The sequence below is a fragment of the Equus przewalskii genome, chromosome X (assembly GCF_037783145.1).
Source record: "Equus przewalskii isolate Varuska chromosome X, EquPr2, whole genome shotgun sequence".
In the NCBI taxonomy this organism is placed as follows: Eukaryota; Metazoa; Chordata; class Mammalia; order Perissodactyla; family Equidae; genus Equus; species Equus przewalskii.
The window spans coordinates 81,872,746-81,944,624 of record NC_091863.1 but is presented as its reverse complement, the minus strand read 5'-3'; the positions used below and the strand labels follow the sequence as shown (position 1 = coordinate 81,944,624).

The 71,879-nt window shown below is 41.4% G+C and overlaps 3 protein-coding genes across 20 annotated transcripts; 2 read left to right on the top strand and 1 right to left on the bottom strand.

Annotated features, from left to right (window-relative positions):
* Positions 1–24,221: 24,221 nt before the first annotated feature.
* Positions 24,222–28,746, top strand: ARMCX2 (armadillo repeat containing X-linked 2). Of its 8 annotated transcripts, none has more exons than XM_070605022.1 (6): positions 24,258–24,363; positions 24,617–24,688; positions 24,961–25,032; positions 25,538–25,645; positions 25,969–26,041; positions 26,407–28,746. In XM_070605022.1, exon 6 carries the CDS (start codon positions 26,536–26,538, stop codon positions 28,330–28,332), a length of 1,797 nt encoding a protein of 598 aa, XP_070461123.1. In that variant the 5' UTR covers positions 24,258–24,363; positions 24,617–24,688; positions 24,961–25,032; positions 25,538–25,645; positions 25,969–26,041; positions 26,407–26,535; the 3' UTR covers positions 28,333–28,746. The 8 variants fall into 8 exon arrangements, with proteins under 8 accessions (XP_070461119.1, XP_070461121.1, XP_070461123.1 ...); XM_070605019.1 differs by having other exon boundaries at positions 25,969–26,045; XM_070605018.1 differs by lacking the exon at positions 24,961–25,032 and having other exon boundaries at positions 24,222–24,363; positions 25,969–26,045.
* Positions 28,747–49,739: 20,993 nt separating this feature from the next.
* Positions 49,740–55,155, bottom strand: ARMCX3 (armadillo repeat containing X-linked 3). Of its 6 annotated transcripts, none has more exons than XM_008508896.2 (5): positions 54,368–55,155; positions 53,761–53,840; positions 53,413–53,473; positions 53,082–53,152; positions 49,740–52,804 (listed from the first exon to the last, which is right to left on the bottom strand). In XM_008508896.2, exon 5 carries the CDS (start codon positions 52,656–52,658, stop codon positions 51,519–51,521), a length of 1,140 nt encoding a protein of 379 aa, XP_008507118.2. In that variant the 5' UTR covers positions 52,659–52,804; positions 53,082–53,152; positions 53,413–53,473; positions 53,761–53,840; positions 54,368–55,155; the 3' UTR covers positions 49,740–51,518. The 6 variants fall into 6 exon arrangements, with proteins under 6 accessions (XP_008507118.2, XP_070461127.1, XP_070461128.1 ...); XM_070605026.1 differs by having other exon boundaries at positions 53,761–53,868; positions 54,368–54,526; XM_070605027.1 differs by having other exon boundaries at positions 53,761–53,868; positions 54,216–54,483.
* A 4,378-nt stretch (positions 55,156–59,533) lies between these two features.
* On the top strand, positions 59,534–62,551 carry LOC103541994 (armadillo repeat containing X-linked 6). 6 transcript variants are annotated; one of them, XM_070606691.1, is made up of 4 exons: positions 59,603–59,743; positions 60,046–60,135; positions 60,433–60,584; positions 60,890–62,551. In XM_070606691.1, exon 4 carries the CDS (start codon positions 61,035–61,037, stop codon positions 61,935–61,937), a length of 903 nt encoding a protein of 300 aa, XP_070462792.1. In that variant the 5' UTR covers positions 59,603–59,743; positions 60,046–60,135; positions 60,433–60,584; positions 60,890–61,034; the 3' UTR covers positions 61,938–62,551. The 6 variants fall into 6 exon arrangements, with proteins under 6 accessions (XP_070462791.1, XP_070462793.1, XP_070462792.1 ...); XM_070606689.1 differs by having other exon boundaries at positions 59,604–59,743; positions 60,459–60,584; XM_070606693.1 differs by having other exon boundaries at positions 59,628–59,743; positions 60,027–60,135; positions 60,459–60,584.
* The last annotated feature ends 9,328 nt before the right edge of the window (positions 62,552–71,879 follow it).

The window sequence follows — 71,879 nt, the reverse complement described above, 5'->3', positions numbered from 1 at the left end:
CCTGAGCCCTTATCCCATCCCAGAGAGACCTCCAGCTCTGTCTGTCCCTGTGGGTCCTCGCATAGGGTATGGGATTGTGGACATAGCTCCCCAACAGTTTTGAAGAGGAAGGTACCAGATTGACAGTCCCATCAAGTGAAACACTTTAAGTTTTGGAGTGGATGTAAAATTACAATGACACACCCATTTTAAGAATGAAAAAAATGGAAAAAGGCACTTCAGTGGCAGAGACTTAAACAAAAATCATTAAAAACATAACTGAGCTGAGTCATACCAATTTGCCCAGACGACTTCATAAGAGAATTCTGCCAAACCTCTAAAGAAGAATTAATATCAATTCCAAAAAAATAGAAGAGGAGGGAACGCTTTTCATTTTATAAAGCTAGTATCACCCTAATACCACCTATCTACCTAATAGAACAAGCACAAAGACAGTACCAAAAAAAAAAAAAAAAAGAAAGGAAAAGAAAGTACAGACCATAATCTTCCATGAATATAAGGACAAGAACCTTTAACAAAATATTAGCAAACAGAATTCAGCAATATATAAAAAGAATTATACACCGTGATCAAGTGTGGTTTATTCCAGGGATGCAAGGCTGGTTCAACATTCAAAAACCAACCAACATAATCCACTACATGAAGAATCTAAAGGAGAAAAATAATATTATGATATGAATTGACAGAGATAAAGAATTTGACAAAATCCAACACTCATTCATGACAAAAATTCTGAACAAGTTAGGAATAGAGAGGGAAGTTCCTCAGCTTGATACAGAGCATCTGCAAAAGATTGCAGCTAACATCCTCTTCAATGGTGAAAAACTGAGTGCTTTTTACCCTGAGACCAAGAGCAAGGCAAGGATTTCTGCTCTTGTCACTCTTATTTAACAGAGTTGTAGAAGTTCAAACCATTGTGACAAGACTAGAAAAAGAAATAAAAGGCATGAAGATCAGAAAGAAAGAAAACTATCACTATCTGCAGATGACATGATTGCCTACCTAGAAAATTCCAAGGAAATTAGATTTTGTTATCTTTCACCCTCACATGAATTTGCTAAGAAGTGTATTTCAAAGAAGAATATGTAAAAAAATAAATAAATAAAACAAGAACACTATTTGCTGATGTGTAAAGAATTCCTCTACTCTAGGCAAGTGTGTCATCAGGCTACTTAGAAATGTTAAGAGGTCTGGCTGTCTTGCCTCTGCACCGGGCCACAGCCTCAAAGGAGTTCGTGTTAAGCTAAGAAAAAATTGAGGTGACCATCATTATAGCTGTACCTCCAGGACTACAGAGAACTGTCACACTCCCTGCCCACCAGGGAACATCCTAGGAGTTGAGAGTGTGTGTCTGGGGGTCATTTGGTCTGGGTTTGAGTCCCAGTCTTGCCACTTATAATTAGCTGGTGCTGCAGACAAGCCCCTTCAGCCTCCATTTCCTCTTTGGTAAAACAGGCATAGGAGTGGTGCCTACCTCATAGGCTTGTGCTGAGGATTAGATGATGCAAGGAGAGCTCTTAACACAATCCCTGTCACATAGTAAAGGATATTTACAGTAAAGGTTACTTGCAACACCTGTACAAAATGAGAAACTTTTAGGAACATTGTGACAAAAATATGCAGAGGCAGAGACAAGGAAATTCGCTGTATCTTTGTATTTTCTGCTCGCATGCCAGATGGTGTGGAGATCCACGGTTCTGTGAGCAAAGCCGGAGGCAGCTATTCAATACCGAAAGGCAATGGCAATGGACTACACGATCTTCCCTCTTTCAGTTTGTTCTTTGTTCTTTTCTTCTGAGAGTTGATTGCAGACGTCAACTGAGTTTGAGAATCTTTCATCTTAGAGAGGCTGCATCTCCTGGAGTGAAGTTGTCCGAAGCTGTTTCCACGTTTGAAAGGCCAAGCGTGATGCTAATGTGATGAGGAGCAGAAGAGAAAGGATTAGCTGCAACCTGAAACAGTGATAGGGAATCATGTCTGACCAACCACTCATTATGCCGGACAGATTTCTCACTCAGAGAAGGCCCTCTCTTCACTCTTCAACAGCAGGGAATTCATCATCTTGAAGCATTGAAAGAGGAGACTTCCCACAGCCACAAACCCTCCAGGTTGTCTTCTCCTGTTTCACTCAAAATGCACAGTGATGGGCAGTTTGAGCCAAAGGTTGAAAGGAGTCTGACCAAAAGAGGTCAATGTCTGTTGACCTGGCAATGGAGTGGCCTCATTACTACCTGTCCATGGTGTTCCCTCTGGAACCTTGATTAAGAAGCTAGCATTCAGAGCTGCTCCTCAGACACCTGGCTTCCAGTTCAGCCTTGGGTGGAGGAGCTACTGCTAGTTTTCCTAGGAACTTTATTCACTGGCTGATTTATTTGGCGCTCCTCATTTTGTACTAAAAAATGACTTGTGATTCTTTTCTGCCAGCACATCAGGAGGGAAGAGAAACGCCACAGCTTTCATTAAAAGCGTCCAGCCACTGCTTTACCGCATGCAGTTATCTCCTTCTGGGCTGCACCATAAATCCTTACTCTTGCTTTGAGTGGATTCTGCTGGACATGGGGTTCCTCTTCCCCCAGGAACTTCGAGGAGAGGACTCATCCAAGGCCCCTCTTTCCATCCTCCTTCCCAATTGCTCCCGGGGAGCCAGGAGGATTTTTCAGAAGCCCTTTACCTGGCTTCCAACAGAGGCAGCTCCCTCACTTTGCCAGGAGGCCTAGATTAATTCTTTTAAAACAATCTACCCCATGAACTGCCTTACTCTCTGAGTAACTCTCTCCATGTCTAAAACTGCTGGACCAAACAGAACCCATGAGTTCCAACTCTTGCCCAGAAGCAGCTCTCTCCCAGAAGAGGACCCTGCTACCTCCCTGCTCTCCTGGACTGATCCACCGGGCTCACAAAGATGCTCATCAGCAGGCATCCACGGCCTGGGAATGCAGGAACTGCACAGCACTGTCTGACAGGGGGCCACGGCCCTTTTCCTTCCAGCCTCAGTGGGCCCTTGAAGACAGAGGCTGAGCAGTACATTTGAAGGGAAAAGGAAGAGGGACTCCCACTTTCTGAGGATGGACTTGCCAGAGTCAGGACTCCAGCAGAGCCTTGCCCCACTAGTAGTGGAGGGGGCTGGAGTGAACTACAGATGTGAATACATTTGAAGGGCAGCATGATCTGGAGAGTATGTGGAGAGAAAAAGGAAAATACACACACGTTTGTATTTTGACTGTGAGTCAATGTCATTTCTCTGTGGTGGAATGAGTGCCCTGATGGGGCTGGGGGAAGGGGAGAAGGCGATTACACCATTTCCATTCAGTGGAGTCACGTATCCCATGAGTGGAGTTTGGGATAAGAGAATGAAGTCACCCCCCCACCCCATTCCCCATGCTGTCCTGACTCCTTATCCTACCCCCTTGTTATACATGAGAGAAGAGTGTTTCCTTTGAGCTCCTGAAGGATGATATCAAAGCCCACATCACAAAACAGCCACTGCAGAGAAGGCAATGGATTTCAAACTTAGAAATGTAAGACTGAGTAGAGGAGGTGGTGCATGGAACCAAATGCAGGAATATAATATTGGCATAAGGACAGTTTCCTCCTACACTTACCAAGCTGTCCAGCATCTCCCAAATAGGACAGGCGGGCAGCCGTGCACTTCTTGTGCCACCTGCTTTCAAGGAAAATGCTCACTACCTTCACCCTGTCACATTTTGAGTCTGAATGTGTGTAATGTGGTCCAATTAAAAAATTCAAAGAATAAAATCCATGCATAGGAAATAGTATGAAGGATAAACAGCATCGTGTGAACTCAGGAGGATAAGATCAGAGAGTTCAGGGAGAGATTTGATTTTCATTATAAAAGTGCTCCAAAATATTTGTTATAACAGCAGAGAATTTGGTAAACTTCTTTTATGCCATTTCTGCATTGTATGACATTTTATAATCTGTGTGATGAAAAGGTATTTCTTCCAGAAAGGGGGGAAAAAAGACCTAGAATTACAAAATTAAAGAAACATCTTATCAGTTAAACATATGAAAAATTTTAAACTTTATCCTTTTATTTTGTATAATGTATTCAATTTTAACCAGATTTCATTAGCAACTACTTGAAACAGTTTCCTTTTACACGTTTTGTTTAATTGAAAGAACACTGATTTTTGATGGCATACATTTTAAAATAAATCCATATGTTATTTTGAATATTTTTTAAAAGGCATTACACTAAACATGTCAATAAAAATATGCTCAAATTCACCAGTAATCAGAAATATAAATTAAAACAATGTGATACTGGTTTTCTATCTGAAAGGCAATGTAAAAGGCAAAAATCACAGGGAAAATATTTGCAACAAATGCATCAGAGTTAATACCTTTAGTATAAAAAAAACTTACAAAAGGAAAAAAAAAATAACACCCCAGGGGCAATTCACAAAAGTGGAAATACAAATAGCCAATAAACATAGGAAAAGATGTTCAACTTCACTGATAGTCAAGAAGTAAAATAATCTTTTTTTTGCCTATAGATTAGCTAAGATGAAAAAGACTGATAATGCTCCATGTTGATAAGCATGTGTTCTCTCATTTTCTGTTGATTTGAGCATCAATGCATACAGCGTTTCTGGAGATAATTTGATATTATCTATCAAAATTATAAATGTACTTACCCTTTGATCCAGCAATTCTATTGCTAGGAAACAATCAAGTGTTTACCCCAATGAATGTACAGGATGTTCACTGAAGAGTTTCTTGTAGTAGGGAAAAATGAGAAACTCCAAATTACTGTAGGTAGTGGTTAGAAATATTACAGGATATTCTCACAATGGAATACTATGAAGCCATGTAAAAGAATGGTTTAAACCTATACTTATAGATATGAAAGGTGTCTCGAATATTACATTGCATGAGCAAAAGATTATAAAACCATGAACAATATGCAGTAATTTTCTTTCAATTAAAAATTTAAGTATTATAAGTATTGCTAAATATGCACAGAAAAAATTGAAAATTATAGACCAAACTGTTTATCTCTGGCTGTAGGGATTATGAGAATCTCTTATTTTGTACTTCTGTATTAAAAATATTTACAGTAGTTTAAACAATTTCTAAGCAAAAATAGTGAAGCTATTGCCAATGTGAAAAAAATAGATTATTTAAGTGTGAAAGGATATACTTCTGTATTAAAAATATTTACAGTAGTTTAAACAATTTCTAAGCAAAAATAGTGAAGCTATTGCCAATGTGAAAAAAATAGATTATTTAAGTGTGAAAGGATATAGTTAAAAGGTTCTTTACTGAAGCAGAATTTATAATGACAAAAATAATGAACACAACCTAAAAGACCAACAAGTATACACTGGGTTATTCCAAACAATGAGATATTGTTGACAATAGTATTTTTCAAAACTATTGTCAACATGGTATATTGTTTTTAGAAATCAAGCAAAAATACTGTATTTTCAATATGATCTCAGTTTGGTGAAAAACATGTGTGGCAGGAGAATGTATTGAGATATCAATTCATTATTTTGTGTTTGGTTCATTATACTTTTTCTCTTTCAACCCTCATCTCCAATTCCAAAAAGAAAATCGGGCCCGTTGTACTCCTTTACCCCTGGGGAAGTCGGTGCTATAGGACTGAAAGCAGATGCTGTCTGCCAACAACCTCCCTTCCTGGCTTGTGTTTTCTGAAAGCCTGAGTTCCTAGGGAGGATTGTTCTGGGGGTCGGGTTGGGGGGTGGGATGGAAAGAGATTTAGGGGAGAGGTAATTGAGAGAGAGAAGGAAAGCAACCAGACAGAGTTTTGCAAGACTGGGAAGAATGCTAGAAGTCTACAGATCCTTTGTTAGGTGGAAACTCCACTCCCAAATAGGGCCCAAAGGAGCAGATGACGGGAACTCAGAAGAGAACATCTCCGTGATACAATTAAGAGGGTTGGACTTCAAACATTAAAACTTCTGACCTCGGCAAAGAGCCCTGGGACCAATCTTGGCACAGAAACACCACAGCTCCCTGCTCTCTAGAACAATCCAGGCTTGGACAATGAACATAGCAGCAGCAACCATAGGATCCCCTTTTCTGGGCACTCTTGGAGTTTGGTCTGATCTTGGGGAGGGAGAACTCATTCCCAACAACAACAAAAAACAATCAACTGCGACTGCATTTTCCATCAGTAAAGTGGGATAGAAGCCTGAAGTCAGATTTGTTTTCACATTTTAAAAATAACGATGTGGCATTTCTTACACAAGTCTGTAAAGTAAGATTCATGCCAGCTACACATGTATATATAAAAGAAACAATTCTGAAAGGTTAAACACCAAAATGATAAGAATGGCTATCTCTGGGTAATGAGATTATGGATGTTAGTATGTTTTCCATTTTGTTTACCTTTATTTTCTAGTTTTTCTGTAACTGATAGATATGAAACTTTAAATGTGTTATATTCAAAATACAGTATACAGAAAATCATGTTTAGCAAAATCATGCTTATACCTTTCTTTACATTTTAAATTTATATTTATTCTCTACATGTATATTTATATTAGTCCTGTTTTCCATATGCTTTAGAGCGACTAAATAAGCAAATTAGCCAAGATCATGGACCTAAGAGTGACACGGCCCTGAGTTTCACACACAACTTCACAACTTACTACCTATTTCAGCTCGTGTTTCTCAGAAGCAGACCTGAGATAAGGATTCATGTGCAAGTGATTTATTAGGGAAAAGTTCCCAGGGGAAACCAGAAAGAGAGTGGGTGAGGCAGGAAAGAGAAGGGAAAGAAGCCAAGCAAGGGTAAGATTTCAGACAAAGTAGAAGGAAGTCTCAGCCTGATCGTGAAGGGAGCTCTAAAGTGTAAAATTGTGCCTCAGTTTGTCCCGCATGGAGGCAAGAGAGCTGGGCTTTGCTATCTCCAAACCAGTCAGTCATTGCCTATGTGGCCACCTTGAGGAACATAACCTCCCAGGATTTCCAGCTTTCTGCGCAGTCAAATCAAGCAACTCCAACAGCCCAAGGGCAGAAGAATCACAGGTGTCAGCCATTAGAAGCAAAGCGCACAGAAGTTGGGGGACGGATGCACAGAAGCAAAAGGGATACAAAGAGATCTGGGTGCAGCAACGGCAATTTCCCCCACACTACTTCAAGGTTTTTGCCCTGTCTGTCGCTTTCACCTGAAATCTTTCCTCACCCGGATATCTGCACGGCTCAATCCTTTTCCTCCAAATCTTTGCCTAAATGTCACCTTCTCAATGAAGTCCACCTGCTTCTTTCTTTTAAATTTGTAATCCCTCCCCTGACCTGCCGATCCCTTTTAACATGTTCCATTTTTATTCCACAATTCTTAGCACCTTCTAACATATTCTATCATATAATTGTTATTTTACTCTTTAATGTCTGCCTTTCCCCACTACAACGTAAGCTCCATGAGCACACAGATTTTTGTCTGTTTTGTTTCCCATGCATCCTCAGTACCTGCAACAGTGCCTGAAACATAGTATGCACTCAATAATGTTGTTGAATGAATTGATCAATGAATCTAGGAATTTATCCTAAAGATATAATTAACAATTTGGAAAAAGCAAAGTACTCAATAAATACCCACAAGTTTGTCACTGGATGAATGTAGTTTTGTTGACATCTATCAATATATGTCAACATACCTATTATTAACTTCCTATTCTCAATCTCAGAATAATTATTTCATGCAGAACAGTAATGAGTTAAAAAAAAAATAAGCCCATAAAGTAAAGTGATGTTCGATTCCTCTATATCCTTACTGATTTCTGCTTTGGTCTCCTTGCACTATCAATTACTAAGAGGTATATTAAAATCCCTCACTATTTTGTATATCTGTCTATTTTTCATTATACTTCTGTCTAGTTCTGCTTATACTTTTTGAGGCTATGTTATTAGGTGCAAACGAATTTAAAATTGTTTCATCATGGTGAATTGAACTATTACCCTTATGAATGTCCCCCTCTTTATCCCCAGTAATTTTTTTTGCCTTGAAGTCTACCTTGCTGATAGTAATATGAAGGTTTTTGACTACCAGGTGTTAGAAATTTAGGTTGCAAATTATATGAGAGCACCACTAGAGTCTGCAATATCCTAAGACCCTCCCATTTGTTCAGCGTCAAAGGAACTTTCCCTGAAGTGGGGAAGATCGCCCTTATACTTTTAGCATCCACACTTTTATTAGGGGACATCTCCTTTTAGATTAGTAGGCTGTTCACCATAAGCAGATTCTAGGCTTTGTCTTCTGTCCCTCAAATCTCAGTAGCCCATGAAACTTTTAGCTCAAGTTCACTAGCTTGGTAAATGCCCTCAGGGTAAAAATAGTTTCGGTGCTTTGCTTACCAATTAGGTCTTTGCTTTCACTTAGATTTTGGCCTGGTAATTTCTTAAAATCTTGTCAACTGACACGTTTAAGAAGAGTTTTAAAATACTTTATCCAGCATTTTTCAATGTTTCGGTGAGATGTGGTGGTCTGAATAATTGGGAACGGAACTCCATGATTTATCTTCCTTTGACATGAACTTGAATTTGTAGAATAGCAGAGAAACTACAAGAGAAGTGCAGCAATGAAATTGCAGAAAGAAACAGCAGGAACCTGTCTGAGTGGTAAATTTTTCTCTTGTAAGAACGATAATAAAGTCTGATGTGGAAATATGTACAAATTTATGTTAAAGGCTTTGTATTTGGTGTTGGAGGCTTTGAAGAATAAGAGATGCTATATAGTGTTTTGTGGACTAGGAAAATAAATTTCTTATGGAAATATAGTAGGATTGCTAGGCGATGTTCAGCACCCGCTTGTCAAAATTTAAAGGGGGAACAGTTATCAGAGTTGAGTGATTTTTAGCTGATCAGGAGCAGAAGAAGTGTAAGAGGAGAGTTGGATTTAACTGGAGTTCAGGTTTTCCCAGATATGTAAGATTGAGGCAAAGAGGGGCAAGGGAATTAAGGATGTATGTAAATGAGTGATCACGGAATTGAACCATAGATATAAGCTGGGATGGAGAGAAGTGAAAACAGGAGGAGGGTATACATAGTGAACAGTGAAACATGGTATAGCCAATGGATTGGAGATCCCAGCGGAATTGAAGAATCTAGGGGATAGGGATACTGGAGCAAGTGACCTGGAAAGATAGAAGTGACGGTTGGAGAGTGGAATTCTTGAAATCAGTATTTTAGAGATGGTATCATTATTAGTGATAATAAGGTCTAGAGTATGACAAATGGGTGTATTTAGCTGATGTAGGGTGGAGAATAAGACCCAGAGAAACGAAACATGTTTGATGGATTGTTTATGTGAAGTCACCAAGAATGACAAAATTAGTAGGGAAGAGGAAAGAAGACAGTGAACTAGATGCTAAAGTCTTCAGTGAATGAGAGGTAACAACCAAGTGGATTGTAGATAATCGCAACAAAGAGGGATAATGGGTGGTTTGGTCTAATAGCTTAGGCTTCAAAGGAAATGGAATGTGTAAAAGGTGAAAGGAGATATGGTCTGGAAATTGCAAGGAAGAGGAAAGAAAGAAAAATACCTCACCTACAGGCCCAGTGGTACTACGGGAATAGGAGGGAAAAACAGTGGGAGAGAAAAATTGCTGTAATTCGTGTATTATTTTATTTATTTATTTATTTAATAATGTACTGAGCAGCTACAGTGTGCTAAGCAGTTTGCCAGACCATAGGGCTAATGAGACGCAGGCACAGTAATAAATTGTTAGTGACTTTGTCTAATAGAAGCTAGAATGGATTCTCTGTTCAGGGAAAAATAATTTGGTCTAGTTCCACATACTATCATGTCTGGTTGAATTGTTCCTAGACCTAAAATAATGCTGCCTAAGAATAAAAATAATGGATTAGGCATCTGTTCAGTTCTAAAGGAAATAAAGTTATCTTCTCTAAGTACAGCTGAATTTGATTTTAAAATTTAACTATATACTACAGTAATCAAAATAATGTGATATTGGTGTAAGTATGTACATATACATCAATGGAACAGAACAGAGAATCCATAAATAGACATACATTTACATGGTCAATTGAATTGACTTTCCACAAAAATTTTAAAGTAATCTCATGGGGGAAATATAGTCTTTTCAACAAGTGTTGCTAGAAAAATCGAATAGCCATATGCAAAAAACAAAAACAGAAAAACTTTGACCTTCACTTCTCACCATATAAAAAAATCAACTCAAATGGATCATAGACCTAAATGTAAAATATAAACTCTAAAATTCTTGGAAGAAAACGTAGAAAAAAATTTTTGTGACTTTAGTTTAGACAAAACGTTCTTAGACATTACACCAAAAGCACAATCCATTAAAAATTGGTAAATTTTATCTTATCAAAGTTAAAAACTGTTGCTCTGTAGGACACACTGTCATATGACGAAAAGATGAGACACAGGCTGGGAGAAAATATTGAAAATCATATATCTAATAAAGGACTTGTATCCAGAATGTATAAAGAATTCTCAAAACTCTATAGCAAGAAAACAAATAGCCTGATGTTAAAATGGGCAAAATATTTGAACCAGACACTTCACCAAATAAGATATACAAAAGGCAAATAAACAAATGAAAAGATGCTTGACATCATTAGTCATTAGGAAAATGCAAAGTAAAATCACAATGAAATTACAGTTAATACCCACTAAGCTGACTGTACTTAAAGGGTTGCCAATACAAAATGTTGCAGAAGATGTGTAGCAACTTGAACCCTTGTACGTTCCCAGTGGGAAAGTAAATGGTACAGCCACTGTGGAAAACTATTTGGCAGTTCCTCAAAATGTTAAACATAAAGTTACCATATGACCTAGCAATTCCACTCCTAGGTATATACCCAAGAGAAATGAAAGCATACATCTATAAGAAAACCTGTATGTAAATGTTCATAGCAGCATTATTCACAATAGCCTAAAAATTAGAAACAACCCAAATTTTCATCAACTGATGAATAGATAAATAAAGGTGGTACATACATACAATGGAATATTATTTGACGATAAAAAGAAATGAAATACTGATACATACTAAACGTGAATGAATTTTGAAAACATTAGGATAAGTGAAAGAAGTCAGACACAAAAGGCTACATATGGTATGATTCATTTATATGTAATATACACAATAAGCCAATTCATAGAGACAGAAAGCAGATTGGTATTTGCCTAGGGCTGGTGGGTGGGAGTGTGAAGAAATGGGGAGTAACTGCTAATGGGTTCCTTTGGGGGTTATGGAATTTTTTTTTTTTTTGAGGAAGATTAGCCCTGAGCTAACATCTGCTGCCAATCCTCCTCTTTTTGCTGAGGAAGACTGGCCCTGAGCTAACATCTGTGCCCATCTTCCTCTACTTTATATGCAGGACGCTAGCCACAGCGTGGCTTGCCAAGTGGTGCCATGTCCGCACCCAGGATTCGAACCGGTGAACCCTGGGCCGCCAAAGCAGAATGGGCGCACTTAACTGCTACGCCACCCAGCTGGCCCCTATGGAAATATTTTATATCTTACTTGTGGTGGTTTTTACATGACTGACTATATTTGTCAAAGTTTGTCAAATTATACATTTAAAGATAGTCAATTTCATTGTACATAAATTATGCTTCAATAAAGCTTACTATTTTTTTAAAAGATCCAAAATTAACCCACATTGATTAATAGACAAGGATCCATACTTTTGCATGACAGCTCTTGACGACATACATCACAAACCACCTTTGGAGGATAAACCGAATAGGGCTATGAAGTTTTTTCACATTCGCTATCCCCACTGGAACTTTTTCCAAAGGATCATTACCCTCTTCATCATTTGGCACTCTTTCTAAGAAACAAAACATTTCTCATTCAAGAAATAGTAATTGGAAGATTTGAACTACTTATGCTCTCCCAATAGGAAAAACTATGAATGTTATTGATGCATATTTTGATTGAATCAAATTTATTTTTTCAAAAATATGGTGCTAGCATTTCAACCTATATAAATGGTGGCTCAATCTAATAGTTTTGAAATGTTGATGTAATTGGAAATATACCATGTGAATTAGAAATTAGAGAAATTAGAACTCAAATTTAGATAAATACAATCTTATTTAATATAACTTAAGTTAAATAACTAACAGTGGTACTAGTAGTGGCTAGATTTGTTTGGAGGGTGAATAAATAAAAGCTCATTCACCTGAGAACAAATCTCTTATTACAGCTGGAGGCCAAAAGGATAAGGCCTACCATTTGAGTATGTCTGATAATCATTAGCTTGAGTACACCTAGCCTCTGCTAGTTTGATTTTCAAAATAAACTCATTATTAAGAACTTTTTAACATGCTTAGGGTCTTATTATCCTGTAAATTAGAATAATTGTTTGTTACAGGCAACGAAATTTTTTAATTGCAAGTTTTAATATTAGGCCTGTAGAGTTAATGAAACAGTTTTATTATGAATTTAATTAATAATGTAGGGTTGTGATACTAATCATGCACTGCTGAATTAATTATGTATGCTGTTCATCATGCAAGATTTGATATGGGTTGCTTTGGGCTATGAAACTCTAGAATTTACAAAAGCAACATTTGGTGAATGCATTGTACATTTTACTCAGAAAAACTTCAATGTCTTCTAGACCTTAGTATCTGAGAACACTGCAAATTGCTGTATCTTAGAATATGCACGTCTGCTGGTTAATACTCTAAGTCAGTGGTTTCCAAAAGTTTTTTAGTATGGGCTTCTATTGGCAAAATAATTAGCATGCACATCAATGAATGTATATTTATCTATTCATAAATAGTAAACATATAATATTGTACTAATACATTATGTAAATTATAAAACAGAAAACCTTATCATTTGAAAGGGCAAGATAAAAAAACAAAAAACGTCTTATACACCTATTAGGGCCTATGCACCCCTCTTGAAGACCAGTGGTTCTAAATAAGGGAAGTACATACATATATCCTTGCTTGGGAGCAAGAGACAGGCATTAGTTCATGTGGAAAGGGCAACACAGAAATTAATGTCAAATCTAGAAAACAGGGAAAATAAAAATTAAAAATTTGAAGTGAGCAATTACTAAAGAAATAATATGCTTTAATCAGAAATGGGACAGTTCTTTTACTAATGAGAACATTGTATTACTAGCTTGTGAAACCAAAATATTCCATTTAGCACCATCTAATAAAGATGAGGATATAATCTCAGAAAAAGAATGAATTAACCAGGACTTGACGGGAAAAGAATTTATAAGAAGAATAATTTAACTGGTAGCTAGGGTAAGATAGTGTCAAACTTGCTTTACGGATGTTAAAAACTAAGAGTAAAAAATAAAATACAAAGGTTAATTTGTGCCTAATGTCATTCCTGACACAAAGAAAAGCAGATTCATAGACAATGCAACCTACTTAGCAAGGTATTTAAGACAGGAGACACTCCTGCTTGTGTATCTGTTGGAAAGCAAAAAGGAAGGAGGTTCAGACATAAAAATAAAACAAAAAGCTACTCAAAGATGAAATGGCCAAAGATTCTACAGGTAAAAATTTCAGACAGAATAGCTATGGGATCTTGAAGAAAAGTCACACTAGTTGGAGAAAGTGACATCCAGGCTGACAACACTGATACAAGCATGAGTTACTAGATCACAACACATCATTGGGTACCAATAACGACCAGTGATGAGAAAGCACACTGGAAAATTAAAGGAATGCTCGGACTGAGAAAATGAGCTAAAATCTACTTCTGGCAATAAATTATGAAGTCATTCTATCACCCAGTTTGATGAGACAGATCATACACCCATAGCCAATTTTTTTTAGGAAGTGAAAGAAGGGGTATTATTTTGGTAGATAGCAGCATCAGTGAGGTAAACACACACACAAACAAAGGGCTTGGAAATAAGGTTTCCCTCTGAAAGCTAAGCAAGTGTAAGCCAGCCACAATGGATGTGAGGAGCAGACTGTAGGACACAATCAGAGGACTGCCTACCCAGGTATGACAGCAGAACATGCACACACCCAACGTGCCAGGCAAGGTTGAGTGGGGACCAGCCAGATGAAGGGGAAGAAAGGGCGTGTTGCAGGCAGAAGGGGCAGCACGTGCCAAAGCTAGGGGGTGAGAGAGAGCAGGATGCATTGAGAGAATGGTCAAAAGTTCACTATGGCCAAAGAAGCGAAGAAGGGGGAGTAGGCAGGGGCAGGGCTGTGGAAGGCCTTGCCTGCCCCATAAGGTTGTTTGACCCTAATAAGTTCCAATGCAGTGGGAAGCCAGCCATTGAGGTGTTTTCCGTGAGACGTGAAGGACTCAGATTTGAGGGAGATCTCTTTGGCTGCAGAGTACGTTGGAGCCGTTCCCACCTGCACCCTGCAGCAGAGGCAGGTAGACCAGGTAGGAGGCTGCTGCAGTCATGCAGAAGAGAGCTGGCCAGGCGAGGGTGGCAGAAGTGGCAAACGGGAGGTGTGGGCTGATGAGAGACACTTCGGAGGGAGATGGATGGCATGTGGGGGTGAGGCAGAGGAGGGGCTCTGGCTTGGGCAGCAGGCTGGGTTGTTGGTGCCCTTGGCTGAAAGTGAGGAAGAGGAGGAAGGAGGGGGCAGGAACAGTTGGAGGACGAAGGGGAGGAGCTCAGGTGGAGAAAAGCTGAGTTTTAGGAACCTGTGAGTTGTCCAAATGGAGCTCTTCAGTGACCAGTTGACCATGTGGATCTGGAGTTGGGGTGCGAGGTCTGCCCTGGGTGATAAAAATGTGGGTGTCATCAGCCTGCAGAACCCCGAGGGTGGATCGGCTGACTAGAGGAAGGCAGACCATGAAAATGGAGAAGGGAAATGGGAAACAGGAGAAGACCAGAGGCGCAGACAACAGGGGCCAAATGTATATGACATGGTGTGGGAAAGAAGGAGGACTTTTGTAACATCCCCAAGTCAATATGCTTTCTTTCCTTACTCCTTCCGTTTCCTACTTGCTGTGTGTCTGTGTTTCTGGAGGGGAGGCAGGCTGGGTGGGTAGGTGTCATCCTGTTATGCTCCTTCTATTCTTTGGGCCTCTGAGGACTCCCGGTGTTCTTCCTCTTTGGAGGAAGGCAGTTTTCTTTTCCTGTTTTTCCCCTCTTCCAGGCTGTTTGTGCAGTTCTGTCTGCCAGAGCCTGCAGGTGGGGACTTCTCAGACATGTACATTAAGATGCAGCATAATCTGGTGGTGAAGAGCACGGGTTTGGGAGACAGTTCAGACTCTAACTTAACTAATTTCTACCTGTGTGCATGCTAGCAAAGATGCTTAACTTTTCTGAGACTCTATTTCCTCATCTATAAAGAAATACCTATCCCTAAGATATTTTATAAAAATTGAAATGGATAACTCATAGAAAGCTTTCATCACATTTATTGCTATTATCATTATTATTATCATTATTATTATTATCATTTCTACCTTTATCCTTCCTGTTCCAGGACAATCTGGAGCCTGCCATCCCAGGGCTTTTATGCCAGGCATCAGTAGGAAGAAAGAGTGTCAGAAGCATAACGTATTCATGACCTATAATAAACTTTGTACTTTCTAGACCAGGAGGAAGCCACAGGGCTAGTTTGAGGCCTGATGGAGCAGTTCTGGCTGTTGATTCTGATAGCCCAAGGTAAGAGTTCCCTTCCCCAAGATACCATCTGATCTACTACAACATGACATGGGAAGTTCTCACATTCCAGCAGATTTGTTTGGAGTCCCAGAGTCCTTATTGATGAGATTTTGATTATAGGGTCAACCAGTAAACCAGTTCCAGATTTACCCTTTAAAATAATACTAAAATAGGTGAAACACATTTTTTTTGGATTCCAGATCCCTGGGGGCGGGGGGGGGGGGGGCCTAGATCCAGATAAGAGAAAGGCACTTCTCCACTTAGTAGTCAGGATTGTCATGGTTACCGAATGTTTCACATGACTCACAAGTACACCCTGCTCTCCTATAAAGCATTATTTGCATTTCAAAGAAACACGCATTTTTCAAAATCCCCTTCTAAAAACATTTGTTTCAATGGGGAAAATAGAATTAATGTCTAGAAAAGTTGAGACTTGCAATAGCAAAGTTATATTTGCTGCAAGAATTTCAATAATAAAGTTTTTACTAGAGCTATAAGTATACAGCTATAAAACATAGACCTCAATGAGCAAATTCAGGGTTTGATTACATGGAACATTTGCTCGGGAGTAATGGCTTTTCTTCTCCTTACCAACAAAAGCTCTATCGTTAACATAAAGCTTCTTACACATTCTTATCAATTTTTATCACTTTTATCACTGTTAGGATAAACAAAGCTTAAAGGCATCCCAACCAAGTTGGTGTGTTAAGCTTAAAAAAAACTACAGGTGACAGTCGCTCCCAATTTTGATGGCATCAATACCAATACTCTTTACCTAATGCAAATTAGGTTTCCCAGTTGATCAGTCACCTTATATCCAATTTGAATTATGAAAATGTGGTTGTGAGAGAAATGCTTGCACTGAATAAAAATAGGCCATTAGCTGGGACTTGGGAATCCTTGTTATTTAGACATTTTTTATAGACTCTTACATAATATTCTATAATGTGCTGTAATATTTAATTATCTCACAACATTAAAAGGTAAAAGTTTTAATTATAAATGAAACTGGTTGGGGAGAGGAGTGAGAAGTAAATTGAATTATAGCGCAATTTCTCAGTATTTAATTATTTTAACTGGATATATGTTTTTTGAAATGAGAAAGGACTTATCCAATGAATGACCCATCACTATTTATAGGGTCTTGGTTAATTTACTTAACCTTCTCCTGATCTCATCTGTCAAGTTGAGCAAGATAACTTGTGATTTAAAGAGACAGGAATTTTTCCTCAGTCAAAAAAACTTCCTCTGTCCTGGGAAAGAATTATTGAAGATGAAAAAATGAGGGGCTCCTGAACAAGGAGATACTTGTGCCCTCCTCCAATAGTGTCTCAAAGATGTGGCAAGCCTCAGATAGCACAGCCATGAGATGGTCAGCAACTCCAGCTTTGATAAAGACTTCCATTCCTCTAGCATACAGCAGAAGCACCAGAGCCATCAAGCCTGAAATGAGTTTGCAATTTCGAACAATGTGTGTCTCAGCAGACCATGTCGATGTGCCTGCCTTTGTGATGCTCTAGCTCCTGAATTTGACAGCACTTGAGGTGTAAGGGAGCCACAAAAATAAATGAGGCTGATTTTTCTTCCATTGTAGCAAGATGGGGGCTCAAAGTTTAAATTCCTCCAAGGCACCTTCTATCCCCAAGAGCCCAGAGCCACCAGTGGGTATTAGATTAATGAGAAGCCCATTCGTCAGAGTAGGTGATAGTGCTTGAGTCACCTTTGATTGTCTAGGTGAACAATACCTGCCCTGCCTGTAGCAACTTCTCTACTAGTTTCAAAAAATTCAGAAGAGAGTTGTATGGCAGTCAATTTAACACCTGCTAAAGTCTGTTCTAAAATGGCCCAGAGCCACACATCCTATATCTAAATGTCCCTCAACCTTTGTTCTAGCTTCTAATCTCATTACAGGCAGAGCACATTTTTACGAGGTGCTCTGCTCTGCCACACAGTCCCCTTCCACAATTCCTACACTGAAGGAGACCGGATTCTTAGCCAGGTTAGAGGGAGAAAACTAGCCTCTGAGGAAGAGTGTTTCTGAGACAACCACTAGCAAATTAGAGAAGCACAAGCATGCTCCTCTTTTAGATTTGTTTATGGAAAAGCTAGGCATTTCCTGATAGACTGCAGGATAGCTAGTAAAGCTTAAGTTAGGGCCTCCTGGTGGGAGGAGCATATGGATAGGAGGCACATTTTCATTGTAAGAATGCAGATTGGCTAGTTATAGTAGAGGTAGTAGTCACTATTGATGCTCTCTCCAGATTCCATTTACTGGGCCAATACATCCATCCCCCAGCTGCTATGAGCGTTGGCTGCCAAAGATTCATAGCTGCACCCTTGTCAGAGGATAGCTGAAAGCTAAAACCCCTCTCCCCTCATGCCACTTCACACATGCATCACCCAAGCTTGCAGTCAGTGAATATGAAAGCCTGGCTCCTTTGTCTCAAGGTGGATCAATTCTCTGGTGCCCTTCACGTCCCAGAGCTAGCTGCCCTGGGCTCAGGCTGAGGCTACACTTCAGCTGAATTACATCTGTGCCTAATTTCCTCCCCTGTCCTATGCTGCTCCCCTCACCTCCACACAGGTTTCATCTGAGAACACTCCCTCAGTAAACCACTTTCACAGGAATCCCCACCTCAGGCCGTTCGTCTAGGGAACCCCACTTAGGACACAAGGGTGTTAATTTATGTTTCATTTCTATGTCTGTCCATGTTCTCCACTTTCCCTTTCTCAATCAAGCCAACTCTGTACTTCCTGGCCTCAGAGTCAGTTTGTGGCAGGACTTTTCAGATTTTGTTTGCCCCAAACCCCAAATCCATTGTGAATAATGGAGTTTGGGAAGTAAGGGATTTCTCTCACACGAAAGAGAAAATCCCCCCTCCCACTGGAGGGGAAAAGAGAGAGGTTTCTCAGTCCCTTGAGCAGATAGGACCTGTGGCCTGTTCTCTAACAGCCCACAGAAAAGAGTATGGCTGATGGCCATATGATGCACCTTGGAGGCTGGAACCTATTCTGGGCTCCAGCCTCACCAAATTCCTGTGCCCTCTATGCCAAGCATGGCACAGAAGCTGCCCAACTGGCCCACCTGGAAACTTGGATGATGGATATCACAGCCATGACTAGTGCAGAAAGACATCCCCTTGTAAGTATACATAATTTTTTAGAAAATAAAATCATCTAATATTTCTTTGACACCTGAGTCTGAGAACTAAGTTTCATACCTGCTACATGAAAGGCCAGGAAAAGGGGAAGATTTTGATTTTTATATTTTATTATGAAATAATCTATTAAAAGAATAGTTATGAAGCATTTTCATTCGCTAATAAAAGGCATACCCTGCAATGTAACCTGAAAAAAAATTCCAGGATAACATACACAGTGTAATTGCAATAATGTTAAACATGCACATCCACATTCTTACACAGAAAGACAAGGAATGGTAATTATTGGTGGCTTATTTTTATTTTCTTCCTTATAGTTTTCTGTATTTTCTAAACTTTTCATAGTTAGGATTAATGTCTTTCAAATCAGCTGGTCTCTTCTTGTTCTGCTCTCAAGCCCAGGTGAGTTGGTATATGTAGTACCAGGCACCAGCACCAATCACCAAGCTGGCTGCCGTCAAGCCCAGATCCTGAGCATGGCCTACGCAGCAGCTGTTGCGAGACTCTCAGGGGTCTCTCTCAGCCTAGTGAGAGCTTGTCTGAGGCAGGAGTCTGAAATTGCAGTCAAGCTGGATCTAGGGGACAGGGGTTTCTTGGGGAGGGGGGGAGGAAGTGAGGCTTTGGGCTTCTCCTTCTTTTGCATTGACAACCACCACCGATGTACAGATGGGCAGACATGGACAGACCAAAGCCAGAACCAGACAGAAATAAACAGGAAACAATGGGTTCTTAGCGCTCTGGTGGATGCACTAACACCGGAATGTGGGTCCAAACCCCAACCTTTCCCTGTTCCCGGTTCAGGTTGTCAGGCCGGTCTCTCAAATCACAGTCCCCCATCCCATTGCCCTGCTCTCCAATAACTGCTTCCTCCTCTCTGCCTTCTTAAGTCAATGATGCCAACCATCTCTGCTGCTGGCACTGCTCTGCCTTTAACAAAACACCAAATGAAAAAGAGGCTGGATTCAGGTGTTTCCATGGGGAAACAGAGAAGTGCCTCCAAACTGGAAAATTGTGCTGCTACTCTCCACCCTCACTCCAGGAGTCTCCAATCACCACCCAGCCTTATGCAGACCTAAAGGAACCAGGATGGGTTTCCTCCTCATCCTCCTCCTTCTTCCTTGCCCACAGTCATGCCACCTCCAAGGAAACACGGAGCTGGTTACCTAACCAGGAACCACTATCTAGACCAAGACTTCAGCATATAGGCTCCTGGTCTCATGAGGTAACATCACTGGTGAGTTCGGGTCCCAAATTTCCCCTCCTAATAGTAGCAAAGCAGAGAGTGGCCCACCCTCCCCCCCCCCCGCCACCCCCGACAGGACACGGTTACTCTTTTTAGTCTTTGCACACCCAACAAACATGTCATTCTTTTATTACTGGAAGGGGCAGCATCTTCTCCTGGGCTACTGGACAATTCTACTGCTTCTGGGGGAATTGTCCCATCCTTTTCTGTGTTCCCTCCAGCTTTTATCTTCAGAATCACTAATGTTCACTTCCCCAGCCCTGAAAATACCTGGAGATAGGGATGGGGGAAGGGTGTCAGGAAAGGAAACAGAAAGAAGGAATGGATTTTGTGACTTTCTTGTTAGCACTATTCTGTTCCTTTTTTTTTAAAACACAAATATGTATTATTTTTATTATTGGAAAATATGATAGAACTATTTTTTATTTAAGAAAAAAGATTCACTTTTTTTAAAAAAAAAAAGTATGTATCATAAACAATCATTCTCAGTACATAATGAGTTTTACACATGCCACTCAAAGAAATTGTAATGTCTTCTACATCTTGTCACATGACAAGACCCTGATTTAGGTAAAAACTCATTTGAGAGTTTACAAATCTGCTAATGTGGCATAACCAACTAGGCTTTGTTTCTGGAATGCAAGAGAGTGATTCAGTGTTTGAAAGCCATTCATTTACTCACTTATTCAACACATTTACTGAGCACCTACCACATGTGATGCCTTGTTCTCAATGCTGTGGTTACAGCAGTGAATAAAACAGACCTAAATCTCTAATCTCATGGCCCTTACATTGTAGTGAGAGAAACAATAAGCAAGATAAATAAACAAAATGTATAGTATATTGCTAGTGATCCATACTAAAAAAAATATTAAAAGCAGGAAAAGAAGAAATGAAGAGTTGAGATGGGTTGAACTCTTAAATAGGGTGGCCAGGGAAGGAATCACTAGAAAGGTGACCTTTGAGTAAAGAGATGAAGTCAGTGAGGGATCTAAGTATGGTGATATCTGGGGGAAGAATCTCACAGGCAGGAGGACAAGCAAGTGCAAAGGCTCTGTGAAGGCAACAAGCCAGTATGATTCAGGAACATCAAGGAGGCCAGGATGGCTGAGCCAAAGGGAGAGCAGTAGAAGAAGAGGCAGAGAGGTAAAAAGGTTGAATAGAATAAGACCTGGTCAGTTGTCCCAAGGACATTTGCATTTACTCTAAACATCATGTGAAGTGGGTGGGGAGTTTGAACAAAGGGGATGTGTTGAGAATAGACTATAGGGAGACTACAGTGACAGGGAGACTGGTCTATCTACATCATTCGTTACAGCAGGAAAATGAAGGAGAAAGGAAACCTTACAATCAAAGCATTTGATACACTTACCCATTCCTAAATTTTAAAAAACTATTAGTTAAATAGCAAGAGAAGGAAACTTCGTTTATGAAGTAAAGAATTATACATAATTTAATGAATCATTCTTGGTTAGGTTAAATTAGATATAAAAGAAAATATCCTTAACCTGATGAAGAACATATACCAGAGGCTCTTCTGACTGGCAGATTCCTCACTCCTTGTGGGTTACCAAGACCACAGAACTTATGACTTGCCTTCACTCACTGACATTATTTCTTTGTACTACTTTTTTCTGGTACTGGTAAACATAAGTGAAAGTAACCTTGAAGAAAGGAGAGAATCTATCAGAAAGAGCAAAAGTTACGCTAAATGATGAAACAAAGGCGGCATTCTCATTTCCTTCAAGAATAGGATCGGGTGGTTCTCAAGTACCACCATTACTCACCACAGTTCTGGAGGTTCTGGCTAATGTAACGCATGCAGAAAAGGAAAGGAAAAAAAGGTAGAAATATTGGAAAGGAAGAAATGAAAAAATCTTCATTTGCAGATGATTATGTATACATACCTGGAAAAACCAAAGGTATCACCTGAAAACTACTGGAATTCATAAGACAGATCACAAAAATTGGCATATATGAAATAAATATATAATAGCAGAACATTTTCCTAAAGCAGAAAATTACCTACCAGAAACTGTAGATGGACAAAGGAATAGCATTTCAGCAACAAAGACTACTAAATACCTAGGAAAAACCTAACAAGTAATAGAAATTACTTAGCTAAAGAAACTTATGGAAATTTGATTAACAAACATAAAAATAAATCTCAGCAAAATGGAGACATACCATACTCCTGGAGCAGAAGTCTCAGTTTTAAGATGTTAACGCTCCTCAAATTAATCTGCAGATTTATTGCAATTACAATTCTAATTCCAAATGCTTACTATTTGTTTATTGTTGCTCAATTTGGATCTTGATAAATAAGCACAAATACACTTACTAATATGTGAATAAAAAGAAAACTGGAGATTGTTAGCAATGGTTGGGAATGGAAAAAATATCACAGAGCTCTTTCCCTGTATACTTTATATATTTCTTTATTGTTTTGAATAATTTTTACCCACTAATATATATTACTTTTATTACCAGGAAAAAAAAACCCCAAGAGATTCTTAATCTGGACTGTTACAGATAACACAGAGTCCCTAAGCCATTGTATTGGTTATTAATATCTAGGAGAGGGAACGCAGACCCCTTGAAAAACTAGGGAGGTCAATAACCTCTATTCTCGAAAAACATGCACTTAGCCACACATACATTCACAAACAAAACATTGTGTACAATTTCAAGTAGACCACAGAGGTGGCCAGTTAAGCACGCCTACTCCAGGTTAATCATTATGGTCAGTGGGGAGAGTCCAGTGGGTCAGAGCATACATTTGAGCGGGCACCGAGGCGGGCGTGGGCTGCAGGTAGTGGCCCTGCAGCAAGGCTAGGTTCTCTCTGAGTGCCCTGGGTAAGGAAGCCAGAGCTGAGAGGCTCAGCAGGCCGCACCTCTCAGGCCAGGTGGTAGTAGCAGCAGTGTTAGGAGCAACCTTAACTCGGGCACCATGAATGAGGGCAGAGCGGGCTGACCTGGGTGCTTCCCCCAGCAATCACTTCTCCAGGCTTCCTGGAAACCCGCAGCTGCAGGGTTATGTGGGAGCAGCAATCCCTCTGTGCACCCCTGAGTTCCCTCTGTGGGAATGTGGGGGAGGGAGGGCGGAAAGAAGCCAAAGGCATTTACCCAGGTTGGTCACCTGAGTAAAGGCGACATTTCCCACCCTGGTCACCTGTCCATGTCTACTTTTGGAGTGAGCAACAGAGTCAGGTGCCTGACTGCAGGCGATGAGAGGTTCTGGGATACGGGAGAGGGAGGGGGGTAGAGGGACAGCACCTTCCTCCCTCCCCTCTTGACACAGGGCGGGGAGCATTGGACCATCTCCGCATCCCTCCTGTCGGTCATTTCCTTGGCCTGACAGCTCTTCCTTTTGCCCAGAGCTGAATCAAGAAACTGGAACCTAATCCAGGGACAGGTGTTCAAAACTGCCATGGTTACAGCCATCAAATTACAGAAGGTTCCCGCAGCAGTCAGCAATGGTTTAGCAACATTAAATAAATGTATTTCTCTAACAGAACAAGACAGGATCATTTATTTATCCAACTTAAAAGCTGTCCCAGAAGGAGAAAAAGTAGGAAATTACTTGTCCAAAATAAATAAGATCGGACAACTGAGTATCTCTCCGTGGATCAATTTACAGATCATATGGAAACATGCTTACCTTGTTGAGAAAAAATCCATTTTTGGATGTTCAAGTACCTTAGCATGTTTTGAAAACTATTCCTATATGGCCAACAGAATTCATTGTCTATGTGGTAAAAATTAACCAAAATTAATGGTGCCTTCCAATACTAGTGGGAAATCTTTCTTATAAAACATGCCTACTTTTTTGGTTGCTGTGTCCCACACTGAACTCTTGTTTTGCTGCATTTTCTCACTCTTACGATAAAGGGTGGTGATAGCTTTAAAAACAAAACAGAGGAGTGTTACAGCAGTACAGACCCCACTCCCACTCCTTGTCTCCTTTTTCACACTCTGCCCCTTACCTACTGGAGCAGGGGCCCAACTGCAAGGGAAATGGTGGGCACTAGTGCATGAGAGACTGGAGGGGCTACTTGTGGCCTCTGGGACTTCAAAGACAAAAAAAATGAGTGACAGGACCTGATGTGGTGGGGTAAGGTGGGAGCAGGGGTAAAGGAGAGGGCTCTGTTCTTGGAGGGAGTGGAAATTGGGGACCCAAGCTTACTGGCGATGCGGTCCTCACGTGACCAGGAGCTGACGTGGGCAAAGGTACTTAAAGCCCTGACCGCCGTCCTCCGTCCTCCTCTGGGTACCAACTCTATTGCGCTGCGCACTGCCGTGCGTTTAACCCAGGCGAGGAGGAGGAGGAGAAAATTCCCCCAGATCGGGCAGGTGGGTGTGAGGGTGGGCATGGCCTGGCACCTCTGAAAGGGGTAGCCCAGAGATGCGGGAGTCTGAGGCCACGGGCGCCTCCACCTCGCCCGCTCCTGGCCGGCTTTCCAGACCCCCGCGCTCAGTCGCAGCTCATTTTGGTGGGCGGCGGGGAGAAGGGGAGGGGGGAACGTAACGACTCTGATGTACTTGCGGAGAATCCGCTTACTTCCTCTCCCAGCCAGTGTTTTCTGTTTTTGTTTTTGACACTCAGGCCCCGCACCCCACATCCCGTCCTGTTTTGAGAAGAGGAGGGAAGAGAAATAAACGTGGCAGCGCACATAAGGCCAGTGGGGAGGTTGGGAAAGGGGGACCGGAGGGGCACGCAATTTGGAAACAATCTGGCTTGTTCACTCCCACCCTCACTTTGCAGATACCTTCCCCAGCCACCGCCCCCGCAGCCTCCCTTCCCCCCGGCCAACCCCTGTCCTTTGGGGGCGCTGGGAAATGGGTGTGCCAGCCACTGTAGGGGAGATGGCGGGTTTGGCGCTGTTTGGGTTTCACAGGCGGGGGGGTCCCTGAGACAATCTGGTATTAAACTGCCGTGCTAACTCCCAGGCTGCTTTCCAGACACCTCCGACCCACACAACCCTTCACCCCCGTTTTTTCCGTCCTGGGAAAGGAGTTCGGGTACGCTGCTGGAGAAATGGCGGTTAACGGGAGATTTGGGTGGGGGGTAGGAGGCGGAGCCCAGAGCGGAGAAACAGTGGAAAATCACGACCCTCAAACCGAAAGGACAGATATTGGGGCCCCTATTCTGCAGGCTAAGGCTAGCCCTAGGCGCTGGGGCTTGGGCTGAAGGGCGGGTGGTCATAAGAGAGGGACACTAGATTGTTCACGATAATCCCTCGTCCCGCGTCCCATCCAGCGTTCGCCGCACCCTCGCCCCGCCCCCTCCCCCTTCAGTGCAGGAGAAGGGGTGTGGCTGCTTGTCTGGGAGAAATGGCGGACGGGGGGGCGGGGCAAAGGGAAGGAGGGGTTGAGTGCCAGGGGAGTCTGCGCAGGAGGTGGGGATTGGGGGTGGAGGCGGGGGTGAGGAGTTGGAATTGAGAGGTGGAACCATTTGTCATTCTGGTATGTGAATGCTAAAAGGCAATTATTGGGACTTTTGTCCTCGGTCTGTTCCATCCACCAGGCTCTCAGTCTCCAACGTCTGCTGTCTATATTCCTGCCCTTCAGTCTGTCCTTAGGATGGAGCCCTAACTGAACTGAAGGAAGGAGAGAAATCCCTGAATCCTTGGAGGTCAGTGGGTGCGGAGGAACTGTCTGGGAACCCCTGGTGTGGGTGTGGCAGAAACCAGAGCAGAGTCTGACACGAGGGGCTCCTCTTCCTCATCATCTCCCTCTTTACAAGACACCTGTGCCCCTGGCCAGTCCTTTTTGGTGCAAGAAAAGGGGTGTGGTATCCGCCTTCTTAATTAATGGTTTGAAGAGGAAGAGATAGGGAAAGAGGAGCCCTGAGAGGGGCAAACTTCGCCTCCAGGGATTCAAATCAGGAAAGGAAGTGGAATCCATTTACCAAAGGCCCAAAAACCCAAAAACGCCCTGTCTGGGGTCTCTCCGCAGGTCTGTCTGCCTTTTGGGCCGTGTACGACTACAGGCCTGGTGGAAAAGAGCAAACTGCTTCTGCTGCCAGTGGGTTGGTAGGTGCATGAGCACCATCTGGAGACCTTGAAGTGGGGGTAGGGGTATCAGAGCAGAATCTGGGATCTCTACTGTCTTTCATGCTCTCCACCAGCTTTCTTGACATCCATACTGCCTCTCATCCCCCACTTAGGTGCTGGGAAGTGATATGTGTTGTCATTGAGCAGGGTGGGCTAAGGCTGAAGATGTAGAAAACATTGGATAACCCAGGTCCTGAATCAGCAAACACAGGCCTTGACTCCTGTATCTGTATACTAGCCCACCCGCCAAGCATTATGTCCTCAGACTCTCCTCTAAGTAGGCCTGAGTAGGCATGAAGAGAGCCAGAGCTCTAAGCCTCATTTCTATCCTTTAACCCAGGTCCTGCTCAGTTTGCAGCCTCGGCGGAACTTTCGAGCCTGAACTGAAGCACCTCACCCAGACGTGCACGCATCCCTCTTGGGCAAGCCAACTCCACGACCTGGGTCAGAGAATTACTACAGCTGCAACATGAGCCGCGTTCGGGATGCTGGCTGCGTAGCCGCCGGGATAGTGATTGGAGCTAGTGCCTGGTACTGTGTCTACAAATACACCAGGGGAAGAAACCAGACGAAAAAGAGACTGGCCAAGCCCAAGACCCGGGCTGTGGCCGGGACTGGAGCCAGGGCTAGAGCTGGACTAAGGGCTGGATTCACAATTGACCTTGGGCCAGGATTTGGTCCTCCAACCCCAGTCCGCACTAAGGCAAAGAACAGGGCCCAAGATGAAGCCACTGCTCTGAACGTGGCTGGAAGTGAGGCAGTCGCCCAGGCTGCATCCAGTGCTGGGGCTCAGAGTGGGGGAGGAAGTCAGGCCCAGCGGGCAGAAGGGGCCGGGGTTGGGTCTAAGACTGAATCAGTAGTCGGGGCCACAGCGGCTTCTGCAATGGCACCACCTCCCAGGGAGGCAGAAGCTCCCACAGCTGTAGAGACCCCCACAATGGCAGGGGCTCCCAAATTGGCAGAAGTCCCTGGCACAGCAGAGGCTTCCGGGGTGCCAGCAGTGCTTCCTGGGGCACCAGTGCCTACTGAGGCAGCAGAGGCTCCCGTACTGGCAGCGCCCTCTGGGGCAGCAGCACCTACTGGGGCTGCAGAGGCTCCTGGGACTTCAGGGTCCCCTAGAACAGTGGCAGCGGCCAAGAAAGCAACCCCTGGGGCTCATACTGGAGCTATACCTAAGGCCGGGTCAGCGACTGGAGCTGTACCCAAAGGTGGAGCAAAGGGTGGAACTAGGTCCCGGACTGGAGGCAAGGGCAAAGGCAAGAAAAACAAGGTTGAAGTAGACGAATTGGGCCTGGGCTTCCGACCTGGGGATGGGGCTGCAGCCGCTGCTGCAGCCTCTGCTAATGGGGGACAAGCTTTCCTGGCAGAGGTCCCCGATTCTGAGGAAGGGGAGTCCGGGTGGACTGACACAGAGTCTGAGTCAGACTCTGAGCCTGAGACCCAGCAGAGAGGGCGAGGGAGGAGACCCGTTGCTGTGCAGAAGCGCCCCTTTCCTTATGAAATTGATGAGATTCTGGGTGTCCGAGATCTCAGGAAAGTCCTTGCTTTGCTTCAGAAATCGGATGATCCTTTCATCCAACAGGTAGCTTTGCTCACTTTGAGCAACAATGCCAATTACTCGTGCAACCAAGACACAATTCGCAAATTGGGAGGCCTCCCAATTATTGCAAACATGATCAACAAAAGTGATCCCCACATTAAGGAAAAAGCCTTAATGGCCATGAATAACCTGAGTGAGAATTACGAAAATCAGGGCCGGCTTCAGGTATACATGAATAAAGTGATGGATGATATCATGGCCTCTAATCTGAACTCAGCAGTACAGGTAGTTGGACTAAAATTTTTAACCAACATGACTATTACTAATGACTACCAGCACCTACTTGTCAATTCCATTGCAAACTTTTTTCGTTTGTTATCTCAGGGAGGTGGAAAAATCAAGGTTGAGATTTTGAAAATACTTTCGAATTTTGCTGAAAATCCAGATATGTTAAAAAAACTGCTCAGTACCCAAGTGCCGTCATCATTTAGTTCCCTCTACAATTCTTATGTGGAATCAGAAATTCTTATTAATGCCCTTACTCTATTTGAGATCATCTACGACAATCTCAGAGCAGAAGTATTCAACTACAGAGAATTCAATAAAGGTTCCCTTTTTTACTTATGCACTACATCTGGAGTGTGTGTTAAGAAAATTCGAGCCTTAGCAGATCACCACGACCTCTTGGTGAAAGTGAAAGTTATAAAACTAGTGGACAAATTCTGATTGGCTATGTGCTCTTAAAAGACTTGAAGAAATTTCTTGGTTTTGCAGTCTGGAAGCAATGAAAATTGAAAGTTACTGCTTTTCCACTTGCTTAAATAGTAAAGGGATCCTTTCAGCTGCCAGTTTTGAATAATGCATCATCCAGAGTGATGTTATCTGTGACAGTCTCCAGCTTTAAGCTGAACCATTTTATGGATACCAAATAAATAGTCCTCTTTTACTGAAAACACATTTGTGATTTTAATCGTGCTGCTTGAATGGAAATATTTTTACTGGTTCCTCTATGTGAATTGACAGTGAACCTGTCCATCATGAGTAGCCTACACTTCTATCATTTGTTTTGACTTGAATTTATCCACCAAAGACTTCATTTGTGTATCATCAATAAAGTTGTATGTTTCAAGTGACAAAAAATTGTTCTCGTGCTTTAATTTAAAATCTAACTGGAGAGATAAGGTACATAAATACAAAAGGATTACTAACAGTAACATCTGGACATCTGTTCATTGTCAAATATATGCTGTCTGGTTAAATGAAGCAAACGTTGCTAGAAAGCTTCAAGGAAGAAGGGCACACAAGCTGGGCCCCGAAGGATGGCATGAGAAAACACAGACAGGCATTCCAGGAGGGGGACACGGCTTGAAGAAAGGCACAGAGGTGGGAAATCTGTTCCTGTGATAGGAAGGTAACCAGTTTGCCTGGAATGGAAGCTACGGGAAAAGGAATGATGAGGGATAAAGATGGAAATGCAGGGTGAAGAAAGTTTGAGGAAGATGCTGAACCCCAAGCTGAGATATTGAAATAATATACTGTCATATTCTGGGAGTTATTGGACATTTTTGACAAAAGGAAAAATAATCTTATAGCAATGTGCAAAATGGATTGGAGCTAGGATGGGGCTAGGTATGGAGACTGGAAACAAGAATATTTGTTAGGAAGTGATGATAAACCAAGCATGAGATGAAGAACAAAATGGGGTGGTGTCTATAGGAACTGTTATGGAATGATGGTAACAAAAGGCACGTAAAAAAAAAGTACCAAGATCTGCTACCTGATTTGGCTGTAGGTCCACAGAGGGAGAACCATATAATCTGGTGCAGGTCCTAACAGAGAAAGCCCTCTTTCTTGGGCAGTTCTGGCAACCAAGTAATGCCAAAGTGAGTTACCATTTCTAGTGATGAGAAAAAGCAGTGTGACAGAAAGAATGACTCTTGGTGCAAAGAGTGGGGTTTTTCTTCCCCCTATGGTTAGCGGTCTAGGTCTGCCTTCTTTTCCAAGAGAGGCAGTGGTGAGGCCTTTATGGGAACCTACCCCAACCTCTGAGTTCAATTAAGAGCAGATGCATCTTCCTTCCTCTCCCCACTGGCCCACTGAAGCAATGGAAGAAGAAAATGGGAGACATCCCAGACATTCTCCAAACCCAGCCTGCTTTCCTGACACCCCTCACGAAATCCTCATTTTTGTGAAAGTGTGTGGTAGGCTGTGGCAGGGATAGAGATAGGGACTCTTGGGAGGGAGGCACACAGAAAAGGGACACATTGATATTATATACTGGTACAATTTATCTGGAAGGCAATTTGACAATCTGCATAAGAGGTTTTAAAGATGTACCCGCCTTTCAGCCAAGCATTCCACTTGTAGGATTTTTTTTCCTCAGGAAAGAATCAAATCATTGTACACAGAGGAATATACAAGGATGCTCATTTGAGTACTGTTTCTAAAAGAGAAAAGTTAGAAGCCACTTAAATACCTACCACTATGGAATTAGCTAAACAATGGGTGGTATGTCCATGCAGTAAAATATAATCCAACGATTAAAAACTGTGATGTACTTCTATATTATTGGCATGAAAAGACATTCACCATATGTAAAAGTTGGTGGCATCAGTCAAAAAAGGCTCCTGCAGTTGCAAGTTGATGAAAATTCTTTCAGATGTTTACTAAGCCATCTCTCTGTACTTTTACACAGAATTGGAATCATATTGTACATGAGTGGTTCTCAACGTCTAATCCACAGACCACTGCAGGTCCCTGAAACTGTAAGATCAAAATTATTTTCAAAACAATACTAAGATGGTATTTGCTATTTTCATTAGGATGACATTTGCACTAATGGTACAAAAGGAGTAGTGGGTAAAATTGCTGGTGCCTTAAGATCGATCAAAGCAGTGTCCCCAAACTGTACTAGTAGTGATTGATTTCCTTACGACCACACATTCAAAATCTTTTTAAATACAGTTTCATTTTAAAATGTCCTTAATAGAGTGTTTATTTATCATAAAATTATTAATATTATTAAATCTCGATGCTTGAGTGCTTGTCTTGTCTTCTTTTTTTTAAGATTGGCCCTGAGCTAACATCTGTTGCCAATCTTCCTTTTTTTTTTTTCTCCCCAAAGCCCCCCAGTACATAGTTGTATATCCTAGTTGTAGGTCCTTCTGGTTGTGCTATGTGGGATGGCAACGCAGCATGGCCTGACGAATGGTGCCATGTCATGTCGGCGCCCAGGATCCAAACGGGTGAAACCCTGGGCTGCTGAAGTAGAGCATGCGCACTTAACCACTCGGCCATGGGGCCAGCCCCATTAAGTGCTTGTCTTTTTACTATTCTGTGTAATAAAATAAGAAGGGTGCACAGAGCACTTCTGCTGCACAGCTTAACACAGTGGTTGTCTCCAAGAAAAATACGTGCATGATTATTTGAGTTGTGCCCTAATTTAGCTGCTTTTTCGTGGAACATCGTTTTTGCTTGAAAGAATGGCTGGCAGAAAAACTGTGGCTTTTCAGACATGGTATTGGGCAGACATTTTCTTGAAAATGATTGAGATGAGCCTTCAAGGAAGGCAACTGGTGGCATTTGCCGCCAACAGTAAAATTGGAGTTTTCAAGCAAAATTAGAATTTTGGAAAACTTGCATCCACAAATATAGGCTTGACAGCTTGCAATACTTAAGGATTTTCCTAAATTGATCAGCGGTGATAATGAAGACGAAAGCCTTTTTCCTTTATCTCCTTTTAGGAGAGAAATGATGGCGGCCTCTAGGGCCTAATGTTAATCTTACTCGGTTTTACAGTGAGCATTGTAACCTATATGACATCAAAGCCGTGGCCATTTAATAAAGAAATCACTGCGGTGGTAACAAGGTGAACCTGGGTGAGGCTAGACCCAAGATTTTTTGAACCCTTAATAAGGAGAATCTGAAAAGATGTCAATCCTGGAACTATAATGTCTTTTTCTGGGTGAGTTAGAGGTGATATCTGTGCTCATATACTGAAGAGGGATGCATCAGTGTCTCTCACCTTGATCCCAGCTATTTGGGTAATCCAACCAGCTTCCTTTGCCTTGATTAGCAATGGAAACTTTCATCTCCTTCAGATGAAACTTATTCCCCTGCAGAGGTATGTAGTCTGGCCTTATGAATGAGCTAGGAATCACACAATAGGCAAATATTTCATTTCCTGAAGTCTAAGTTTTTGTGTCTTAAATCACATCACATGTGAAAGATCAATGGCATAGTCCAGGTATGGCTGACATTTAAAAGGGTAGTTCTTTGGAAAGATCTAACTTAGTAAAACAATAGTAGACACCAGGAATTTAGCACCAGCTATATAGTGTTCTATTATTCCCGAAACGTAACTGTTGAAACATTCCTTAGACATTCTGTACTATAGTTTTTACCTTTTACATTGTGTGTCCAGGGCTTGGGTGAAGTGGGACAGTTCTCACAACCATGTTTGCATTGAATAGTCCCGCCTTCCTTGCTTTAATTTATTGGTCTGGGTAAACAATTGGATCAAGAAGTGATTATGTTCTTTTTAAAAAAAAAATTGATAAACGCAAGGACTGAGAATACAAGGCTGTCATTCTAGTGGTAGAGCACAAGGATAAAGTGATACAAACTCCTGCTCTTGAAGTCCCTGGAGCTGCCCTTGTTTCCACCCTTTATCAGGCCAAGTATTCCACTTTTTCATTACTTGTAAGATATATCACAATACCTTTCCTTATATTCCATTTTTGTGCTTAAGCAAAAGGCTACAGACTAAGACCAGAAATACGGTAAAAAGCAATAGACTCTCAAGAAAACATGGAATATTTGAGCTGAGGTGGGCAAAGTGCAAAGCCGGGGTTGAAAACTAACAGCCTATGATTAACTGAGAGTGCTTTCCCTCTGACAATAGGTTCTAGGTAACAAGGTAGTTGCTCCCATAGAACAATTTGATGGAGAAGAGGAATTGGGTAGGATCAGATATTTGTTTCTAAGGACACTGAGCAACTTCCAGTGAAAACAATGAATAGACTAAATTATGGAATACCTGATTCAATGGAAAAGATAAAATAGAGCAATTGGGAACCCTACTGCAAGAATCTCTCTCCACTTAAGGCTGTCAGACCGAGACAACTCGAAAAATGAGTTTGGAAATTGGACTTCTCTATTGTTTATTGTAATATGAGTTGAATGCACCACTTTACTAGATTTCCTTAGTGAAACTTGGGACAATGGTAACCTAAATAGGTGATCTAGGAAATCCTGAGCTTTTCTTGGTCTTTAGAAAAGAGTTCCCACTGTGCCCTGCTTATAAGGAAAAGAAAGAGCAATTTGCCTCATATGCCCTCACTGAGACTCATACTTTGAAATATGAAAACACTTTAGGTATGAGGGTGATATTGCAATATCAGAACAAAAAAAAAGAGGAGACATAGATTTTGAGTGTGCTTGACTAAGAACATAAGTTTATATCAGTTCAAATTAATTGCAATTGGGGCTCTCACCTATTATTAATATATTGATTAGCTCTAGACTTAAGTTACATATAAATAGTAAAATTTCAAGAGTGGCCATTAAGATACTAGAGAGTATATAACGTCTGATGCATTAAAGGGAAAAAACGCACTAAGAAAAATATTAAGCCATAAAAAGGTGAGAAATGAGAAAAGTGGAGCCTCAAAAAAGTAAGACAAATAGGAAGCACATAGCTCACATGTATTAACAATCACAGTAAGTGAAAATGGACTAAACTTACTAATTAAAAGATACTGTCAGATTTTAAAAATCCAGCTCCATGCTAAAAGATAAGCATGTAGAAACTTTGAAAGTGAAAGGATAGAAAAATATATCATGCAAGCACTAACCAAAAGGAAGTTGGCATAGACAAATTAATATGACACAAAATAAATTTTAAGACACAAAGCGTTATTAAAGACAAAAAGTACAGGTGAATGTTAAACAGTGGTACAACCATACCATGGAATACTATTTGACAATAAAAAGGAATGAACCATTGATACACACAACAACTTGAATGGATCTCAAGAGCATTGTACTGAGTGAAAAAAAGTCAATCTCAAAAGGTCACATACTGCGCTGGTCCCGTGGCTGTGTCGTTAAGTTCACATGCTCCGCTTTACTGGCCCAGGGTTTACACGGTTCAGATCCTGGGTGTGGACCTAGTACTGCTCATCAAGCCATGCTGAGGTAGCATCCCACATAGCAGAACCAGAAGGACCTACAACTGGAATATACAACTATGTACTGGGGGCTTTTGGGGAGGAAAGAAAAAAAAAGATTGGCAGCAGATGTTAGCTCAGGTGCCAATCTTTAAAAAAAAAAAGGTCACATACTGTATGATCCTACTTATAAAATCTTGAAATGAAAAAATTATAGAAATGGAGAAAAGATTAGTGGCTGTCAGGAGTCAGGGATGGTGAAGTGGAGGGCGTGTGTGACTATAAAGAGGTAGCACACAGGAGATCTTTGCAGTGATGGAATTGTTCCACATCTTGATTGCAATGGTGTGATAAAATGGCATAGAACTATCCACGCACATTGTACCAACATCAATTTCCTGATTTTGATATCATACTATCATTAGGTAAGATGTAACCTTTGGGGTAAACTGTGAAGGATGCAGAAGACCTCTGTGTACTATCCTTGCAACTCCCTGTGAATCTACAATTATTTCAAAATGAAACTTTTTAAAAATGACGATAAAATGTTCAATTCACCACAAAAAATAATCATTCTAAATGTATGGGCATTTAATAAAGTAACCTCAAAATATATAAGGAAAAATGTTATGGAACTATAAAAGGAAATGAACAAATTGCAATCACATGAGAGAATTCAATTTACTTCTTTAAAGTATTTAAAAGACAAGGAGAACAAGAAATAGTAAAGATATAAAATAGTGAACAATGCAATCAACAAGCTGATTTAATGGACATTTACAGAATCCTGCACCCAATAATGAGAGAATACATTTTCTTCTCAAGCATACATAGGACATTTGCAATAATTGACATGGACTTGGCCATATAGCAAGTCTCAACAAATTTCTAAGAACAAGTATCATAAAGATCATCTTATCTGACCAAAATGCAATTAAGATAGAATTTAATAATAACAATATAACATTTAAAAAAATGTGTTTGGAAATTTTAAAACATGCTTCCAAATAATTCATACCTCAAAAAGGAAGCATAATGGAAATTCTAAAATACCAGTAACTGGATAATAATGAAAATACTAAAGATTAAGATTTGTGGGATTCAGTAAAAACAGTATTTCAAGGGAAATTTATGGGCTTAAATTTTTTGTTATATGATATGTACAGAATAGGTAAATCTATAGAGACAGAAAGTAGAATCACGGTTGACAGGTGCTGGAGGGGCAGTGGAGGAGAGATGGAGAATGACAGCTAATGGTTTCAGGGTTTCTTTTTGGGGTGATAAAAATTGATTGTGGTGATGGCTGCACAACGTTGTGAATATACTAAAAAACATTGAATGGTACACTTTAAATTGGTGCATTGTTTAGTATGTGAATTGTCTCTCAATAAAGCTGTTTTTTTAATCTTATGTTAGACTAGAAAAAAGGCTAAACACTAATAAGCTAAGCATCCAAATTAAGAAGTTATAAAAAGGCCAACATAATAAGCCTAAAAACAAGAATGAAAGAGAGAAGAGCAGAAATAGATGAACTAGAAAGCAAAAACACATTAGACAGTATCAACAAAGCCAAAAGTTGGTCCTTCAAATGGTATGATTAAAAAGGCAAACCTTTAATGAGACTGATTAAGAAAAAAAAAGGTGAAAATAAACAATATTAGCAATGAACACAAGGACATAATAAATAAATAAGCAGAGATTTTAAAAGATAACAGAATACTATGATTAACTTTATGACAATGAATTTGAAAGCATGGATGAATTCCTTGAGAAACAGAACTTACCAAAACCGACTCAACAAGAAACAGAAAACCCAAAGTGTCCTATAACCATCGAGGAATTTAAATCAGTAGTTTAAAAGTCCATCTGCTCCAAAAAACAGGCCCAGATGGAATAGATGATTCCAATCTTATACAGATTCTTCTAGAGAAGAGAAAGAAGTAATACTATCCAATGCACTTTATGCAACTAGTAGCAACCTTTATATCAAAACCAGACAAAGTCAGTATGAAAAAGGAAAATCATAGATAGGTCTCACTTATAAACATAGATGTGAAAATTTTAAACAAAATACTAGCAAGTAGAATCCAACAATGTATAAAAAAATTCATGATCAATGTTGGAATGCAAAATTGGCTTAACATAAAAAAAAATCTATCAAAGCTTGAGTGACACATTCTAACATTTATACTGAAGTATCAAAATTCAAAAAGAGCTACATCAATTTTGAAAAATAAGAATAAAGAGGGGAGACTTATTCTACCAGATAGTAAGATATACTACATAACCATGTATTAGTCAGGATAACAATTGGCTATGCTACTGTAACAAATGAACTCCCAAATCCCAGTGAAATAAACAAAAGTTTATTTCTTTTTTTACATAAAATTTAATTAGTGTTGGGCAGCTCTCCAGTCTTCGACACAGTTACTCAATAATCCAGGCTTCTTCCATCTTGTGGCTCCTCCATCTCAACACGTGGCCTTTTATACAGGATTTTAAACTACTTTGGCCCAGAAGTCATTCACATTACTTTTGCTTATACTACCTTGTCCAGATCTAGTCATATGGCCTCAATATAAATGCAAGGCAGACTGGGAAAGTAGGGAAGTACAAAGATCACTTGGTGAGTACTAGCTGCCCTTGCCATATCACAGTAATAAAAGTATGTGGAAGAGATAAACAGATAAGTGGAAAGGCTTAGAAACAGACTTAAGTAAATATAGAATCTTAATACACTATAAAATTGACATCACAAATCAATGAAGAAAGGATGGACTGCTTAGTATATGGTATTGGGAAGACTGGCTCACTATTTGAAGAAAAATAAAACTGGACCCTTTTCTAGCACCAAATATAAATCTGGACTCCAGAGGATGAAAGACCTAAATAAGAAAGCTAAACTTATGAAGTTAATAGAAGAAAATATAAGAGAATATCGGGGCCAGCCCCGTGGCACAGCAGTTAAGTTCACATGTTTTGCTTTGGTGGCCCAGGGTTTGCCAGTTTGGATCCTGGGTTTGGAGCTATGCACCACTTGTCAAGCCATGCTGTGGCAGGCATCCTACATATAAAGTAGAGGAAGACTGGCACGGATCTTAGCTCAGGGCCAATCTTCCTCAGCAAAAAGAGGAAGATTGCCGGCAGATGTTAGCTCAGGGCTAATCTTCCTCAAAAAAAAAAATATATATATATATATATATATAGGGGAATATCTTTGTGGCCCAGAATTAGATAATAATTTCTTAAACAAAACCTCAGAAGTACATATCATAAGGCAAAAAAGATTAATAGATTTGACTACATAAAAACTAAGAATCTCTATTCAATAAAGGACATCATGGACAAAGTTAATAGATGACAGATAGAAAAAAACATATTTGCAATATCTTAAACTAACAAAAGAGTAATGTCTAGCATACACAGAGACCTCCTGAAAATCCGAAAGGAAATGATAGGAATATACCACCCTAAGTAGGCAAAATATATTAAAAGTATACTCAAAGAAGAGGAAAACCAAAATGCTTAGAAAAACATGAAGAGATGTTCAAACTCATTATTAATCAGATAATTGCTAATTAAAATACAATTATAAATACATTTACACCTATTTGGCTTGCAATTAGAAAGCTGAGACATGCCAATTGTTAGTGAGAGTATGGGGATACAGGAACACACAGCTGATTAGATTTTAGATGGGAGCTACTATTTCAAAAAGCAATCTGACAATACTTAATCAAATTAATTATACATATGCCCTATCGCCCAATAATTCCATTTATTTTATATATATTCCAGGACACTACCCACACAGGTCCATAAGGGAACATGTATGAGGACATTCACCACAGTGTTTGAGATAGATAGTAAGGAGTTGGAAGCAGTCTAGATTCCATTTCCAGGAAAATGAAGAAGTAAATTAGAGCGGATGAACACTGTGGTACTTCATGCAATGGTTTGAAACTACAGACCAGAGGCATGTAACATTTTTTTTTAAATACTACTGAGGGGGAAAAGACAGAATGAGAACCACAGCACCATACCACTATGTAAATTAAAAATTAATGCACACAAATTAATACAAGTTTTAAAAGAACTCAGAAAAACAAAAATATACCCATCAAATATAGATTTCCCTCACTATCCGAAAGTAGAGAGTTCCTATGAAATCTTTCGTAAGTTGAAATGCCATAAGACGAAGAAGCAATTACCATTATTTTTATACGGGAAAATTTTTGAGCATTCTCAGACTCAAAAAATAACCTATCAAATTATAGCAAATAACACATAAAACATAAAATAACACTAACATATAGTCAAAGCAGGAATTATATGATAAATACACAGGCTATATAAAGTAGTAATAATGTGTGCATAGTATAGTTTCACTTACCACTATCGGGAAGACAACAAGCATGCCAGAAGACTGAGAGGTGGTGATGATGATGGCGTGTTAGGCTGAGTCGTCCGAGGTTGGAGTGGTGGGAGGTACAGGAGACCGGGGTGCAGAGAGAGAGGAAGAGGGTCAGCTAGCAACATCCCATTCGTAGGAATCCATCAGGGCAGGCACGTCACTCACATCTACACCTTCTTCTATGTTTGCCTGCCTCGAGGTCGAAGGTCGAGGTTCCTTGTCTGCTGTGTCTGTTGTGGCTGATGTAGCTGATGTAGAAGGCGTGAAATACGACAGTGTGCTTGATTGCTTAGCCTCTATAACCACTGGTTGCAAAACAAACGCTATTTTCACAAAGCAAAAATCTTCAGATTTCTTTTGGTTAGCGAAAACAGAAAAAAGGCAATGAAATTATTTTCACTGAAAAATTAAGGAATCAATTTGAGGAAAAATCTATCATAAAAAATATTTCCAACTTAAGGAGGCCTTATTTCATGCAAGTGCCTTAGTCCAATTAAGTTTTACAATTATTTTGTTTTTCTACATAAGAAGTGTTTATAAACATACCAAGGTGTTTGATAAGTTTTTAGATGGAATCCTTCGAAACAATGAGATTCAACTCTGGGCAAAGGGAAGAGTTGTGAGGCCAAGCCAACTGAGAGTGTGAGAGATGCGGAGGTGATCTGATCCTCCCTGTCCTGTCAAGAGAGGGGCAAGTTGCTGTCTCCCGACCCCTTCCTGTGTTCCAGAGCTTCTCATTATTTGCATTCAGGCATGTGACTCTCTTGCTCACTCCAAAAATATACACGGACAGGTGACCAAGGCGGTGACCTGAGTAAATGCCTTTGGCCCCTTCCATCTGTCTTCCAAATTCCCATAGAGATAACTCAGCCCCAGCATAGATGGGAGCACCATTCCTACCAATGGAAACCGAATGGAAACCCTCCTAGACCCCTGCAGCTGAGAGCCTCTATGAAGCCTGGAAAAGTGATTGCTGGGAGGAAAGGCCCTTCAGACACACCTGTTCTCTGTCCTTATTCATGGTGCCTGAGTAGAAGCTTCCCTGGCCCCTGTCTGCTGCCTCCCACCTAGCCTGAGGAGTGCAGTCTAGTGGGCCTCTCAAGCCCAAACTCCAGGGAACCCAAAAGGAGCTTAGGCTCGCTGCAGGGTTGCTGCCTGTCCATTACCCTCCTCCCTAGCGGCCCCTCAGCCAGGCTTAAACCAGTGTCCAAAGAACTCTCACCCATTCACCATACCAATTAACATAGACCAGGTGCTCTCTGGCCGAGTCTATAAATACCTGGAAAGGATATGTAAGGTTGTGTGCTGGGAGTGAAGGGAGGGTATATGTGGATTTTTCAGGAGAGAGAAGCTATAGTTACCAACACAGGAATCACTGGCCCAGAAGGTCTATGTTTATATTTTGTTTTAAATAGGATGTTTTCTATTTTCTTTTAATAATGAAATTAATAGTCATTGTAAAAATATTCAAACAATGCAGAAATGTATTCATTTATTCATTTAATGTCTTTATTGAGCACCTATGCAAAGTACTAAGAATACAATGGTGAGAAAAACAGGCTATGTCTTTGCACTTGTGAAGCTCACAGACTAGTAGGGGATATACATAAATCAAATAATCATACAAGTGTATGTAAAACTATAATTCCATATAAGTACAAAGAAGGAATGGAAGACAGGTGTACAAGAATATATAGCAGAAGATCAAGACACACTCTAAAGGGGTAGATAAGGGACAGGGAAAATTTCCCTAAGAAAGTGAAATTTGAGCCTTAATAAGGATAAGTATTGTTAACTAGGCAAATAAGACAATATAGATGTCTTGTAATCTCACTGCTACAGAATGCCATGGCTAATACATTGTGGCATATCCTTCCAGCTGTTTTACTATCCATGTACAAATATGTATGTGCATATATATGTATGTATTTATGTGTAACTGCAATAAATCTCAATCCACAAACTCAAGTGTGTAAGACATCCAACTTTTATTTTCTATAGCAATACTTACAATTTCCATTTTGTCTTCTCATTCCATGAGGGTGACTGAAACAGTATCAGTTCAAGATCTACTGTTTTCTCCACGAGTGCGTCTAAGTTCAAGGATGTTTATGCCATGCCTTAGAGCTGTTGTAAGGAAGGAATCCATGTGGTTCTAGTATCATTGTTCTACATGATTCACCACTTTCATTCCTTCCTTGTGGCCCCTTCAGACATGGTGATCTCTATTTGCTTCTGTGTCATCCTAATCAATCCTGTCATCCTGTCAACACGATCAAGACTTTCTCTGCTACTTCCCAGCCACTGCTATGCTGGGATACAGAAGGCTTGGTATGACCCTATCCTACCTGGCTGAAAGTAATGTTAGCACCCATCCCCAAAGATGTCTCTTAAGAGGCATGACACAAGTCACCCGCACAATCCAATCCAACAAACCTATCTGAGGAACTTTCAGTCAATACAGACTGAACTGATGAGGAAAGTTTCTCCCTTCCCACTTGAAACTCACAGAAATGATAGAATATGCACCCCCTCTAAAATAGTAATATAGTCAAACTCATAATCATAAAATGGAAATCCCCAAGAAACAACTAAGGGACTAAAAACACTGAGCAGGAGGTAAAGAGAAACAGATGGATATTGGTTTTAAGGGCTGGAGACGAGGATTTTAATCCCATATGGCAAGAGAAGGCAATGCCTCTAGGCAGTGGAAGATGCGAAGCTACTACTGAGCTCCTGTCCAAATCCAGACTCCACAGAAGCACAACCAGCACATAAAATGATGACTAGAAAACCTTTTCTCACAGCAAAGATATATAACAAGAAAGCTTGTCTTTTATGTGAAGTTATGGGTGGATAAAGAGGCCCCTGGGAGCAATCAGGACTCAGGCCAGTTCCACCCATAGGTGTGGGGTTGAATTCACAGTTCCTACATGTTAGAGAACCCAATGGACATAAGCTAATGTAAAAATTAATCTGGAGCTGGCAAAACGTGTATGGCCCTAGCAGAGGTAAACCCAAAAGCAAGGAGATAATTAAGACATTCAAAGATAGCTCTCAGAAAATCACCCAGAATGCAGCACAAAAGGTGAAGTGGTGCAAAATACGAATGAGAAACTAGAAGACATGGTAGAAAGAATGCCTGGGAGAGTTCCATAGAGGCCAACGAGAAGGAGGAAAAAGCAATATTTGAAGAGATTGTGGCACAGCATTTTCAACAACTGAAGCAAGACATAAATCCTCATATTGAACATACTGAGTCTTGAACAGGCTGAATACAAATGAAACCATAACTAGACACATCTTAGTGTAAGCATCAACTATACCTAGCATATTTTCATGTGTTTAGGCTTTGGGAAAACACAAAGCCCTTCCATAAACCTTTCCTGAAGAAGGGAATAGGAAAAATGGGAAAGTAAGAAATACTGTGAGAGAGAAAAACAAAAACATAAGATTATATCTAAAACAATATTCTATCATATATGCACACATGTAAATACGTATATATTTATAATCTCCAGTGGAATATTAAATCCCTATTTTAAGAATACATAAGATACCATCTTCAAGGAAAGGAGGAAAGGGCACTCTCTTTCCAGGATTCCAGTGAGAGAGTACATGGAAATGTTCAATAGTTTTTTGTGTCTGTCACCCTTCCTTAGTAAATCATTGTATATTTTCTTCTTTCCAACTATTCAGAGGTTTGCCTTGCAGACATAAGCAGGATGAGCCCATTGGGAAATGGTGTCAGCTGTTGATCAAGCCACAGTCTCTACACAGCTTATTTGCTTGTACTCTGTTTTTCTCCTAGACACTAAACTCTGAGTACAGCTCTTTTAAGCTACAACTAAAGTAACCAACATACCATACAATAGAATAATGGTGGCTGGAACACTGTGCTAATGTGATACATTACAAACCCGGAAGGGGTGGGGGAGACAGACTGAGAGAACAGATGAAATATGGGTAACAGTCTAAAGGTACTTTCCAGAAAATCTTTAATCTACGACTTAGGTAGGCATCACCAGGTAGGTCTAAGAAACAGCGTTTTAAGAAAATGTGGGTATAGTGAGGAATAAACACAGAATGATAAAATTGATTTCAATAAAATTTCAATCAAATCCCGGTCCTGCCTCCAAGAGACATCTCCCAGAAGACCTTCCTTGGAGTTTTCCCTTCTCCAAATTTCACCAGTCTCTTCTATTACTTCCATAAGTGACTATTCATATCCATTGCCTGTGCACTTCAAAATTCATATTATCTCCCACTGAAATAGAACTACTGAAGGAGTCAGATACAATCTTTAGTAAAATAAGCAATAACAGCATTAAAAGGAATGTAGTTAAAGCAAGAAAAATAATTTCTGGGATTGAAAAACATGATTTTCATATTTAAAAACTCAATCAGAATAAATGAAAGAAGGAATACACTCTAAAAAGGAGAGAAATTTATAGGCACATCCTCTTATCTTAACAAAACAAAATTAGAAATAAATAATAAAAGATCACCACAAAATGATAGTATAGCACTATTCCATGAAATAACCCCTGGGTCAAAGAGAAAATTAAAAACAAAATTGCAAGCTATAAGGAAAGCAAAGAAAAAGAGAATGCATCCTATCAAAGCCTATGGGGCAATGTCTAAAGCTGTACTCAGAGAAAAATAAATAGTCTTAATGGCCATTATTATTCAAGAAGACCATAAATAAAGGAAATAAGCACTCTTCTTGAAGAATTAGAAAAGTACAACCGAACAAATCCAAAGATAGAAGAAATTAGTAAAAGTTAAAGTTAAAAATAATGACCAAAAAAAGACAATTGTAGAAGTGATAAATAAAAAGCTGGTTCTTTGAAAAGACCAATAATACAAATACATTCTTCATGACTACAACTAAGTAAAAACAGAGGGAAAGAAAAAGTATACAAATTATGACTAATAAAGGGCTTAACTACATAAATAGATGTGATTAAAAGAATTATAATTTTACATACAAATCTATGATATGAAATTTAAAAACCTAAAAGTAATGGATGATTTCCTAGTAGAATAGAAGTTACCAACATTAACCCAGGAAATAGAAAGTCTGAGTAGACAAATTACTAAAGATTGGAAATGTGATTATAGATCTACCACTAAAAAGAAAGGAACCAGATCAAATGGTTTTGCAGTTCAGTTATATCTAACCTTTCAAGAAGAGAAAATATCAATGTTACTTGGATTCTACCAGAAAAAGGGAAAAAACCTGAAAGTTCACTAATGAATTTTATAAAGCTAGCAAACAAACCTAAGACTAAAACCTGTTAAAGATAATACATAAAAGATAACTATAAAAAATATTAATAGTAAATACAAAAATAAAAATAAAATATTAACAAATTATAAAACATATAAACAAATAGAACTCAGAAGTTTAGCAAGAAAAAGCCATACTATGACCTAGTAGGGATTGATCCACAAGGCAAAAATGGCCAAAATCTGAAAATTCTATCAATATAATTCATTTCACAAAAAATTAAAAGGAAAAAAGTACATTTCAGTCAGTAGATATTGAAAAGCCATTAGGAAAACAAATCAGTAGCTACTCCTATTGAATACCAAGAGGAATAGAAGGGAATAACTTAAACATTGAAAGGGCTTTTTACCAATAATCAACAGCAATCCTCATTCTAATCATGAAATGATAAAGTCATTTCCACTAAAACCAGGAACGAGTCAAGGTTATCCACAATCTCCATTTTTATTCAACAGTATTTTTGGAGATTAAAGCTATTACAATAAGATAAGAAAATAAATAATTAGCGTAAAATTGGGAAAAGTTAAAACTAATTTCTATTTACAATTGATATGATTGTATTCATCTAAAACACAAAAGATTATTTAAAAATCACAAAGTCAATAAGCAAATTAGAAGAGGTGGTGAGACATAAGATAAATACAAAAAATTAATAGCTTTTCTCTATTCTAGCAAGTTTTTAGGGAGCACTATACTGTAGAGACCATGTGCTAACATCATTTTCTAATTTTTTTTCTTAAAAATACATATATTACTGGTGAAAGGAGTATCATCTATCAAACTCATCCACAGAATGTTTTCATCAATTGCAACTTCAACCAATTGTCTCAGTGTCAATATCCCACTGATATTTATTTCATTATATTATTTTCTCTATTTGTACCAAAATGTGTGTTTAAATCTGTATCTCTTCCAGTTTTTTGATAAGAATATTATTTTATCTTGTAAGTGTCCCCCAATGAATGAAATGTCTTAATTCATAGTGCTCAAGCCCTCTAGATATGACAGTTCATCGCGTGTTTCAAAAAGATCAGTTTCTTATCTTTGGTTCCAAGGCACACATGACAATATATAATAACTCTCCTGCTTGGAAGACTGAATTAGCTAGCAGATTTTCAAACACTCAAATACACTGATTATCTCATTCATTGTCCTATGTCCCAGGACAGCATTAAAATTTCTTTGAGTGAAGTGTTGTCACATTCATGTAAGTCACCTGCTAGACTAACTTTTACAAATTGTGGCATTTTCATAGCCCAAAGTGCACTGTATTTATCCTTTTGGTGTTTTAAATGTCTTCATAATAGACCCATACCACAATGAATTACTAGTACCACAACCCAAAATTATTAATTTCATCTTTTATAAAACAGGTTCTGTGGCATAGGACTTCACCAACAGTCCTCAGTGCATCATATCTCAAAGATACCAAAACAGCAATAATGTTCCCATTTATAGAGAAAAATAACAATGGTAAATAACCTATGACTAATAATGCATGAAAAGTGCTGCCAAAAAGTGGAGGAAAAGACGGCATATTCAATGTCTGGGGCTGGGAGAAAGAAGTAAAATTACATCTCTACTTCATAAAACACACAAAAGCACATACCAGAAGAATTAAACACACACCTACACACACACACACACACACATACACACACAGAGTTATTTTTAAAAGCTTGAAGAAAATATAAAAAGTTATTTTAAAATTTTGGGTTGGGAAAAGCCTACCTCATTATGACTTAAAACCTAGAAGCCATAAAGGGAAAGGCTGAGTGATATGACTGCCTTAAAATGTCGATCATCTACAGAGAAAGACACGACGAACAAAGTTAAATGAGGTAAGAGATACATGGAAAGATGCATATGATGTATTTTAAGTGAAATAAAAGTTTCAAAATACAACAATATATGAACTGAGTTCTTTTTCTGATAAAAATGTGACTATGTATATCGTTTATGTTTGTATGTGCATAAACTACAATAGACTGGTAACAGTAGCTAACTGTACAGATGGGTGAGAAGAGGACAGTTTCATGTTTTAATTTATATGTTTATTTGTTTTAATTTTTAGTAGATGAGTTACTTCTATGGTTTAAGAAAAGACAGTAAAGATTAAAATAGAGTTCATTGTGAAAAATAATCTCTCAGAGTGCAGAGAACTCCCAAATCCGTCTCAGAGTGGTAGTCAAACGTCCATATGGATGCACAATCCTGTTCACGGATGCAGAGGCTATAATATGGACTTCACTCCCAAACACTAATTTTTCCCCTTTCTAAGTTAAAACAAATATACCTGGGATTTCAATCAGTAGTTAAAAAATAGCTGATTCCAGGATATTACTAACATCTTAATACTTCTCCAATTATCCTCACCTAAACAAATGTGATTATATATATGTGTGACATATATTTATAGATATTCATAAGTTATGACATGCATAACATAAAGGTTTAACCTCTATATTAGAAGAAACTAACCAGAATTTATTGAATTTTCATAAGCGACATGGTGTAATTTAATACTTTTAATTTTTGGCTATAGATTACATGAACCTGCTTAACAAGGGGTGATAACTGATGAAGTAAATAATAACTGGTTATAAAGAGTCATTCTCCAAGTCAGTTTGAATGGATTTAAGATTTATAAAATACTTTAAATAGTTTGTTTTATTTGGTCTTGCTTAGATTCCATTTTTTCTAATATCAAAAAGAGAATCCGTTTAACTCATTTTAAATGATGGAAGAAAGTAAAAATTAAAAGGTTGTTTTATAGATCCATTTCATTATGTCTGGATTTTCATTACAGCTTATTGAAAGAAAGCCACAAAAATTAGCATGAACATAGTTAAATCACATTTTAGTGAAGAGAAGACTGAAATGGAAATAGAAAAGAATAACTAAAGAGGTGACAATTCATTTTTCTTGGGATTCAAAAAAATTTAATGTCAAGTTATCATTACTGATCAAACAAAAAAATGCAGAAAAGGGACAGACCAACCAATATGTAGGGGAGAATGCATTGCAAATAGTACAGTTTTCTCCTGCTGTAAAAGTATACATCTTCCAAATTATGTATGAAAGCTAATTAATAATGCATCTTAATAGTCATAAAAGTACCATCCATTGATGCTTTGCCTCTGGCAAAGGGGCCTCACGGCAGACAAAATTTATAATTGTGTCCAGGGAGAAATATATTCTAGCTGTTGAATACAAGTATTTGATTTTACCAACAGGTCAGTCCCCATAGCAGACATGGATACACCAGGTTCTCCTCCTTTGACAGCACCAACATCTAAGTCAGTTTGCCCTGATTCCCTGAGCTCTAAATAAACAATCTTCTGATGATAATTTGGTTTCTGATGTAGACTGAGCTTAAGGAGAGAATGTTCTCAGCAGCCAACATAATAATCTGGTCTACTGGGTATTACGTTTCTTATAGTAACATAAATTATCATTCTGGTTTTTTATCTTCAAAAAGAAATTCCACCCCATTTGATAACATGTCCTCTGCAAGCTTAGAAATGCTCAACAAGCAGGAGGCTCTAGGCCCAAACAAAGATGCTTGTGTTACACCTACTCTTTCACATTTTAAAATGCAAATGGTCAACAGGGCCAGAGAGTTACACTTAGCCCACTCTCAATGGTGGACTGAATTACATTTGCATGAATCTTTCAGGATAAAGTTACCCCTTCAACAAGGCTTCTTTCCCGACCCTTTCCTTCTCCCTCCCCCCAGGCCTGTCCCTAGACACACACATTGCCCAAGCTCTTCACACAAGACCCCAGAGGGACCCAATGGAGAGGCCAAGTGTGGAGCTATGGCACTCTGAAAGTAACTACACATTACCCTGCTTCACACATACCTCAGGGCAGGGCAGACCAGGGGCCATTCTCCTAGTTTTCTGCACCCCAGGATGGCAGCAAGATAGGTCTGGTGTAGAGGCAAGGAAGAGCCACAGTTTAAACAGAGAACCCAGACAAAACCTCCAGCCTGGGGTGTGATGTAAAAGGAATGTACAAAGACAGCATTGAAAATAGTCACAATCATTCCTAGAAAAGCCATTCTCAAGGGAGCTTAGCAGAGAAATTAACCAAACACAGGCATAAACACAAAATTTCCCTGAACCGCATCAATTTGCTAAACCTACACTTCGAATCTCTTTAGAAACAAGGCAAGTAAAATATGAGTTAAAAAAAAAACAATTTCCTGAACCTTGAAATATTATGCTTTGGGTGACAATTTATAAGAGAACTATACTCCATCTTTGTAAAATCGCCTTTGAACACATTTGCCTAGGATAGACCACTTATATTCCTAAAATCATTAGATAAGAAGAAAATCAAAAGAGCAAGATAACCTCCAACTTTCCACCTTCCTCGGTTTCCCAGGAGCTGCCATCCTCTCTAAAGGGAGGACACTGCCTCCTCCCTGCCCCCATCAGCTGCCACAATCACAGCCACAATCCTAGAACTGTGCCCTTCCCAAAATGATTGAGTGGCAACCTCCGATGTGAAAACATCGGGACATCAGCATGTGGCTTGCCTGGACCAGGAGTCACACATCTGTCTCACACTTCCCAACCTCCGGGTGATTCAGTTCTAAATAATACCAGGTGTGCGACATCAAAAGTGCATGCAGTGCACATAGGGCTGCGCCACGCTAAGACTGGTTCCTTCTCAGTCTCTGTTCAACAAGGGTTCCAAACAATCGTGGCATCCAGTCACATCCAGGGTCACTGTGTTACCACAGCAACAGCAATTATTATTCTGTACTAAATGCCCACTAGCAGATGACCTGGTGTTGTGGGAATTCAATGGCCACCCCAAAAGACACAGAAGCACAAAGACACTACTGCCAAAGATCTCCCAGAAGGAGGAAATAAAGATAGAAGGGCGAGGGAGGGAGAGGGAAGAAGAATGGGAAAGAAGAGACCTGTGAGAGCAGATGGAGCTGGTGAGGCCTGGGCCCCTGCCACACGGAGGCTTTTTATTACTCAAAGTGAACCTCATTTTCTCCCCAGGCATAAAAGTGATTCAGCACCCCGAGTTCAACACGGCTTGATCTGAATATTTTTTGTAGGTGTTTAAGCTACATATCTGGGTGAGGAGACAAGTTTTTTCTCATTGTCTCTATTTTCTCAAGTACCTCCAGTGAATATTTTTTTAGGAGAGAAGTACAAAAATTTTAAGTCAGGAGCAGGCCCCATGGCCGAGTGGTTAAGTGCGCGTGCTCCACTTCAGCAGCCCAGGGTTTCACCCGTTTGGATCCTGGGCGCCGACATGGCACCGTTCATCAGGCCATGCTGAGGCAGCATCCCACACAGCACAACCAGAAGGGCCTACAGCTAGAATATACAACTATGTACTGGGGGGCTTTAGGGAGAAGAAGAAAAAAAGAAGACTGGCAACAGATGTTAGCTCAGGTGCCAATCTTTAAAAAAAAATTGTTTTAATCAGGCTCTGAAAATTTATCTACAGTGTCATCCAATTTTATGGATATAATATCTAGGTATATGGATAGCAAACGTGTCTGGAAGGGTATACACTCAGTTTCAATTCTGTGCTTCTCTCCCCAGCTGCCACAGTCCCTCACACAGTTCTTTTTGCAGCCCTCCACTCTTACACTCGACACCTTCTCTCTGGCCATCACATCCGCTCCCATGTCCTCAGTTATCATTCATTCTCTGCTGGCTCCCAAATCTTTATTTGCAGCCTGGTCTTCTCCTCCCAGCGCCAGATCAATACGTTCAAATGACAATAGTGTGTCGCCACATGGATGTCACACAGGTACCTCAAAGTCAGTTTATTGTAAATGGATTAGCTTTCTCCTCTCAAGTCTTTTTCTCCTACTTAATAATAGAGCAAGAAAAATGTTAGTTCCCTCTTCCCCACCCGGCCTTTAAAACTGGTGTCAGATGAGTCTTCACATGTACATGATTCAGTAGGGTCACCATACCCCACAACTTTAGGTGAATCAGTCCCTGATCTTTGTGTCTACTACAGAGAACGTTAGAGTAAGTATACGCAAGCCTGGGGCTAAAACCAGACCATAAGTGAACAGAGGATATTACCCTTTCCTGGCCTCACATATCAAGCAGGATAACATCTCCAAACCCACTAGGAAGATGTTGTGGGAGCTGGTGAGATCACATCTTAGGAAACACTTTGAGTCCTTAGAAATAAGAAAACTCTATTCGTTTGAGGAATTATTTTAACAGTTGCCTTGCAGGAATGACAGAACTCTACAAAGTAGTCACTTAATAAATGCTAGCCTTTATTGTTATTATTATTTATTAAAAGACACTGACACATGGCAGAATGCCCCCAGCAAAACAAAGGTCAACCAAAAAAACTATCAACTCTGCATTCTAGAAAATTAAAGGTGCTTACTTTTCTTAATTAACTGCTATGTGCCAGAACATTCTAAGTATTTTGCATGTATTACTTCATTTAATCTTCACAATGAGCCCTATCTTCACCACTCATCTATCATTTCAAAGCGGAAACTTCAACCCATCTCATTTTTAATCTAAATATTTTTTCTACTCAGTACATGCTCCAATCAATCACCTGCTTCATTCCCAACACTTTCCTTTTTCAAAAATTTCTGAAGAATCAAAATTCATTTTAGATAAATAAGAACAAATAAATGAATAAAACGTAAAGAGATAAAGATCACTCGTTATCTTTCCACCCAAAGATAACCACTATTACTATTTGGGTGTCTGTAATTCCAGAGTTTTTAGTGTCTACTTAAACATATGTTTTATTATTCTCAAAAAAAAAAAGGAATTGTACCATGAATACTGCTATCTAATCTTCTTTTCCCACTTAACAATGCATGATGAATATCTTTTCCTGGCAATATAGATTTGAATCAACATATTTATCATATACCATGTGAACATTCTTTAATTTCTTTAACCAATCCCATATGCTAGACACCTGTTTCCAATTTTCACTATTTTAGACAGTGCTGGGATGAACAGCCTTGTACATACAGTCTTTAGCCAATTGTTCAATTATTTCCTTAGGACAAAGGGTTTACACATTTCAAGGCTTATGATATGTATTACCAAATGGCCCTCCACAAACCTTGCACCAGTGTAAACTTATTCCTACCACCAGGGTTGAAAGGGCCCATTTTGTCACACCCTCGTGGACACTGCACGTAGGTGAGAGAGGGACTTTTACATGAATTCCAATTCTTTTCCTAGTCAAAAATATTCAGTGGCTCTCTGTGTTCAGTGGGATAATATTCAAACAGCTCTCCACAAACTAGCTTCTCCCAGCTTTCCAAATTTATTTACTTCCGTTCCCCACACTCTCCACTCTAAGCAGACTAGTCGTCTCCTCACTGTTATAGGAAGAGAATTCCTACCTCTATGCCTTCCTCACACCAGTCCCCCCTTACTCTCATCTCAGGGAATGCCCTAACTACCTCTCCTGTCCGGGACTTATTTTAAATGGCTGCTTCCTTCACGAATCTGCAGCTAACTACTGTATCCCACAGAAGCCTTTGCTTCCTCTGTGCTCTCACAGCACACATAGGATAATGAGTACATGCTCTAGATATTCTCAGTTATCTTTTTGTTTATATGTTTCTTATCTCTCCAACTAGATTATAAACCAAAGGACAAGGATGGTTTCTTTCTTTCTTCTTTCTTTTTTTTCTTTCCAGCATTAACACACAACTTTATTGATGATACACAAATGAAGTCAATGCAAATGACAGGAGGGAGCTTACTTATGATGAACTGGTTCACTGTCACTTACACAGAAAAAATAGTAAAAATATTTCGATCTAGGCAGCGAGATAAAAAGCAACAAACATGTTTTCAGAACAGGTAGTGATATTCATTCATCCAGCTTAGATCTGAAGACCAACTCGGGTAAATATCAGCATTGATGAAACAATATGATATTCATTACTCAAAATCGGCAGCTGAAAGGATTCCTTTACCATATAAACAAGGTGGAGAAAAGGAATAGTTTACAATGTGTGTTGCTTCTAAACTACAAAATCAAGAAGTTACTCCTGGCTCTTTGGGAACATATGCTCAGCCAGTTTGGCCATGAATTTTCCAACTTTCACTTTCACCAGGAAATCATGGTGACTTTCTATCCCCAGAATCTTATCAGCACATGCTTGAAATTCTTTTAAGAAGGAAAAAAGTGAACCTTCGCTGAATTGATTCTGAGTGGGTTCATTTTCCTGCCATTTAAAATTGTCATTTATATTCTCAAATATAACCAGAAGTTTAAGAATGACCTCTTTGTTCTCTTTCTTATTAAAGAGGGAACCCAGTGAAGATGGTACTTGGGCCCTGAGCAGTTCTCTACTCATGGCTGGATTTTCAGCCAAATTCAAAAGGAGTTTCAAAACCTGAAATTTGGTTTCTTCATTTCCCGCTGAAAATAAACGAAAAAAGTCTGAAATGGAATTAGCAAGCATGTGCTGATACTCATTAGTAACAGTCATATTCGTAAGCAATCTTAGTCCAGCCAGCTGCACAGATGAGTTCAAGCGAGAAGTGATTGTGTCATCACACACTTGATTCATGTATATCTTAAGCCTGCGCTGATTTTCAGCATTCACACTCAAGTTATTTAGGACAATTAAAGCCTTTTCCTTAACTATGGGATCTCGAGTATTGAGAATCTTTGCAACAATTGGGAGACCACCCAGATCACGAATGATATCTCTGTTAAATGCATAAGCAGCATTGTTACCCAGAGCGATTAAAGCTGCTTCAAGAATATAAGGCTTTTCAGACATCTCAACCAAGCACAGAACTTTTTGCAGCTCTTGAGGGGACAAAATAGTATCATCTGAATTGGGGGAAGCCCGTTTCTGGACAGCCCGACGAGCCCGGGTAGCCCTGGCCCTTGCCCTGGCCCTAGCTCTGGTCCCTGCCTCAGTCCCAATCCGGGCCCAAGGTGGGTACCATACTATACCCTTGTTCTCACTGTTGTCATCATCATCGTCAGACCAGTCATTGTATCTGGGCCCAGGACAGTCTCCAACATCATCCACATCCCCAGACCCACCCTCAGCCATTTTCTCCTTGTTCTGTTTTCTTCCCCGGGTCAGTCTATAAATGCAATAGCAGGCGCCAGCCCCAATCACCAGTCCCGCAGTCACCCAGCCTACTTTCCTGGCGTAGCCCATGCAATCGTCCCTGACAATAGCAGGGACCAAGGAATAGAGTAGTCACTCAGGCTGGGGAAGGAGGGCTATCGGCCTGGGTGCAGGCCTGAGGAGGGTGATCGTCTTCAGTCACTTCAAGGCCACAATAGCTGATACTCGAGATGGACCTAGGGTTGGAGGAAGGAAATGGGTTTGAGTTTCTCTTCTCTTTGTGTTGCCCCATGCAGGGAGTTGCACAGAGGGCCAAGAGAGTAGTAATGAGTAAGTGGTAGGAAACGTAGATTGTTAACAAACTCTCTCTATCCCCCCATTTTACCCTCCCCCTACCCTCCTCAGCCCACCCCCTGTCAAGCCTAGATAAAGGCAGTGAAGCCCATAGTCTCCAATGAGGCTTCAGCTACCCAATCTCAGGGTACCCCCAGGGAGCGGCACCCTTGCACTAACCTCCTCCAGACAGGCAGTTTGCCCCTTCTTCCCTCCCCTGGAGGTGTGCCACGCCCAACAACCCGTTTGATCTGCAGAGAGACCAAAGCCAGTGAGAACTGAGGGCTTGATAGATTGACTCCTCATTCGTAGTTTTCCTGATTCACTATCCAGGTTGTCAGATTTTTTTAACCTCTCTATGCCATCCAAAACATGCATATGCCTGCCCCTTCCTTAGCCTGAATTCAGGGAGGGATGTTAGGGAAATACAGTAGGATTGGGTGAGCCTGTCCAACCGCGGCCGATTTCCAACCCCTCCCCCATTCCAGGCAGCCCCCACGCCCACACCGACCTCTGCTGATCCGAGGAAACTTCCTCCCTCGCTTCAAGCGGTGCCACCTGCTACAGCAGACCTGCAGGATGACAGATCGAAAACATGGGGACTAACTGCTGTTGAGAGAGGAGGATTATGAACAAACTATCTGATAGGTTTCCTTTCTGTCATTCTCCCCAGCCCCCACCCCCCTGCGACACACACACACACACACACACACATACACACACACAACGCACGCCATTTCGCCACGGTCCCGAGAGTGCAAGAAACACACTCAGACTCAGACCTAACCTAGATTATTGCCGTCTCTGGTTTCTCCCCACCCCCACCACCGCCCCTCTTAGGGTCCCCCGATGGTCTTACCCTCAAATCGACCTTCACTGATCGGGGTTAATTTCCTTCCTCTTCTCTTGCCTGGCGTAATGCCGCAACCTACGGAAAGACTAGCAACCCGGGAGAGGCTCGGACCCACTAGACACAGAGCCATGGTCAGGAAGACACAGCCACAGTCAGAAAGACGAGAAACAGCCGCTGCTGAGTGCTTGGTGGACGGACCGGTCCCCAGAACATGAAACTCTTTCCTAATTCGGAGGCCTGGTTGTCAAAGGTTTCCCACCCCGACTACCCCTCTTGAAGTTATGCTAACACGCCATGTTATACCTCCCCCGCCCCATGTCCAGCCTTTCTCCGCCAGGACTGTCCTGGAGGATTGGGGGCCAACACCCAGGCCAGAGCTCCCTTTCCGGATTATGGCCCCGGCTCCCAGCATATTCCCACCTCCAGATCTCTGGCTCCTCCGCAAACAGCCCCCTGCTCACCATTTCGCGGTACTGAAATGGGCTGCGGACGGGACAGATGTCTTGGAAAGCCGGCGGTGAGAGGGAGAGACGACACAGGCGCCTCGGACCCGCGACGGGTCCGCCCTACGCCCTCGGCCACCCCCACCTTATGGACTCTCCCAGGCACTGACCTGCAGAGATCCGGGACAATTTCCTTCTCCTCCTCCTTCTTCCCTGTGCCGCAGGCTCGATCGCCCTCAGGGCAATGGGGAGCTGGTACTCAGACGGGAACAACGACCAGAACAAGAAGGACTTCTGCACACGTCAGCTCTTGGTCACGTGAGAGCTACGTCATCCACCAACTCGGGTCCCCAATTTCCCCTCCTACCAGCAGTGCGGCAGAAGAGGGCCCGCCCTCCTCCGTTCCCTCCCCCATACTAGGCCTTGTTACTCTTTCTTCTTTGCTAATCCCGGCTCCCTGTAGTTGTGTTTGCCTTCCTCTGATTACCAGATAGGGACAGCATCGTCCCCTGGGGCTACTGGCCACTTGTACTTCCTGAAAAATTGCCTCTTCCTTCCCTAGGCTCCTGGGACAGTAACCTCTCCTTCTACCTCCCCTCCTCCCAGCTGTTAACGTCTACCATTTCCTCTGAAATCTAGTCCCAGATCTGAAACGGAAAAGCTATCAGAAAAGGAGACCCGGAGTGAGAGTGTGGTTTTTACTTTCTTGATACCTTTTTGTTCTTTTTGTTCTGCCCTCTTCTTCCCCCGGCCTGCATTCTTTTTATAAGAAAAAAAAAAATTACAATAAAGCTATTTTCATTTGAGAAAAAAAAGAGTGGGAGTTGGAGAGTGATGTTGGGTGATGGCCTCCAAAAGTTTTCTCACTTTTATCACTTGTTGGGAGTGTTACACCCTTGACTCAAAGCGATCTTAATATCTTCTGGGGCCTAGCACATAACACAACGCTGAATGAGCTAATCAGTGTGTCTGAGAATGCATAATCTTCTGACCAGGCCAGTCTTCTAAACAGGAGAGCTCCAGACTTTCACTTGCATCAGCAAACGGCATGGAGCCTCAGAAGCCAGTGACACAGAAAAGATTAAGTAGAAACCACAACTACGTGGTGGATATCTGTCAGATAAAGAAGCACGCACACTGACAAAGTGAGTGGCATACAAAGAACATTACAAAATATACTTGAGTACAAATAGAGAATATCATTTTCAAATGGAACAGGTGTTGGAGGAAGCTTGAGACCAAGACAAAACCGAACTCAGTATCTAGCAGTTAGTGTGAATTAGTGAAACCATTTCACTGACTGGTTTGATGAACTCAGTGATTCTCCTGTCAGCAATGACTGAGATTTATTATAGTGGGAAAAATAATAATGTCAGAACATGGGGTCTACAGTGGGATAGTCCCCAATAGTTTGATATAAGGTTATTATCTGAGTATAACTTTTAAAATCCACAGGCAGTATGACAGTGAATCAAGAGAATGGGAAGTTTGGGAACAGGCAAAACTCCGGGGAAATTCATATGGATGTAACTTCTGGGAGGCAGTACTAGGATATGACTGAAATTTAGTAAACAGAAACCACATCAACTATATGATTCTGTGTTTAGAGGAAGATCATGCGCAGCAAAGGGGCTTATTCAAGCATAGGAATATATGAAAAGGAGAGCCAGAGGAAAGTGTTGGTAGTTCCCACCCAAGCACTGTCTGGAGGAGAGAGAGTCATGGCTAAGATGAATGGAACATTTAGCTTTCCTTGGCAGAGCCATCCTCATGATGTGTAAGAGCACTTCAAGCTTCCTTAGCTGAAAGCCACTTCTTAAGGTGAACGAATGCCCTTGCTCTGATTGCAGGCTCACCACGCAACCTTCTGAGGTTGTGGTTTCCCAAGTACAGTCGTAGGCTGTGTAACTGACATTTCAGTCAATGACAGACTGAATATACAATGCTGGTCCCCTAAGATTAGTATTATATAGCCTGGATGTGTAGTAGGCTATACCATCTGGGTTTGTGTAAGTACACTATGATGTTCGCACAACGACGAAATCACTTAATGATGCGTTTCTCAGAACCTACCCTGTCATTAAGCTATACATGATTGTAGTAGCTTGCCTACCGGGAGAGAATGGGCTGGTAAAACTGACAGAAACCTCCTGTAACCCTGACAGTTGCATTTCTCAGGGTAAATTTGTCAGTTGTCACTCCTGTTGAGATTTAGCTTCCCTTGTGTCCTACTTACAGGGAGCGAATGCAGAGATCCGTGAGTTTGGGCATTCAGATCTAGACTTATACATGTCTCTATGAATGGGGGTCTTTCCTTGAGAGAGGCATCTGCTCACAGCATACAGACAAAATCAGGGATTGATTGTGCAACAATGAGGACAAGACCCTGAACTGTAGATGCAACCTTGTGGAATCCTGTCAGGGAAGCCAGGTAGCTTTGGCTTAGAAGACAATCTTGTGCATCACCATTTCAGAACTGTACCTCTCTAATGTTCAGTTAAAGTGAAAATTACAACTAAGACATGCTGTGGCAAATAGGCCCCTAGCACCTCAGTCACAGCTGGACAACAGATTAATATCCAAAGTAGTTAAAAGTCTCCTGCAAATCAACAACAACATCTGAAGCAGTTTACATTTGTCTCTGGAAAAAGAAAGGACATGCATTTTACATTTTACATACCCCGTCCTTTTCCCCAGCAAAAGAGTGGGCATTGTGCCCAAAGCAGACCAACTCAATACTTTCTTACTAAAATTTAAATCTTGAACAAGAGAAAAAACTGAAAATCAGTGGAATTATGGCATCCTGGAAAGACCATCCATCAATTTCTCCTACCTAGACCCCTCAGAGCTGACCCTGGTCTTCAATATTTCCTCATTGTTTAAGTTAACTGGGCTTAGTTTCTGTTGCTTGCAACCAAACAAAATTAACTAATGCACGATACAAAAACACATACAATACAAAAGGTAATAACAGCTTTTTAAGATAACAGTCTTCTATAATTTATTTTTCTCACCCTCTACAATTCCATTAGTGTTGCCATCTGCTGACTCCTTTTCAGTTTGGGGTACTTTGTAAGTCACACATTACATTTGACCACATACTGATTTAAGCCAAAAGGTTCCTTTCGGCAGTTGCTGCACAGAGTCTTTTGTGGGCTCAGGAACTTTTAACAGGTTTGTCTGAGGAGCGCTTAAAGATTTTCCTTTTTCACTTTTGAAATGGTACGCCAGGCAAATAACATGACCTTAAATAAATATTTGTTGGTGGATGCATAATGGAGAGCAAAGCAGAATTTAAATGCTAGTCCCCGGGTTCTTTGGTAGAAATTGTGGATCAAAACAACAAAGAAGAGAATTGAAAGGGTTATCATTCCATGGGGTTTAGGAAGTTTGAGAGAGGGAGTGGGTTCAAACAAGACAGGTCTGAGGGACTGGGAAAATGATGGCCGGCGGTTATACATTGGAAGACTCGGAAAATATACCAAAGTGGGGGAGAGATTTTATACTAGTAAGCAGAGGTAAGAGTGAAGTCTTTATCCCTAAAGCTTTGTTAAGCTTTACACACTCCTTAGTTCTTTCTAATGTATATATTCAAAACAAACAAAAGCCACTTATATAAGTACTTAGCAGCCAAAAATCAAATGATGAACACTTCAATCTGCAAGTTCTGTTAGTAAGGCTTCATAAATAGAATTCACTTGTCTAGGAGAAGTAAATAAAGGGTGACAAAGAGAACAGTATAAGGAGATGATTGCAAAACAAATGAGGTAGGGGTTTAGAGAGATGGGGTATGATATTGGTGAATGAATTTGGACTATAAAAGTTTGAGGAAGACCAGAAAGTTGTGACATGATCTTAACTTCTGAATATTCACCAGCAAGGCGCTTTGGGCTCCCTGGCTCACCTCCTCAAAGGGCCTCCTCCACACAGGGGCCCCTCACCCAGGGAGCTTCCTGCTGGGTGTCATATTTCAACGTTCTAAGAAAGAGGCTGCCTGAAGGGTCTATATTTAGAATATGACTCCCTAGTGGGGACAGCTGGATGTCTGGGGACTAACTTCTGCATGCCTTGTCCCTGAGTTCTGGGATTATTCTGAGGGGCTTGGGGTGCAGTGAAATTGTGACCAGAAGGCAGGGAATGAAAAGGCTTCTTTCTCCTGGTGACTGCTTGGGATCCTGTAAACTGTGCTTTTTGTGAGGGAAAAATGACATGGATCTCAGGGGTGCTGCAAGGATTCACAGTCACCCACAGACCCGCACCACTGTCTCCGCTGGAAGATGCAGGACACTAGCTGCTCCCAGGGTGACATGGTACATGAATGACAGACACCAGAGATATCTCACCAGTGTCACAGTTAAATGAAAATTCCATCCGTTGAGTCTCATTTCCATCAGTGGGATAACAGAGAATTCTCCAATTTCTGGATGATTTATGGGTTACACCGTGAAACTTCAGAAGAGATTTTAAATGAAGACCTTTGAAATTTTTGTAGCAGGCTAATCTGTGAAGTTACTAGTTTGTAAGGTTCATCTGAAGACGTAAGATTCATCCGCAGTTGGGGTCTGCATAAAGTCTGTCCTTTAAAGCCAGAATGAAAGCAGGCTTCTCTGAAGATCTCGGTCGTCTGATGCCTCATACTAAGAGTTCAGCCAGGAAGATGAAAGAGACAGCGGTATACTGATCTAAAATGGTCACAACTGAAACACTGACCACCTCACTATAGATTAATTTTATCCATCAATTTATAAATCACATTGAAAGCACACTGGTTTTGTTTGTAAGGATATGTTTTTAAATTTTAATAAGCCGTTTGAAAACTGCTATTTCCTGTGCAGTCACAATAAAATATTTTCAATGTGACACAAATTAACCTAACCAAATCAATGACGCCTCCTTATTAACTGGAAAATCTTGGTTATCACACACACACATATATATATATATGTTTTTAAAGTCTTGATTTTTTTCTCCTTGTGAAACAGCTTGATTGTATTTTCTGATTACAAAATAGTATACCTTAAGTCCATAAAAAAGGAAGAAAGGACAAAATAGAACATAAATTTATCAAAAATATTAATTTCCTTTTCTGTCTCCCCTGCCCCCAATTTTGACGCATAGACTGGATGTGGGAAGGGGTAGAAATTAAGGAAAGGGGGCAGGAGTCTCAGAGCCAAGGAAAGGATGACATTTCCCCAAGAAGTATAAGTGAATGGTAGACCCAGCTAAAGATGCTGCCCCTTCCTGTAATTAAAGAAAGGCAAATTCAAACCCCAGAGAGCCAGGGCCCCTTCTGGTTTCTGGTATTGTTAGAGAGGAAAAGAGTGACAGGGCCCAGTGTGATTGGGGGGAGGTACAGGGCAGACTGGCGCCTGCCGCACTGCTTGTGGGAGTGGAAATTGGGGGCCAGAGCGCACTGGTGACGTGGTCGTCACGTGACCAAGAGCTGCCTAGAGCAGAAGTCCTGCCAGTCGCCTCCGTCTGGGTACCAGCCCCCTATTACTCTGCAGGCGTGTGAGGAAGAAGGAAACTCGCCCCGGACCGTGCAGGTCGGTAGGAGAGTGAGCTCTGCTTGGAGGGAGGTGGAGGTAGGAGAGGGCCAAGAGGGCCATGGATCCAGGTTCGGGCCGAGAGGGGCTATGTCCCTTTCTCGCCTACTTTCTAAAAACTGCCGCCCCTCCTCGTGCCCATTTTAGTGGAGAGAACTGGTGGACTTCGGGCGGGGGTGAGGGGAGTGAATGGCGGTTACAGAGACTCTGAGGAAAGAAAGGTTCCACAATCAGGGCACTCGTCCCGAGTGCTGCTCCGTCCACCAAGCACTCTGTTCCTTAGGTCCCCTATCTGTCTGCAGGCTTGTAGGTCCGTTGGTCCGTAGGTGGCCGCAAAAGTCACGGTGACGGAAGGAGCAAACTGCCTTGGGACCGTGCAGGTCGCTGTGAAGGTGGAATGAGCTCTGGACCCTGGGTGGGGGTGGTGATGGGGGCGGCGGAGGAGGGAGGGCTGGGATCTTTGCGGGGCCGGGTCCGAGTCGCCCTCTCCCGGCCCCTTCTTTCTCCACACCCCCTCCCATTTCAGTGCAGGGAAAGGGGTGTGGCGGCCTTTGCTGGGGAAATGGCGGACGACAAGGGGGGGTGGGGCGGGGGAAGCCCGCGTTAGGAAAGTCAGGAGGGTGTGAGAAATATTTTAAACTCAAAGGCCGAAAATTCAGGAAAGCTTGTATTGGGACCTGTGTTCTCAGTGCTGATCCATCCACGACACTTTCAGTTCTCCACTGCCAGCTATCTGCCTTTCCATCTGTCCTGCTGCCAGACTGTCCGTCAATCACTGTGGAAGGAGCACTGACAACAGAAGACAAGGGAAGAAGAAGGAATTTACCTGACTTTGGTAGAGGTTGGTGGGAGAAACTGCCTGTGACTCTTTGGGGGTGGAGTGTGGTGGAGGAGGAAACTTACCTTACGGTCAGCTTCTCCGTGTCACCCAACTAGCAATCATAGCACAGCCCCACCTCCTGCCCTTCTCTGTGGGGCTGGAAGAGAAATGGTGGATCCTGAGGGTAGATGGAAAATGACAGAAAAGAACAAAGAAATAGTTTCCTAATAATCCACCTCTCTCAACCAGAACTCAAACTCCACTCTGTCTAGTGAGGCACAAACTCAGGCATAGCCCAAAGCCCTAATGCAATTTTTCACCCGTAGATTCAGCACAAGAGAGCTACGGGAGCCTGGGAGAGGCTGAAGACAACTACCCTCCACCATTACTCACCTGGCCCTAAGAATCCTCTTCAATCAGGTGGAGCAAAGCCCTCTCCTGTCCTGCCCCAAGGCAGGCACTGACTTGAACATGGGCCGGGCACGGGAGGTGGGTTGGATGGCGGCAGGACTGATGATTGGGGCTGGTGCCTGCTACTGCGTTTACAGACTAACCATAGGAAGAGATGACAGTGAGAAGTTGGAGGAGGAAGAAGAGGAATGGGATGATGACCAGGAGCTGGATGAGGAGGAGCCCGAGATTTGGTTTGATTTCGCAACTATGGCTCGGCCCTGGAGTGAGGATGGGGATTGGACTGAACCTGGGGCCCCCGGTGGCACTGAGGACAGGCCCACAGGTGGGGGCAAGGCCAACAGAACACATGGAATAAAACAGCGCCCATTCCCCTATGAACATAAAAACACTTGGAGTACTCAAAACTTTAAAAATTTCAGTTGTGTTCTTAACCTCTCCAAGTATCCTTTCATTCAGGGAAAAATGTTGTTTGCTCAGCCCAAGGAAGCTGGTTTTTCATTTAGCCACGATATCAGTAGTCACTTGGCCAGCCTCTCCATTGGTGGAAACACGATCCCCACAGCGGACCCTGCTGTTAAGGAGAAGGCTTTCTGTGCCCTGGATAACTTGAATGCGAGTGTTGAAAAACAGGGCCCGATTAAGATGTACATCAATGAAGTGTGTCGGGAGACTGTGTCACATTGCTGCAACTCATTTCTGCAGCAGGCCGGATTAAATTTGTTAATAAGCATGACAGTTATTAATAACATGCTTGCCAAGTCCGTTTCAGACTTGAAGTTTCCTTTGATATCAGAGGGAAGTGGATGTGCTGAGGTTCAGGTTTTGAAACCGTTGGTGGGTTTGTCTGAAAAGGCAGTCTTGGCGGGGGAATTGCTGGGTGCCCAAATGCTGCTCTCGTTCACATCCCTCTTTATCAGGAACGGGAACAGACAGGTTCTTCCGGACACCCTGGCCTCTTAGATGGCCATGTCGAACAGAACGGGACTGAATCCACCCAAAACCTGTTGGGCGAACACACCCTTGTGTTCTCAGTCGAGGCATCTGCAGTGGGTGCTACTGAAGGTCCAGCCCTCGCCAATCACCACATCATGGGGTGAAAGTTACACTTGCTAACAGGAGGACCACACTCTTATCGGCCAGGCAGGCAGGGTTCCCACGGAGCTCTGAGTAACCTCTTGGTTTTGCAGTCTGCAGGCAATGCACATAGTAAATTAGTCCCTTGCAGCCTCCTTCCTGTGGTAAAGGGATCATTTCAGCTGCCCGCTGTCGATAAAGAACATCACATTATAGCGTCACGAGGGACACCTTGCCTGTGGGGGTCTCCGTGTGTAAGCTGGACTGTTTGGTGGAGACCAGACAGGTATCGGAGCTTGTGCTGAAAATGCAGTTTGTAGCTGCTTAGGTTGACTTCTTTTCCATTTACTCTTTTCTTCTGCGTGAGCTGATGGATAGTGAACCTGTTCATCAAAAAGTACACGCCCCTTCTACGTGCTCTACTGACGTAACCTCATCCACCCAAGCCTACATTTGTATGTATCATCAATAAAGTTGTGTGCTTTGATTGCCGAAAAGGAGCCATGGTACTTGTCCTTGAGTTTAAGGTCTGCGTGGAGAGAACGACAATAATACATGATCAGCGCTAACCGAGGCTTTTGCTCCCCGACAGATGCATGCTTAACAGTGTTCACAGGAGGCAGGAGGAGAGGTGGGCTGCAGTGGTGCTCACGATAAGCCTCCAGAAGGGGCTGGAGGCGGGAGTGGGGGGCGTGGAGGGGAATGTGGTGGAATTAAGATGGAATGTTGGGAGGACTAAGAGAGACAACACCTGTGAAGTGGGCAGCACAGTGCCCAGCTCCTGGTGCAGAGAAATCCCTCGATGAAGGCGTCTTTCCTTGGCTGCTGGCCTAGAGACGCAGGTCAGCATCCTTGGGGTTTGGTCCCCTCCTTGGGGACCACTCAGCAACCCATCCCTGTGCATTCAATGCACAGTTACAGCAATAACGGTTGCCACTTGCTGAGTGCCTGCTGTGTGTAGTTCTCTCTCTCTTGTGAAGCAGCTGTTAAACCTACTTCCAGGCCCTCTCCCATCCTTGGGATCCAAACCCAAATTCCTGGCAGAGAGAGAAGGGCTGGCCCCTGCTTCCTCTGGGGGAACCCCCTTCTGCCCAGTCCCCGGTACGTTTGGTGGGATCCAGGAAGGGGACAGAGGAGCCCTCCGTGGACTCTCTGTGGAGGTGGTGGGGCAGATGCTGAGGGTGCTTGGCGTGGCCGTGATCCGTTGGGAGACGTCTCCATCCCCTCTGTCCAAGATGCTGACACCCTTTGGAGGAAAGGGAGAACTGCCCTGCACACTGAACCACTCCATGGATCTGGGCAGCTCCTTCTGCTGCTCGCTCCCCAGCATTTCGGGACCCTTCCCAGCAAGCCTTAGCCCCTGCCTCACCAGACCAGGTTCCCTGCATGATTTTGATTTGTCAGGCAAGGGTCCTCTTCCCCAAAACCCTGGCCACCACAGTCGACGAGAAGCTTCTCTGGGCAGTGCAGCTTCTGGGCCCGGTGCCTGCTCCTGGTCTCCCTGGAATGCCACCCTGGGCATCAGCGCCCTCTGAGTGTTCTGCCTTCTGATTGCTCTCCTCCATACAGAGCGTAATTTTTGTTTTATTTTTTTCTCCCTTTCCCGGAGTTTGGGTTGCAGATGGGTTACAACTGTCCTGCTTGTGCCCATCCGCCCCCCTCTTTGGGCTGACAGAGGGCATAAGTGCCTGTTAGGTCCCAGGACCAACTCTGGGGAATACTCCTACCTGGAACGGGGACACTGCCTCGTCCTAGGCCCTGGTGCCTTAGATGGCCAGGAGGTGACTTGTGGTTGCTGCGACAGCCCGCTGGGGCTTGGCATCCTCTGCTGGCTCTGGGGCCCTGTCTTGTTTCCTAAGAGTTGCTAATATGACCACCCCTTCTTGCCAAGCCAGCCTCAAACTCTGCTTCCTCATCAGGACCTTATGTGCCACTCTCAGCAGTTTCGACCACAATCCCCTCACTTTGAGGTGCCACCCTCGGACAGGCACAGCCCCTCACCAAGTGACTCCATGCTGATCTTCCAGCTGACTCCAGCCACATTAATGATCACAGGCAAGACTAGCAGAAGAATCAACAGGTAAGCCCAGTGCAAATTCCTGATCCACAAAATAATGAACAAATAAGATGGCTGTTTTAAGCTCCTGAGTTTTGGAGCGGTTGTTCTGCAGCAATAGACAACAGATACAAAACAAAACAAGAAAAGTTTACATGCTCCAATATGCAGCAAATTGAGATAGACAGCGAGTCCAGCATTTGATGGAATATAAGGAAAAAGAATCTATTGAGTCTCGAATCTATGAACAGCATCCCTTAAGTGATTCAAGAGCCTTGACCTTGGATTCCAGAACATTTCTAAGCAAATATTCTTTGTTAGATTGAAGCAAAAGCTAATCCCACGTGTTTCTGGGCTCTGAGTACGCCACATAGGATGCAGCAGGCTTGCACTAGCTCCTCAATTACTAAGAATATACTCCTAGAGTAAGATGCATGCATACCCTGATAAAATTTATTTGCAATTTACACCTCGCTCTACAACACCAGAAGACAGTAGATAAATAGACTATGGCTACATGGCTCCCAAAACAGTCTGAAGTGACCAAATGGATATAAAGGCAACCCTCTCACACCCCAAAAAAGACTTAGGTTGAACTTGTGAAAGTATCTAAAGGAGTCAGGTGGTATCATCCTTAAAGGGGTGCGTTCACGGGGTCTTGAAAGCAAGGGGACCTTGTCCTTCTAATGAAGAGAATGCGGCTGAGGTTTCTGCTTTATATAGTCATATATAGACACATACACACAAACAGATACCTATATAGTAAGCTCCAGTTTACTTTTACATTGTGTTCTATAACAACCAATTTTCCAATTAAAGCTTTCTGCTTTGAACTGTATATATTGAAAATCACGAACAGTATTTAGGTGATTATGACTTTATAAATGCTGCTCATTGCTGAGCCGAGTAGTGTCCTAACACTCGAATCTATTTTGTATAGTTTCAGAAAATGATTAACATATCACTTGTGGGGATGAGCTTTTAAGAAGGCATGAGACTAAATAAAATATAACTGACAAAATGTAAGATATAGAAGAAGATGATAAAAGAAGAAGGATAGCAAAGCTGATATCCTCATTTTATAAAGTGAGAAGTATACAAATCCTGGTGGAATTTTATGAAGCAAAATAAAAGTTTATGTATATCATTTCAAGTTGAATTTAGCTACTTTATTTATTTTAATTGATTTTTATGGCTTATTTCCTCCACAAGAAAACAAGCTTAATAAAAGCTCTCTCTGTCTTGCTTGCCACCAAATTCTAAATGCTTTGAATAGTGCCTGGCACACAGTGGTGCTCAATAAATTATTGTTGACTGTGTGATTAAACTAAAATAATAATAACACTATAAACACTGGGAATGAGAGAGGGAGGAAGGATTGTAAGGCAAATCAGCTAAATTGTCCCGTTTTCATATCAGAAGGCCGTTAGGGGTAGAAGTACATTTTTGGCATTTTGAATATAACTATAAGAACAGGTTTCACTCTTGGCACTATTAAAATTTTGGGCTGGGGACTATCCTGTGCATTTTAGGATCCCTGGCCTCTACCCACAAGATGCAAGTAGCGCCCTTGTCCTTAGTTGTGACAACCAAAAATGTCTCCGGACACTGACAGATGTCCCCAGGGCAGGGAGCAAAATCACCCTTGGTTGAGAACCACTGCATCAGAAGGAGCTAAAATCAGAAAAGCTAAGAAAAGCTGCCTCTGGATTCTAGAGAGTGGTACTGAGTCTAGGGAAGAGCAGGAGGGGAAATTATTCATTTTTATCATAAACTCTCTACTAATTGCTTTGCTATCACGTGTATGTATTGTTCTGATAAATATTAACATTTATCAAAAACATTAACGAAGTGGAATCAATGGGACTTTGAGACAAGCTAGCAATATGGGACGAGGGAGAGTCAATAATGACTAGGTTTCCAGCAGGTGCAGTTGGGTGGGGGGTGGTTGTGTTCACTGAGACAGGGGACACAGGAGGGTGAAGAGTTTTGGTGTGGGACTGAGGAGTGATGACTCCAATTTCAAATATGTTGAACATGAGATATCTGTGGGATATGCAACCTGAAGGGATCAAATAAATTAATCTTGAACTCAAGATATATAGACTTGCCAGTCATTAATATTTGATGATAATTGACGCTATGGCACTGGATGAGATTCCTGGAAAGAGAAAAGATCTGAGAACACGACCTCAAGATACAGAGTGTGTAACTTTCTGGTCTTTTTCGTGCATCTGCATTTTTAAAATTAATTGGGACCATATTGTAAATATTATTTAACACATTTTTAAAACAAATTTCTCTTTGCAAACATACTGTGCATCTATTGAAGATATTTCACAAGTACATAGATAAGCACAAACTCCCGTCCAGAACCAAAATTGCAGCTTGAACACTAGACAATCAAACTGAGTAGACACTGTGCACTAATCATGTGTGACGCAGATGGAGATTGAATAGTAAACAAAACAGGCACCATTCTTGTGTTCATAGAGCTTATCATCTAGTGGGGAATACAGACAAAGGAAACGGAAAACACAATGCAGTGTAGTAAATGCTAAGAAAATTAATCACGAAAAACCACTTCAACTAAAGATGCAACGGGATGTGATTTAAGCATCTTTCATGTCACCCATTTTTCTCTTCATAGGCACAAGCTCAGTTGCCAGGGCAGGAAGAACGTGTGTGTGTGTGTTCCTTTGCCCACCGTGCTGTGTATGAGAAAGCTCAGGAAGGCTGGCAGAGAACATGGAGTTGTTTGCCTTTCTGGGCCTGACCAGAGGCTCTGTCCAAACCAAGCCTGCAGTGTACTAGATCTAACTCCTTCACAGAGAGCATCTCCTGCATTTCTAAGTTGGTTTTATGCTTCACAGTCTGTTCGGTTAATTTTCCAGAAGCTCTCTAGCTGTGATTCTGCATTCTCAAGTCAGCCACTAAACACCGAATTCCAGAGAGGGGAGAGACTATTTGTATATTTCTTCCTTTCTTTCCTTCTTTCTTTCTATATTGTGGTAAGAAAACTTAACGTAAGATCCACTCTCTTAACAAATTTGTGTATTTCTTAAAGACAAGAAGCATGCACAAGTTAATAGCAGGAGCCACCGTGGAGCGGGAGATCCATAAGGAGAAGCATAGAGAGACTGGGCCAAACAAGGAGTCACAGAGACAAGTCACATTTGCAGGAAGTAATCTGTTCTCAAGATAGCACTGGAGATGAGTTTGCACCCAAGCAGCAAGGAAGAGGAGAGACTGTGCTTTCAACGACTCCACAGCTGCTTCTCTCTAATGACTTGAGCCATAAGGAAAATTTGGGGTATCAGGGAAGACACTCCTGGTCCTTGTCCTAGATGAACCTTCTGCAAATAACTGGTTTAATAAAACCTGATGTTTCTCAAAGATGGAGAATCAAAGTGGAACTGGCACAAGAGGTAAACACAGGTAACACATGAGAAAAGGGACCTGAAAAATGCATGGCAGATAAAGAGAAATCACCTGAAAAAAAAGTAGATGAAAAATGTCACCAAATATTTCACCATGAATTAGAAAGTTTAATGAAGCAATTAAGCAAAGCTCAAGAAAGGGATGGCAAGACAAGAATGAACTGAAATATGAGCTGTCAGGCCTCAGGGAAAATGTAGTAGAAATTTAATCACAGAGATGAAGGCGAAAGTGACAGAAACACAGGGAAGAAAGAAACTATAGCAAAAGTCTAGCAATTAGTGTCAAATCTATGTAAATTTAGGACGAAGACCCAAACAAATGCAGTGATTATGGTTACAGAGCAAATGTAATGGTAATAAACCCAGATGGAGTAGAAGTGATATAATTAACAACAATTGGGAGAGGAAAGAGAAAGATGGTGGGAGGTAATGTAAATATGTTGATATTCTTATCCTTAGTAGCTGGAGTCAAAAGATGCCATCTAAAGCAGACAAATCCGGCAATAGGGGTCTAAGTATACTGAGTACTATAAAGATACACACTAAGAAGTATAACCTATTCAACCAAAACTGGGTAGGAGGAAAGAGAGAAGGGAAGAAAAAGAAATATATATAAGCAGTGAATCATTATTTGTAATATCAAGGAAAAATGGGGGAAAAACCCTCTTAAATATCCACACATAGAGGACTGACTAAATAATTGTGGCATATTTATGCAATAAAATACTCCTCAGCTATAAACTAAAAAGCAAATTTTTCATGCAGTGATATCAAAGGATTGACAAACTATCATGTATGTGTGAATATATATAAATATGCATTATATATATATTTAAAATCTCTCTCTCTCTCTCTCTCAAATCTCTCTAGAATGGTGCACAAGAAGCTAATAACGTTGCCTCTGATGGGGAAAACTGAGTAGTGGAGACAGAGAGGTGAGAGGGAGATTTTCAATGTATACCCTTTGTTATCTTTTGAATTTTGAACCACTAGGTTGTTACTTATTTTTTTTGCATAGATTTTTTTTATTGTGCTAATTATTATTATTATTTTTTTATTTTTTTTTTTTAGTTAGGAAAGCTTTATTGGTCACACAGTTTGCAAACAGGGGAGACATACCCTTAGACAGCAAAACAACAGCACGCTGCTCCAGGAGAACTAAGAAAGGGGGCTATCTTTTTTTTTTTCTAATTTTCTTTTTGTTTCTTTTTATTTTTTTCGGATGTGCATCATATTTCAAATTCTGTATACATCACATCATGTTCACCACCCGAACACTAGTTATAGTGCATCCCCTCACATGTGACCCTAATCACCCCTTTTGCCCTCCCGCCTGTGCTATTTTTTAAAATGAAGTTTAAATGAAATGTAAAGAATTGGTTGACCTCTCTTTGCCCAGCCTTATGGATATTGTATTATATGAGATGCCTGATATAAGCTTCCTAACCACACCTACCTCTCTCTTTGTTCTGGCCCTCTGAGGACTGAGGCAAACATAGAGGGCAGTGTCCTAGCTGTCCACTTGGCCCCTGCGTCTCTGCCCATTCTTAACCCAGATCTGGTGCAGTACCTTTAGCGTGTAACAGGGATAATGTTATAAAAAATTTAATCATTCCCCCTGTAACTAATGTTTTCATATAGCCTATTCACCTTTAAGACTAAGTAATTGGGATTATAACCTCGCACAAAGAGAAGCAAGCTACTACCTATATCTAGTTCAAGAAACTTAGAGTTCTCAAAGTTAATTTTTAAAATTCATAGCCATCAATTTAGAGTTTTCCTAATATCCAAAAGCTCTCATTACATATCAGGAAGCAGGCCTGGAAGACTCTGACCATAGATTTTTTTTTTTAAAGATTGGCCCTGAGCTAATATCTCTTGCCAACCTTCTTCTTCTCCCCAAAGCCCCCCAGTACATAGTTGTATATTCTAGTTATAGGTCCTACTGGTTACACTATGTGGGATGCTGCCTCAGCATGGCTTGATGAGCAGTGCCATGTCGCTATGTCCGTGCCCAGGATCCAAACCAGTGAAACCCTGGGCCGCCAAAGCGGAGCATGCGAACTTAACCACTCGGCCACCAGGCCGGCCTCTGACCGTAGATCTTTGCTGCAAACTATAGGTAGTGAGAACTCAGAACCTAAAGGAAGTGTCCATCAGAGAGGAACTTTGTGGAGGGAGAGAGGGGAGAAGGAAGAACAGCCAACCACACGTCTCCTGGCTCAAATCAATCCCTAAATGACAACCTTAGAGGTGGTGGGTATTAGAAATGACGAGATCAATTTCAGAAAATCTCAAAACACTAAGGTTAGTTTCTCACCTCCCCAGGCACAAGCTGCGATAAGTGTGGGATCAGACATGGGCAGCACAAGTGGCAGAGTAGAAAAGGCTGAGAGAGAAGGCTGATGGGAACATCCTCCATCACTTCCCTTACCTCTACATGTCCTCCCTAGTTGAGAAAGTCACCAAATTCATCTACTACCCAATTTAAAAGCCTGGGTAGTGAAAAATACAGAATTGTGGATTTATATCGATACATTGACAATTGGTTTTTGTGAGATGCAAATATTTACTCAGAGGGGAGTTCTGTGACATGGTTATTCGGAGTGCTTACTTGTGGCAATAACTTGAGCCATCAAACTACCTTTCCTTCCTTCAAAATCATCCCATATCCAGATAACCAAGAACAAAGAACAATAGGATACTGATGGCTAGACTTAGTGGAGACCTTGCCAGGGTTAAAGAAACAGGATGGAATAAACCAGAAGAACCAGTTTGAACTACTTCACTGCCAGTGGAAAGGGAGGAAGAAACTACAACAGTAAAATGAAAGAAATGAAAGGATCTCTAGGGAGAGTTCTAGGAAAAGAGCATTCGTAGAACAATAGGGCCTAATGCCTTGTCCTTTTCCCCTTCTCTCCTCTGCAGGAGTAATGATGGTGAGGCACTTGACCATCCCCCTTTTTTACTGCTGTTCAAAAAGCAGCAGACAGATATGTCCAGTGTGCTGGCACAAGGGATAAGCACAGCAGAGTTGAAGTAGCATAGCATTGTAGGAGAAGGAAAGGACCATACCCATTCACAAAAGCAACAAAAACAGACACATATCTAGGAATAAACTCCAAAAGAAATGTGAAAGATCATTAGAAAGAAAACTTCACTAAGTGACAAAGAGGATCTAAATAAATGTGCCTAGATGGGAAAATTGTAAAGATGCCAATCCTTGCCAGTTGATCTACAAACTTAGTGCAATTGCAATCAAAACTTAAAAAATGGATTCAGCAGTAAATGACATTGGTATAATTAATTATACATTTAGAGAAAATTAGTGTACAAGTCTACCCCAAACCAAATATACACAAACATACACACACACTACTAGTAGGTTAACAAAGAGGCTAACTCTAAAAAGAAAACTGCGTTTGTATTAGAAGGAAATATAGGCAAATGCTTTCTCATAAACTTGGATGTAAAAGACCATCCTTATAAATGAAAATATAAAAGTCCATTAGGAAAACATTGACAGAAGCAGAGAACTTAAAATTCCTGAGAGATCAAATAAACTACCCCCCAAAAAAATCAAGGGAAGGATTGAGCGAAACCATTGCAAGCCAAGAGTTCAACATGTGACAATAGCCATATTTCAGCTGTGGCTAAAGGTTACCCTATGGACTGTGCAGCAAGTCTATACATAGCAAACTTGCTTTTCTCTCATACAAATAAGGTAATTTTGGTGAGGGAAGAAAGCAGTCCCCAGTTTCCCACGGTGCTAAGATAGCAGAGTGCAGGTTCCTAAGTTCCCTGTGGGCCAGAATGTGTCCTGAGAAGGTGCCTGGGGCAGAGGCCACCCACAGGCACCAACACACCCCTCTCTTCCAACACGCACACCACCTGTCACGGACCACCTGTGGAGTAGAGGGTCCCCGAGTCAGTTAGAGGTTCCTAGGGGAAAAGGGTTTGCTTCAGGAGGGACTTAACACCAGGAAGCCACAGAGGGGATGGTCAGCTGGGTGCATGAATGTGCCACACTGTAGCAGGAGCATGGAGTGATAAACAGTGCTGGGTTAATTGGTTATCTACCTGGGGAAAGAAGGAAAGTTGGATCACAGCTCCCACCTATCACAAAGGCCAATTCCAAGTCGATCCGTGAGACAACCCCTTAAGTGGAAAGGAATGAAGGAAGCAGGAAACCATATAGGAGACTCTTTGTAATCGGGGACTGGGGAAGGACATCCCAAGCCACACACAAAAATGAGAGACAATTAGGGAAAATAACGTTTCAGAGCAAACAGAAGGCCACGAGCAAAAACAGGAGGGAAGGGACAGAGTGTG

Excerpts from the sequence above, each read along its gene's own strand:
- ARMCX2 (XM_070605018.1), top strand. The coding sequence starts at position 26,536 with ATGAGCCGCGTTCGGGATGCTGGCTGCGTAGCCGCCGGGATAGTGATT.
- LOC103541994 (XM_070606690.1), top strand. The coding sequence starts at position 61,035 with ATGGGCCGGGCACGGGAGGTGGGTTGGATGGCGGCAGGACTGATGATT.
- ARMCX3 (XM_008508896.2), bottom strand. The coding sequence starts at position 52,658 with ATGGGCTACGCCAGGAAAGTAGGCTGGGTGACTGCGGGACTGGTGATT.